Source organism: Pyxicephalus adspersus, chromosome 7, assembly GCF_032062135.1.
Source record: "Pyxicephalus adspersus chromosome 7, UCB_Pads_2.0, whole genome shotgun sequence".
NCBI lineage: Eukaryota > Metazoa > Chordata > Amphibia > Anura > Pyxicephalidae > Pyxicephalus > Pyxicephalus adspersus.
The window spans coordinates 79,082,924-79,155,012 of record NC_092864.1 but is presented as its reverse complement, the minus strand read 5'-3'; the positions used below and the strand labels follow the sequence as shown (position 1 = coordinate 79,155,012).

General features: G+C 37.3%; 1 long non-coding RNA gene across 2 annotated transcripts; it reads right to left on the bottom strand.

Moving 5' to 3' along the window:
• Window positions 1–14,912: 14,912 nt before the first annotated feature.
• On the bottom strand, window positions 14,913–65,343 carry LOC140335991 (uncharacterized). Of its 2 annotated transcripts, none has more exons than XR_011921794.1 (5): window positions 65,055–65,343; window positions 28,251–28,321; window positions 22,099–22,188; window positions 17,932–18,126; window positions 14,913–15,950 (listed from the first exon to the last, which is right to left on the bottom strand). It is a non-coding gene; the product is annotated as an uncharacterized lncRNA (long non-coding RNA). The 2 variants fall into 2 exon arrangements; XR_011921793.1 differs by lacking the exon at window positions 14,913–15,950 and adding an exon at window positions 16,017–16,890.
• Window positions 65,344–72,089: the final 6,746 nt, after the last annotated feature.

Here is a 72,089-nt window from a genome sequence, read left to right as displayed (position 1 = left end):
GGAAAACTAGTGACGGCACTGTGAGATTTATGTTCTGGCAATGAAAGTCCAACTATTCCTGAAAATAGCTTCTTAAAAACCAGTGTTCCATAGGAGAGGGTAGGTAATAGCGAAGGAATCAAAGAAAATGTATATGTAGTAACAAGAGGTTTCTGGGTTTAGATTACATGACCAAACTCATTGTTAGGCAGTCAACGGGCACTAATGGCAGCAGATTCTCAAACTAAGTTTCATTGCTGTATGTATACTGAAGCTAAGGGCCAGGCCCAGGTCCTTGGACTCTACCTAGCCTAATTATGTAATAACAAATGTAAAGAATATCTAATTGTTAAATTATTGCAACTATAGTTCAATAATCAGTAAATTCCAACCAGTCCTTGCATAAAAACAGAATTGAACATAGTACTTCTGTTTTGCAAAAAAACTTTATGTAACTATGTAATTCAGCCTCCCACTCCACACTTTTTGAAATGTAGGTTATAAAGATATATATGTTGGCATTGTCTCTTTCGCATTTCTGGGTTTAGACTATAAAGACATGTCAAGCAGAAAAATCTGGCCCTTTACCCCTTACCCTTGCCCTGCCTATTCTGATCTGCAATTGGACAGCATTCTGGCACGCAGATCTGGAAAGGTTGCATTGTTGCTTTTGTAGAGTTGTCAAAACACTGGACCTTTAAGTAGTGACAACGAGTAGTAAAGTAACAGTACAGCCATGCAGCATGTTGGTAGTTAGTACCTCATTTTTTGTGGCGGTGGTGGGGCTTATTTTTTCTTTGAAGGTAAGTGTCCATTTTCTCATCGATCCCTCTAAAATCTAGGTATGTTCTTAGTAACTATACATTACTGCAAGGCTCAAATTGATGGACCTTTGCTCTAATGTACAGTTACCTGCACAAACCATACCTATTAACACTGAATTGTTTATTTATATTGTTCAAAAATCAATGCATGTCCACACTATTTAGGTAAAATCTTAACAACGTCTGAACAAATAGTAAAAGCCCCTTACATCAACAATTCATTCACCATTGTGGTTAAAGGGTAGACATTGACCAGTTCTTTGTTTAAAAAACGTTGAGGTTTCACAATTAATTCCTTTGAACCTTTGAAGAATGATAAAGTTTAAAAATGAAACCACTGCTTTGTATAAACAAATGAACTGGCATAGACCTATTTGTTTTAATGTACTATACTATATCCGACAAATTGCATTTCATTTCTTTTGTACATATCCTGATATCTTGCAATTATCATTGCTTGTACTATGATTTTGTGTTCTGGCCTAGACGTGGCATATTCATACATATATGTGTGTATACATATCCATATTAGAGCATAGTGCTGGAAATATTTTCTGTCACTTGCCCTTTGGAATGTGGCGAGGACATTTTTGTGGCAATACCCTTTATTTAGGTCCAAGGTTGTCAGATAATGGACTGTCCCTAGTCTGTCTATAAACATATCTACCTAGGGCATAGGTTGAGTGTCAAATTATGTCACTAGATTGAGCTTCCAAAAACTTTCAACTCCAGTCTATGTTTGAAACTAGAACATTGGGACTAGGGACTAGACCAATCATTAGAAAACGAACGACTAACGACAGATCAACGATTATGCACAATTATTTTGAACGATCGTATTGTGCACAATTCTGTACATGCTGTAATGATATGATCATTCAAATATAATCCACCAATAATGTGCACAGGCTAGATACGATCCTTTGAACGATGCAGGAAGTGACAAGGAAAGGAGAAAGTGTACTGCAGAACCATCCATGATTACTGAACGATGGTACACACAATAGATTGCGAAAAACCGTCGCCCAATCAGATCCGCCAGGATGCTCGTTCGTTTCTAGCGACAATCCTTATTCATTGGCGTTGTTGTGCACTTTTTTTGTTAACGATTATTGGACGAACGGTAGTTTGTTTCCAACGATAATTATTGCCCGTGTGTACCCAGCTTTACTCAGTTGATGAACATTGAATTTGACCTTCCTAACTCTCTCAATCACTTTAAAGAGGCCCTGACTATTTGAAAAGAACTTGTTCTCAATGGTGAGTACCAGCAGCCAGTCACTGGGTGGAAAATGTGGACGTGGGCACCCTGGTTGTATTATCTGCGTTGTGCAGCCTGGGCCCTGAGCTAGATATTTTTTTACTATTGGCATTACAACTACATTTCCATCCTGCATTTCTGAGATATGACTAATTGTGAGGTGTTCTTCACTTCCCGGGTTTCTTTGGCTTTGTCTAACAGACCCCTGGGGTATTCACCTTAGGGTAACTCATATAGGAATATTCTATAGGGGATTGAGAACTTCCTTAATGGCAAACACCAGTTAAGAAAGTAAAGAGCCCCAATGTTTTCATCCCTGTTAATGACCTTTTTCAACATACTATTTAATGTCTTATTAAACTTAGAACCATTGGCTTGGAACCTAAGGTAGTAATCTATAACTCTGGTTGCAGTTATATCTAGACTGGATGGATGAAGCCGAACCTCTGCATCTGTGGATGTTTTCCATCTCAGTAGGAACATCTGCTAAGACATTGAGCTCCACCTGCCACGTCAGTATTTCCTGCTTGAGCCTATTGAAATCCAACACATCCACAGACACCAGGTTGTGGTAAACTTTCTCTTAGCAAAGACATCACCAATCCAGTTTATTGTTCTTTGGGCCATCATTTACTCCTCCCAAAAGTTAAGAGAAAGCCTTTGAGTCTTGGACTGAAATCAACCAATGTATATGATCGAGATGTGGACAACAGCACCTGCAGATTAAATGGGGACCTCAAGGCAAGTTTTTGCACAATTCTGTCAACATTTTTGTGTCCTGTTTCAAAGCACCTGCAAACTCATACAATAGCACCAGCTTGACTCCCTAATGTCACTCATTTGCTGTAGAGTTCTATATGTGCTGCTGTGCAGGGATTTCTTGCAGCTGTATGACATGCATTGTGTGCCAATACTGGTTATGTGATTACTGCTGTTTTAGCATTTTGTCTACTTCACCTCCATACATCGGGGTAAATCTTTTCTATCTAGGTCACATTTAAATCTAATCTGCATTTGATGACAGGTCATGCAATATTCCTGATTGAGAGCTAAAAATATATATAGTCTCCCACAGGGCTGTGGAGTCGGAGTTAGAGTCGAGGAGTTGGAGACATTTTGGGTACCTGGAGTCTGAGCTGATAAAAATGTGCTGATTCTGACTCCTGATAAATTTAAATTATATTTAAATAAATACAGCACGGTCAAATGTCCTATTTCACAAACAATAGTCATCATTAAGTACTTCTCTGATGTAAGACTTCAGCCCGGTGCATAGTTGTAGTTCTACTAGTGTGATGTTCAGCTGAGCTATTATACAACCTGACATTCACATTATTGTAATCCATAATATATTTTTATTCCTTAATCTGGATTATGTACATTACAAAAAGTGTTTTCATTGTATTTCAGATATATGTGTTTAACAAGTTCATTTCAGTGTAAACAAGTGTAATGATATAGGTGTAGGTGAGTGCTATGGCCTGATGTGTGTTCAGGTGTCCTGTCTGCACTCTCCATATATGCTCCCATGCGGGGCTGAACTTTAACATCATTTTGTACACCACCTAATACTAGAAAGTTAGGTAAGTGGCCCCCCTGGCCCTAGAGTCTCCCACTATCCTGTCTTTGGCAGAACATCAGCAAACAAAGATAAAGGCAGCAGTGTCTGCTCAACTTCCTCTGTCTGCTAAAAGAGCTTAGAAGAACTTGGAGGAACAGCTATTTGGATTCAACTGTAAGCGTTTATATTTATTTTAAAACAGCATGGCTTGCTTGTGTGTACTATGATGGAAGGCTGTGAGCAGGTTTCTGGATAAAACTGCAGGGCTATGTGTATGTTTGTGTGTATGGTGCAGGAATGTATGAATGTTTGTGTGTATGGTGCAGGAATGTATGAATGTTTGTGTGTATGGTGCAGGAATGTATGAATGTTTGTGTATAGTGCATATTGTGTGCATGTTTTTCTGTATAGGACAAATTATGTCTATGTTTAGTGCAGGGTTTTAGCTTATTTGTGTGTATAGTACCATGTTGTGTGCGTGTATGTTTGCAATAGTGCAGGACTATGTGTATGCTTGTATTTAAATGCTAGTTAGTAAACAGATTTTATATTTATATTTTAGTGATGGGAAACATTACGTGTGCCAATTTATTCTTGAAGATGATGGTGAAAAACAATGCAAAAATTAGCAGTTTCAGTGGATCTAACAAAAATGCACCTACAAGAGCAACAAATTTGAAAAGACTCTTGCAGCATTTTCATCCTAAAGTGTTAGAAGTTGTGAATGAGAAAGATATCACCAAAAATATTCTATATTTACTGGCATGAAAAAAGTTCAGAAACCTACTGGAGAACAAACACAACTAAGAAGATTCTTTATATCTAACAAAGTTACCGTAACAATGGCACCAGAAAAATTAAAAAAAACGCATTACTGAAATGGTAGTAAAGAATAATGTACTGTAATATTAAATGTAATAATAAATATTGAAATAACATCTTTGAAAAGAAGATCCCCCCCCCCCACCACTTCCTGATGTGTTTTTAACATTGTGCATATGATATAATGTTATTTCTATGAAGTGGTGTAGCTTTAGTGTTTATAGCAAGAGGGAATAGTGGAGTTATGGTGTTTTCAAATAAAAGAATCCCTTGAACGATGTCCCATCTTGGATAACAATAGGATAATATAGTCATAGATACCTGAAACCAGCCTTGTAACATCCAAAATAATGACATAGGACATATGGGGTTACACATATTTATATGGAAATATATATGGGTGCGTATATATGTATATATATATATATATATATGCATGTATACAGAGAATTCTGGACATCTCACCTATATATTTGTTGGGTTTTTTCCATACAGTGATTGAATCTAGTTTTTGGAGATAACTAATTATTATCACTCCATAATGAAGTGAGCATTACCAATAATATCTGGAGAAGTACTGAATATCGTTGTGGAGAACATATATGGGACACCACCATCTCTGTGTGTTGTGATTTTATTTCTGCCTTTTGCCTACCTTCATACCAAGAGAGTAAGCATACCGGTTAATGCAACAACTTTTGGTATGTGCAGAATAATTTGGTTGTATTGAAGAATTGATGTATATGATAGAGTTGTACTTATTATATAATAGAGTTGTAGTTTTTGTGTTTTTGTGGTAGTGCTGATACACCTACTAGCTATACCAATGACATCCCTGAGGAAGCGGACACAGTCTGCAAAACGCGTCGATGATCTCCTCATATGTAATGTGTACAATGTATCTAGCCCATGTATGCTAACAATGTTGATTAACTCTTCCTGAAACTTGGTATAAGGGAAGAGGCATGTATATTTTAACTGTTGTTTCTTAATGAAGGAAATAAAAGGTATATGATAACTTTTTATAAATCCACTGCTGTTAAAGTCCCATATTTTTTTTTGTTTTTGTATTATTCAATGTATAATGGGGATGTTGGCAGGATTACAAATGTTAGAAGACCAGACAATATTAGTGTACGACTATCCTTCTTTTTACAGCCAGCCTTTTTAGGTCTAAATTGCTAAAAAACTTGTTGTTTCTCTAGAAAGAGAAAGTATAAGGAAACTTATAATTGAAGAGGCCAAATGTAAAAAGGAAGAACTACGAAAAAGTCTGAAGGGTCTTCATAAAAATGGATGCATGCACACATCACAGAGCCAGTTATTTTGCTATTAATGTTAGATTTGTTGATAAAAATATTAAAACAATAAGGTGAACCTTGGGAGTAAAGGACACCCAGGCACATCACACCAGTGACTATCTTCAGCAGTTAGTGGAGAATGTTCTAGAAAATTAAAAAGGAACAGATTCTATATATTGTGACAGATAATGCTTCTAAAATGTTGAGCACAATTGGGAAAATGAATAAAGTATATGAAGAAAGTGACAGACAGATATTGGAGGAAGACAGGGAAGCGAAGAGAATAGTGACATTTGGATAACATTGTTGAAGAAGAATCTAAGCGTACTAATATTCAATATATGTGTTGTGCTGTTCATACTCTGCAACTTGCAATAGGAGATAGATTGAGAGATCGTTATGCAGCTACTCTAATTGGCAAATTGAGGCAAGTAACTGTTGCAGCCAGGGCCCCTAAAACAGATGCCATTTTAAAAAGACATGCTGGAAAAGGAGCCATTTTGGATCAAACAACACATTGGGGAAGCACTTATTTGATGGTAAAGCGTTTGCTTGAACTAAAAGACTTTCTTGAAGAACTGGACAATGAAAATGTTTTATTAACTTAAAGCCAGTGGACACAAGTAAAAGCACTGCAAAATCTAATTTCTAACCCCTTTACTGTCACCAAGAGCTTGCAATCTGAAGATTTAACACCTAGTAAATTTTCTTGAAATGGAAGAGCTTGATATATTGCCTGAACAAAAGTGAAGGGTTAATAGCTGATGGCATTGTATCATCAATGAAGAAAAGAGAGAATCTCCTACTGGATAATCAAATCTTGTTAGCTGCTATTCATGTTGATCCAATGAGCTTAAAAGAAGTAGAAAAGTATGATCGCTCATGAAAACAAACTGTAGAAGAAGCCATCCTTGTTTATCCCGAGATTATAAGTGATGTGGCTACAACCGTAACAGCAATGCCACCTACCCAAGTCAGTGTTCAAAGACTATTTTCAGCTCTAAAAATAATCAGTTCAGAGCTTCTATGAAAAAGGATCTGACAGACGCAATTCTGTTTCTTAGAACAACATTACATTGAGTTAGTTTTGGATTGCATTTACCAGCTATTCTACTCTACAACTATATTCCAAGTTTATTATAGGATTGGTTTAGATTTTCTGGGTTTTGTTTTTGTTCATGTAGTTAAGCTTTGTTTTTGTTTTAAACTGGTAAAGTTCCTGTTCCTGATTTTTATGCATGCTTATTGTTTTCATTTTTTTGTCTTTTGTTTAAACTGGCCAATACATTAGAGCGTCAGCTTCCTAGCCAATAGTTCTGTGGTTAAATGTATGGTATGTTGCCTTCCTTCAATCAACGGGGAAAATACATTAGCAGGGTTTCTAATTTTTATCTTCACACTTTTGCAACCAAACTTCACAAAAAAATTTAGACCCCCTAATTATTCATAAATGAATATATTTATTATAAAATTAAATCTTACACAAATTTTTACCATAAAAGTTTTTTTCAAGAAACATTAAATAAAAATATGAAATAATAAATTAAATGATTTATTAATCATTAATGCTTTCTCCTTCTAGGTATTTAGGCAAAAAGCTAAATATTTTTGTATAATAATTTAAGCAATACTGCTCGCTTATTGTTAAAAATACACTATTGATGTTTTCTAATAAAGCACCCAAATTAATTAGTCTATTTCTTTTTACTACTTCTTTTCATTTAGAAAACATGTTCTCAACCGGCTTAAGAAATGGAGAGTATGGTGGTACAAAGAAGAGTCGGTGTCCCATATTTTCAACCAAGCTATTTACCTGGCTAGTTTTCTGAAAGGGGACATTATCCATTATTAAGATGGCATGCTGAACACTCTTTTCACTAAAAACATTTAAAACTAAGTTAACTTAATGCAGAAACTAAGTTCTGCGTTACTTAATTCTCTGGCCATAAGGGTAAGTGTAATATTAAAAATAAAGCTAATAACTTTGAAGATACAAAGATGAATAATATTGTTATCTTAAAACTTAGTATAAATCCTAGAAATAAAGATATTTAATTGTAAAATTATATAAAGTTAAAAACATAATAATTGACAAATCATCAATTTATTTTCATAAATTTCTATTATTGTTTCTTGAGAAAAACTTTTATGGTAAAAATATTGTGTTATATTTTATAATAGATTTATTGATTTATGAATTAGGGGGTCTAAATGTTTTTGTGAAGTTTGAATGCAAAAGTATGAAGATAAAATGAGGAACCCTGTAAATACAGAGGAGTTGGAGTAGGGGGTACCAGAAACTGAGGAGTCAGAGAGTCGGAGTCGAAGGATTTATCTACCGAATCCACAGCCCTGCTCCCCCATGACAATGATTTTTTTTAAGGCAGGTTGTTACTATTCATTTCAGACTTTGCATTGATTGTCCATTAGATCTGTTTTAAAAGCACTCTGAAAATCAATTGTGAAGCATGCCCTTATAAAAAATTACATTTCTCCTAATTTCTTTTATAAAAATATAAATTTACTAAAATGGCAATAACCAATATGCTCTGTATTACAAATGACATACTGTCAGTTTGATGAATGGATATTCTGTAGTTTGCAGTATTTGAGGGAATACTGCTTGTTAAAAGACTATTGCAAGCAAGCTTCATGCACACAGACAACTCAGTAATATAGTGGATTACTGATACATCCCCATGCTGACAATTCTTGGTAGGCTTGTATTTCCCATTCAGACAGTAGTGTTGGCTGTAGGTCAGTACTTCAACTTGGAAACCATAGTAAGCTCTGACAACCTGAACAAAAAGCAAAATGATCCATTACATTAATACATTGGTTTTCCTGATTGGCAAGCAAAATGATTTGTGAATTTATTAATGTTAAAGTGGAAATAAATTGGGATCAGGCATCTCTTCAAGGGATTTGCTACGTCCCTTCCCCAATAGAACAAACCTGCCTGTTCGCATTGTACAGTTTAATGTACACTGCATATGCAGCTCAGTGTACAATTATGTGCCAGTAATATATGAAACCTCACACAAATACAGGAGAGGTGAGTTTAACTTCAATGCCAAAGTTCACCAAAACTGATTATGGGAAAATGACTTTTTATGACCGATTATGGGAACTTTTTGAGTTAATGGAAAAACACTTGCATATAGTATTATCACCTCTTGCTGGGCTGAATAGGATCAGATGGGCCCATGGGAATATATCTCAAGTTTGACAGAAAAGTGAAAAGCATCTCCTTTTTCTGAGGATAAAAATATAGTAAGGAAAATGCATTTCCAAAGCCACTAGGCAAGGAGTTACCCTAATTGCAAAGACCCTGAACATATTATTATCTCCAGTATTGCTGGGGTCAGAGACACTATTTTGTTAAATGCAAGATACTGGATCTGATCTATTAAAGCTCTTCAAAAGAGAAGTTTGAATATCATGGGAGAACCTGTGTGATCCATCAGTTCTTTTCTATTCTTTATATACTTTTACAATTCCCCAGGCCTAGTCACACCAAACCACCTTTGACTGTATTTAATGGAGCATACAGTTTGAGTGAGAAACTGGTAATGTTACATAGTTACATAGAAAGGTCAGGTTGAAAAAAGACATAAGTCCATCAAGTTCAAATACTAGGGAATTATAAAGATATCCCAGATATAAAACCCAAAAAGACATAGTTGGTCCAGAGGAAGGCAAAAAACCCCGGGTATAATTTGCTTCAACAGGGGAAAAAAAATCCTTCCTGATTCCATGAGGCAATCGGATGTTCCCTGGATCAGCAGTCTCTGTTATCTTTACTTTAAAGCCTTAATCCCCAGTTATATTCTGTGCTTCTAGAAAAACATCCAGCTTTTTCTTAAAGCAATCTATAGTAGTTGCTGAAACTACTTCCTGAGGGAGCCGATTCCACATTGTCACACACCTTACAGTGAAGAATGCCTTCCTTATCCGGAGCTTAAACTTCTTTTCCTCCAGACGCAGAATGCCCTCTTGTGCTATGTAAAGATCCCCAAGCAGAATGCCCTTTTATTCTTTGTATTTATCAGAAGGTAATGATCATAATGTGCAAAGTAACAGCTTTTAAAATGTTATTTGTGTTACCATTATGGATTATTAGAACATAGAACATTTATTATCAGCAGGAACCTTTGGTATTAGGGATCATGAAGAATAGAAGAAGTGAAAAAAGCTGCATATGACTTACTAAGTTTCAATGCACCTCATTAGGCATGCACCAAAAAAGTTCAACACACAGCAGGTCAAACTCTGAACTTCATGTGCACTGCTCAATAAAAGTCGATGGGATTTTGGTTACCTGCATTTGACATTTGTAACACACTTTGATTACCAAAGTGTGTTACAAATGTCAAATGCAGCAAAATCATGCTCTTGGGGACTTACCCTACAGGCATTCAGTAAAAACTGAATAATTAAATGCAATGAAAAGTTGTGTTTGATGAATCTGTCACAATGAGACTGAAAAGGTTTTCTCAGTATGTTAGGATTTTTGCATTGCTACATAGTACACTTACAAAGTTTACTTTTAGTTGATGATTTATGAAAAATTGATGTAACAAGATATAGCCTATGTCAGCTAAAAAAACAACAAATTTAGACCCATCAAAACAAATTATACCTAAAAAAAAAGTGTATATCTTATCTAAATGTCATATCATACATTACAAAAAAAATCACCACAATCTGCTCTAAAATTATAGCAATGCATCTGGCCGTTCAGCTGGGGTACTTTTTTCTTTTGTTTTTTCATAAGTAGTTTTAAATGCTCAGTTTGCACCATTCAGCTTGTATTTTTTTTTGTATCAGTGATTGAAGAGTAGTTGATACTAAGAGATTCAATGTTTTCCTCTTTGCTTTGCTAAGGTGCATTACCATGGTATCATAACATAATTCTCATCTCACAAGGAAATTGACCATAATCTTCACGTCTGGACAAATGACTACGTATACACACAATATCGTAAATGCCCATCTGGAACAATTATTAATGCTTTCAATTGGCAAGCTCCAGACTTTGTAAATGGTTGCTATAATATTATAGTAGTAGAAGATGTAATAACTTCACTATTGTTCCCACTTTCTACAAAATACCTTTACATTTGGCATAACCCAATATTATACAGATCATTGCCATGAGTACTAAATATCTCCACTTATGACAAGCAGAAAGTTACCTTTTTATATATCAATTCATACTGAAATAGTACACTAACTTACTGTATGAGATTTATAAATAACTAAATGATGTTCTCATACATGGCAAATGTTTTGTGCTAGCTATACTCATGAACAATATAACTTGTAAAAATAAAGATACATCAAGTACACTTATCATGCTAGACACCTACAGACAGTCTAATTTACCAATTATTTGTGATAGTTTTAGGTGAGATTGCAACACTTGCAATGGCAACTGCCAACTACAACAGTATTGTAGTTTGTCTTTATAGTAGACACAAAGAAGCTAGGTAAGACCTTTTTTACTGACACAGTGCTTTTCCTGCCAATCAGAAGGGCAAGCTGATGATTTAAAATAGGTTTCAGATCGGACTATACAGATCATTTTAATGTCTAATTGAGAATTAAAATGGACCCATACTATTTTACCTTTCTTTTGGTTTAGTAAATACAGAGCATAGGGTCCCTAACTCTGTAACATTTGAAGTAATTAGGTTGCCAAGCCTGGTATTTAACCATATGACTTGAGGGAAAGCAAAGAGGAAAGTCTCATTATGGCAACAAATGTGTTCAATAAAGTCAGTGTAATAAAGGTTTGTACACTACACAAAGTTCAACTATTCAAGTTAAGTTCACCATAGACATTGCAAGTAAACATATTTACAGTGGTCAATAATCGACAAATGCTCAAAGCCAGACGCGTTTCACCATTACGGCTTCTTCAAGGAATATCAAAAAGGCTTGTATTGAAAAGAATCATAGCAGTGGAATATGGTGACGTTAGACATTTAGCTTTAACCACCTGGGCGTTACACTGATGTCTAGATTTCTGTACCAAAAGCGGTACACTGTTTTTCATGAAATTTTTTTTTTTAATTGTAGACCTGTAACTTACAGAAATATGTCCGAACAAGGGTTCTAGTAGATATCATGAAAATAAAAAAAAGTACTTTTAATAAAATCCTATACTTTTTTTTTGCATAGAAATTTTTGTTTAGATTGTGGGCCTGTAATTCTTAGGATTAACTCCCGGATATGATAATTATATTTATTTGTTATATTATAATCATAAATTATAATATAATACATAATTATAAATAATATAAACAATAATGAAATAATAGACAACAATGTAATCTAAAAATAAAATTAAAAATGTACGGTACTTTTATTTTTATGTTGTGTGGTGTTTTTGTACTGTAAAAACCATTTAAAAGCAGATTACATTGTAATCTGCTTTTAAATTTCCCTCCCTGACACACCCCCATACATCACCAATCACATCACTGGAAGATGACTCATCCTCCAAGTGATGTGAGGGGGGGATTTCCCTGCCCTGCTTACAGAGACAGAGAGCTGCTGCTGCTGCTCACATCTCCAGAGAGATGCACAGCACAATGTAGGATTTCTGCATTGTGCTTCACATCCCACTGCAGATGCCAGCAGCAATAGCAAATTTTTTATTGCTGCTGGAGGAGCTGCGGGGACCGGGTAAGTATTTTCTTTCAGTTGTAATCGGATTGTCATACAATGTATGACAATCGGATTGCAATATAACGTTTGTTTATATTTTTAACTACCTGAGAAAAGTTCGGGTTCAACACTTTTTGCAAGTGTTTTTACCCCGAACTATGTCGGGTTTAACGGCCAGGTGGTTAAAGGTTGCAGTTGATAACTGCGTAGAAGTAGTAGCGAAAATTTGATGATAGTGTCCCAACGGGATGCTTAATATTCCTAGGCTAACAAAGGTAGTTATAATTAAAGTTGTTACCTTCCCAAAGGAGAAGAGATTTCTGGGTTATGTGTTGCAGAAAGGGTATGGATAATAGAGCTGATATTTCAAATTAAAGTATTGGTAACCAAAATGGCGAAATGGTATAGTGTACAAACCTTTAAAACACTGACGTAATTGAACACATTTGTTGCCATAAAGAGTCGGTCCTTTTGCTTTCTCTCTAAGCGTATATCTTCTGATTTAAGTAAATCATTAATAATTAAACAATTATGTAATTTCCAAGCTTTCAGGTAAATATTGGGTTCTTAATAAACAATTTTGGTCTTGGTCTTGTCCCCCCTTACCTTGTAGATTGGTGCCTCTGCAGTGGAAGTCCTTCTCAGTACATTACATGCTGAGGCTTCAAATCTGCTTGAGCCCTTCACTTTGACCTCTACTATTCATCGTTAGTAGTGTTGGTGTTCGAATTCGGGTTGTCCTTATATTCGAGCCAAATATGGGCTTTAATGGCTTTAATGTTAAAGTAATTTATTGAATGTGTGTGATTTGTATAACTAACGTTTATTAATTTTACAGGTTATCCCACAATGACAGGATGATTCTCACGGCTGCACAGCTGTGGGAATATTCCTGTCAATGTGGGATCCCCGGGCAATAGAGGTTTAATGAGGACAAGTCTCCCCATTCATTCACATCTAGTGCTCTGTGATTGGCTGAGGAAAGGAAAATCCTGATGACACATAAGCTGTCATCAGGGTTTACCTTTTCTCAGCCAATCACTCTCATCTGAGTTCAGTTCCCATATTCACCAGGCTATATAATCATTGATAAGTACAGCCCCGGGAGCTTGGGAACCTGCCTTCACAGCTGATACGCAAGTGCTTCCAGACAGCTGTGACTGCAGGCGATCTCTTAATAGAGTTTCTCCATTGAGAGTTCATCTGAGTTCAGTTCCCACGCTCCCTGGGTTGATAAGTACAGCCCAGGGAGTGTGGGAACCTGCAGTCACAGCTGATTGGAGGCACGCAAGTGCTTCCAGACAGCTGTGACTCCAGATGAACTCTCAATGGAGTTTCTCCATTGAGAGTTCATCTGAGTTTAGTTCCCATGGTCACCTGGCTGATAAGTACAGCTCAGGGAGAGTGGGAACTTGCGGTCATGTTACGCTGTTCCGTATGTGTTCATGGAAAGAGAATCTCTATCCAAGAACACATACTACAGTTATGCTAGGGCTGCAAGAGCAATCAGGGAGTGGGATTGCTCTTGCAGTTCTACACAGTCCCGAAGAATAGCCTGAATTCCCCCCCACCCATAGACTTTAATGGCGTTCAATCACCCGAAAAATATCAGGCTATTCAATTGAATAGCCGCTAAATCGAACACTGAGCTATTCAACCAACACTAACCGCTAGTATAATTATGCATGTGCACCATTGCAATCATGAGGGGGATGGACAGAATCAGGCGACATAAATGTGTGCAAGTAATAATGATTGGTGGCATGGTAGAGAAATGTAAAAGCACTTCATGATAATATTATTATATAATAATAATAATAATAATAAACTGTATTTTTATAGCACCAACATATTGTGCAGTGCTACATGATGTGTACATGGCTGCATGTTTGGAATAAAAGTGGTCGAGGCCTTTTGTACATAAGCTTTTATTTGTGTTTGAGTTTCTTTTTTAGTATACAAGTCAATGTGAAGGTTCATGCATCTGAGAGGAACATTGAAGGAACTCCATGAGCAATGAGTGTCTTAGAAAATAACTAAAAGTATACTGCACTTTACAGGTGTCTGGAGCCCAACTACACATGCCCTAAATCTTAAGAGACACACAATGTTGTTTGCTTTCTATCAGCTAGAGTTTAAAAAACAAAAAGTTGCCATTTTGTGTATTGTGTTAATGCAATGAAATCACAAATTACTGTCATGGGTTGCAGCAAACACAATGAGGTATTTTGAAAACACATTGCACTGCAGCACATGTGTTATAATGCACCACCAGGAAACATGGATGAACTATCTGCACGCTGGGGTAAGAACATTTTAACCTGTAGATATTTTTTTAGGTGCCTAGTGGCCCATTCAAAATATATGAGCTTTTTAATGAAATGCACAAAAATGCTTGGTAAATACATGTGTATAAAGGCTCTCATGGCCAGGAACTACAGTACTCTGCTGGGCTGTAAAGAAAATACATTTTTGTCCGAGGTGGGTTCACTCAGAAAGTATTAATATATGGGGCTAACTGGATCAGAAACAATTTGTAGTAAGAATAAAAATACACAATTACTTTGTGGCAATAACTAAAGGGCAACTCTTACTATTTAAGACACTGGGATCTGGGATCAATGTGGCCCAAGTCACTAATAAACACAACCCAAGTCTAATAATTGTATTTTAAGTGGACATGGATGAAGGCAATAGTACAACAGCATGAGCCCCCAAGGTAAACCATATAAAACCTCTAAAGCCAATGATTTTTCATAAAAAGGAAATATTTTATTCTTTAGACTAGGAATATTTAGTACCCCTTAGGGTTTATTTTTCTTGCTGTCCAAGAAGTATTCTTCTGAATTCCTATCCCAGAGACGTGAGAGAAAATCACCCCAAAGTGAGGAGATTCATCTCTAATCATTACAACATTTGTTCCCATTGGATGCTTTACCCTCATTTCTTGCTCAAGTAAGAATTCCTCAAATTTTTCATCTTAGAGGCAATGGTCACAGGACAAAAAAGAAATCTCTATAATGGAGACAGAGAGACCCATAAAAGCCTGAAAGAGGGTCTATCCTTCATCCAGTCTATGCTTTATTATTAATAAACTAGTGAATCATGGAATCCTTCAGTTTCAATTTAATATTTGCTAAGCCAGTATGTCTTCTCCATTACAAATGTGTTGGCTCTATTTAGGCATAAAGTTATAGCCTAGTACACCTTATATATAAGGGACGACATTCAAAAATCCGGCAACCCCTGGACCTAAGAAGTGTCGGATTTTTGAAAATTCCGGATTTTTTTTTTACTTACTTCCACACACAGACCAGTCTTCCTCCTGCAGCACCACGGACATCTGGCACAGTTCCAGGGAGCAGGGACGTCTCAATGTGTGTTTGAGAAAAAGCTGTTTCTGCAGAACATGACCATGAAAACATTAGTGGCCAAACAGTGTACTGCAGTCCCTGTATTGTAAATGCGATCCGAAATTCATGCAGGGAAACTGAAGGATCCCGATTATCGAATTTTCGATTGTCAACCTGTATAAATATATACATATATTATATATTTATTTTTTGCATATGCAAACAGATTTAAAGCACAGAAAAAAGAATGCAGAGGGCCAGCATGTATGTATTTGTTACATGTAGTAGCAAAACCCATTTTTTCCTATCTGATCTTTACATACAAAAAAAAACATAAAGGCACGCAGAGATAGTGTGACCTTCTAAAGAAAAAAACAGACTGAGGATAGACAAGGCATATTGGTAAACCTGCATACTTAGTTCCACTGATGCTAATGCTGCAAATTATTTGGTACAATATAACTTTTTATTCTTTAATTACACTCTGGAATGCATTTTTTGTTGAGTTAGATCTTACACTTGTTTTTTACTAATTTTTGGGTGGTGAATCCAGAAATGACCCCAGTTTTTTGCTATCAGTTTTTACGATACAGAGTACCTCCCATTTTTGTCAAAAACATACAAGTTTTACATACAATGAAAAAATAATGAAATAATAACTTGAATGTGCTGTTCATTTAAATTTCTTTTCTTATTCAGGTAAGCAGCTAAGGTAGACATTTATGCTTATAGCTTTTCCAGGAGTGTTCAGTGTTAGGACCATACCACCGGATGCTCCAACAATAGTCAGCCATCATATGTACATCCCCTCTACTCTGATACCGTCCTTCCATCACCTTCACATCTGGGGGAATCATTCACCTTGCGCATCACTGACTGCACCAAGGTTTTCCGGGAAGTTAGGAAGATGGCTATGCAGAAAATGCACCTTGATGCTCATATTGCAACCAAGCATTTTGTATCTCTCCAAGAGTTTCTGGACAATTTCTGTGTAATTATTTGCTTGTGTGTTTCCAAGAAAGTCCTTGACAATGGCTTTGAATGATAAGCAAGCATTCTTTTCCACTTCTGACATTGTCCTGATGAAATGTTCATCTTTGATGAGCTGCCGAATCTGTGGACCATCAAACACACCGGCCTTTTATTATTATTATTATTATTATTAAACAGGATTTATATAGCGCCAACATATTACGCAGCGCTGGCCTTTATTAGGAAATGCCAAAGTGAGGAACTTGGAACATTCTCCTTCAGTTGGCAAAGCTTTAACAAACTGCTTCCCCAGACCCAGTTTCATGTGCAGAGGCGGTAATATAATATTCTTTTTATCAACAAGTGGCTCATGTAGAATGTTTGGATCTCCTGGTTTTAGGGCAGATCTTGGAGGCCAATTCCTTTCCACCCAATGCCTCTCAAGAGCTCTGCTGTCCCACATGCACAGATAACAGGGATATTTGGTGTATCCGCATTGCTGACCAAGAAGGAAGCATAACATTTTCAGGTCCACACAGATGACCCAATGGTGTTGGTGATATTGCAACAACTCAATGACTCTCTTTATGTCTGCATATTCTTCACAAAGAGAAACTGAATGGCCAATTGGGACTGACCCAAATATATTGCCATTGTGAAGGAGGACACACTTTAAGCTCCGCTTTGAATTATCGATGAATGGTCGCCATTCAGTTGAGTTATAGGTTGGAATTCCCAATTACTCCATTAAACCAGGAATGTTATCATAATACACAAAACCACTGTCAGTTATAAAGTACTGCAAAAATGCAATTTCTCTGGCTCGAAAGTATGATACCTTTTACAAGTAAGTTTTTCTCACACAGTCTTGATGCTAGGAGTTCTGAAGCCTTCTTCGATAGTCCCAAATCACTCAACTCATGCTGATCAAATCCCTTACGAAGAGTGTCCTCTTCAATTTCAAACTAACTGCACTTTCACAATTTGCATACATATTTTAGTGTAAATAAGCTTAAAAATTGAAGTCAACAAAAAATGTGTTCAAAATTGTTCCCCAGTGTTATTCACACTGTTTAGATGAATAAGCCTAAGCATAAGAATAGAAAATAGAAAAGTCCATTTCCAGGCAAAATTAAAACTACATCTTACCTTCTTACTCATTGTGACTTTCATGTTTACCTACCTTCTGGAAAAGTGATAAATGTAATGATGTCTGCCGTATTTGTTCTTTATGGGTGCAATTTCATAATGCAATGGAGCTGTAATTGAGCACTGCAGATGTGCCCATGCCAGTCAGTACCTGGCCGTACCCTTTTACTGTCACCACCACTGAGGACTCATCACTGGACAGCAAATACGAAAAGAAGGAGTCCAAGTCCTGCACACAGAAGAAGAGTACAGACTTGGGACTGGAAAGTCATATGACTTGGGTTTACATGGGTAAAAAGTGATTTAAGTACTTGTCTTTATTAATGGCATCTATCTATCTAGTTATAGAAGGGTCTGGGGCACGTGTAAGTCTGAAAAACAGATTTCAAAAGCAGATATAGGGCATATTATTACCTAACATGGCATCAGGAAATATACTGGTATTCTCAGTATTAAAATAGTAAAAGAACATTGTTTTCATAAATGATTAATGCAGGGGTGAGACACGTGCACCTGGCTTGATGGATATTTGTCATGAAAGAAATATGTATGCAGCCATTTCTGCTAGCTTCTTGTCTGTCATGCTAATGCTTTGGCTAGAATATTTTATCTCTGGCATTTAACAAATATACAAATAAGGAATTTAATATTTTCCCTGCCTTTGCATGCTTCTACTGTGAATTACTGGCACGAGACACAACTAAAATTCCTTTTTTAGGAGCACATCAGTAAATGGCAGCTCTGCATACTACTCTCATAACAAGTGTACATCACACAATTTAGTCAAGTGATTTTAATAAATAGTTGATACATTTTGCCTGTTCTTTATTGGTTTACAAGTACAGCCACAGGATAACAAAGATGCAGGCAGTAAACACTTATATATAATTATTATATAATGTGTAACCTTACCTTAGACAACCACTGAATTAGATCTTTTTACATTACATTTACAATGACACACAACCCTACAGTGTACTCTATACTAATAAATAAAAGCAAAAGTTACCCTGTGAATATCCAGCCACTTTGTGACATTTAGCAATAAAAAAAAGAAGCTTGGTCACTAACAACATGCATGCTTCATACTGTCTAGGGGGAATACATTTGGGGGAGTCAGAAATGGAGATGGATCTGGGGGTTCTGGTAGATCATAGACTTAATAACAGCATGCAATGCCAAGCTGCAATATATAAAGCTAGTAAAGTACTTTCTTGTAATAAAAGAGAATAGACTGCAGAGATGGAGACATAATCCTGTACAAAGCATTGGTCACACCACATCTGGAATATGCAGTCCAGTTTTTGGCACCAGTTTACAAAAAGGACATTGTGGGATTGGAGAGAGTGCAGAGAAGGACAACTAAACTAATAAAAGGAATGGAGGAGCTCAGCTATGGAGAGGAGAGATTAGCTGAACTGAATCTATTCCCCCTTGAGAAGAGACGTATAAGGGTGGATATGATCACCTTGTATAAATATATAAATGGTCCATATAGAAAACTCTCTTCCCAAAAATTTACTTTGAGATCATTACAAAGCACAAGGGGGCGCTCTTTGCATCTGGAGGAAAAGAAGTTTAATCTCCGGATAAGGAAGGGATTCTTCACTGTAAGGGCTGTGAAAATGTGGAATCGGCTCCCTCAGGAATTAGTTTCAGAAATGCTTTTCTAGAAGCACAGAAAATAATTGGTTATTAAGACTTTAAAGTAAAGATTACAGAGACTGTTGATCCAGGGAACATCCTTATGCCTCATGGAATCAGGAAGAAGTTTTTCCTGTTGAAGAAAATTGTACCCAGGGTTTTTTTGCCTTCCTCTGGACCAACTATGTCTTAAAGGGTTTTTTATCTGGGATATGTTTATTTCCCAATGGTTGAACTTGATGGACTTACATCTTTTTTCAACCATGGTGCTTCCTCCACCATAGGAAAATACAGTGGTTGTTCACAAAACAGGCATTGTGACTATTCCAGAGAATAGATCTTGGAAATCTGCCACTGCTTCAAACTAAATGGACAGAATGAACTGCAACTTTTTAGGTCCTATATAGCAGAAAGAACAGGCGATGTCCTCTCTTCTTCTGCTCCTCTTCCAGAAGTTGGATTTTCGGCCATCTTAATTGGCCAAGCCGAGATGACGTAACTCCCACATGTGAGTGGCAGTTCATTTAAATCTGGCAGCCCCAGGGGATGCTGGGATACCTGGCATATCCTGGTATCCTGGACTGAGCTGTGCATACATTGCCTGTCCCTTCTAAAATATAAATCCTGCCTGCTCGCTATAAAAGAATGCAAAACATGGAGTTTGCAGGTTCTTCCCGTGTTTGTGTGTGTTTCCTCCGGGTACTACAGTTTCCTTCCACAATCCAAATATATAGAGGTAGGTTAATTGACTTCCCCAAAAATTGACCGTAGATTGTTATAAAAATATATGACTATGGTAGGGACATTAGCTTGTGAGCTCCTTTCAGGGGCAGCTAATGACATGACTATGGACTCAGTACAGCGCTGTGTAATATGTTGGTGCTATATAAATACTGTATATTAATAATAATGCAAACAATCAGCAGGTGTTTCTAAGCAATTAGAAATGTATTGAACCCAACTCTACAGGTCAGGGATGGTTTGTTTGCATATTTAGTGCACTTTATGGCAGCCACATTATAATTCAGTTTGGCAACTAGGTTATCTTGCTTTTTATATTAAGACACAAAAAAAAAGTTTCTATGCAAAGCATGGTGAAGCTACTATAGCAAATAAACCAAGAAAATAAAAAATATATTGCTGAAGACAGGAGGAGAGGAAGAAGAAAATGAATAATTCAGGGTTAGCTAATGGTTAATAGAGTTTGACTTTTATGCAGCCAGCAATGTATATCTTGCTGGTAGCACCTAGGGCATGGGCCCCCATAAATTGCTAAATAAAGCCCCTACCCGCACATCTACACATATGCAAGAATAGGTGCACCTACAACCCACGTAAATGCCAATGCATGATACAAGTTAGGTATTGCCAGGTATGCTAAAATCATTGGTAATTATTTTAAGGGCCATTATTTAAGGTTACCTCTATACCGATGATCTGCGACAAGTTTAATGTGCTGCCAATGGACAATATAAGATATCAGAGTCTGTTGCTATTTCTCACGACAATGCAATTTGAAGGCTTGACATTATATTATTTTTTGTTCTTAGTTGAGACAATATCATCTTTTATATTTTACCATAAATATTGCGTGACATAAAACATTGCAACTGCAGATGCTACTGACACTATTCATTTACAACAAACATCTTTGTTTTCAGAATGTTTTCATATGTAAATCCTCAGGCCCAAAAAATAGCATTTTAATATGTGTGTAAAATGCAAAAATAATTCTGACACTGAACAAAAAACAAAATTTTGTTACAATGGATTTATAAATGAACCTGGCAAACAATGCCACTGCTGCTTACAACCGATAGAAGTAACTTACTCTAGAAGAGTTTATGTTTCCATGTAGTTTGTGGCGATCTTCCATGGCTGCCGTGCTAGTAATGACTCCACTGATGTAAAACATTTATAGCCAGCATGTTTACCTAGCTTGGTAAGTGTTCCTAAATTTGGATACTAGCTGAAATTAAGGAACTCATCATATCTTTGCACTATTTTGCACTTATGTTCAAATGGATACATGGATATCTGAGAATCCCTGCTTCCCCTGTGAGAGCCACAACTGAATGAATTCCCGAACTCCTGCCAAACAAGAGGGCCAAAGATTTGGATGTGGAAGTAATACAAGGAGAAGATGGCAGTGCCCATAATAGATTGGTGAGTATACCCAGGGTTCGGGTCCGCTTTAATAATGAGTCCGCAGCTTTCCTTTCCTTGAGTGATCCAGCACACCTGGAATGGATTTCTTAAAAGTACTTTGCTACGGTTAGCAAATATTTTTAATCCTGAACCAGATAAATTCCAACTCTACCCTATATTAGCACTATGGGCCTGATTTATTACAGCTCTCAAAAAGGGTGTAGAGTAATGTGCAGAGGGTTGATTCAGAATTGTCAACATTTCATGAATAACCACATATTTATTAGGCTGCATGTGCACACAGCATTGTATTGTAGTGTTCTGTAGTGTGCTATATTAGTGCTTTTGATTGCAATTCAAGACAAGTGTATTATAGCATTTTGCTCCATATACACGTTATTTTGCTCACCTATATTTGTAAATGAGCCTTCCTCCCCAGTGCTCAAATACCAGGGCTTCTAGTAATCACGGAGATTGTGGCATTTCACAAATGTTGGTGCTAGAGAGAAAGTCAGAGAGAGATTGAGGATCAAATCTGAGAAAAACCTGAGCGTACCAGCACTATAATTATCCATAGCAAACAAGGAAATAGGTTTGGCAGTGTTAACATATATATTAGTTTGCTTGTCCATAAGTCAACCTAAGTCACTGTCTGGTGTTCCATGTCATTGACAATAGCTTATTAGCCATAAAAATTGCCAATGTTGAATAGCAAAATTTACCCCTACCCCCCTCCAGAATAGAATAATAAATAAATTGTTTTCATACTGAACCCAGGCAGATTTGTTCATCACTACGTTTAAATGGCCACCAAATTGAAGAGCTGAACTGAACCAAATGCTTTTACACAAGCTTTTTGTGTATACTTGGGTATGAGTTGGAGGAATGATGCCAAATAAATGCACCATGACCCCTATGCTGCAGCAGCTGATAAATTCTTCGGGGATTTCCCAACACAATGCAGTGATCACGGCTTGCCTGGCATGGATTTCTAAACAGCCAGTGTTAGGTGCACTTTGCATCTTGAAATTATGAGATGTGTGTTGTTTTGTACATATTATACTAATATTCACTCATTTGCTTATCAAGGTACAACATAACGCCTCTAAGCTGTAATAATAGGAAGTGGTACAGCAACACCCTGGCTAAAGATCTTCATAACCCAATATATCGTTTCTTTCACAAGCAGCAGTGTTAGAGTTGTGATGTGAGATCATAAAGAAACATTATATAAACAGAAAGAAATGTACATTTATTGCTAATGAGATTTTTTCTATCTTTTTTTGTATTTCCATCTTTTTTATATTTTTTCACATAATAAAGTGACATGACCAAACAGACGTTGCCCTCTTTTGGGCTTGCAACTTTTTAACATCAGGTACGGAAAGACATTTTGACAGGACGTACACAACAGTACAAAATGTCTGAGACATCAATTCAGATTCTATTAACAGTATAAAAGTAAACAACCACCTGCTATGCACATAACCGTATCTCGGTATATTACCTATCTTTCTATCAAGTAATTATTTCCCCAATCTCTCAGAACTGGGGGGCGGTGGACAGGGGTGTGGGGCAGACTTTTACAATCATGTTTCTCTAGTTGGTAACTTGGCTATGATAGGCATTTGTAAGGTGTTTCTATTCTTTGTTTTAAATATATGAGAATTAAATCATAGGTAATCTAGATGGCCAGAACACCTGTTTCAGGTGACCCAAAATGCGTTAACATGCCCCACGCCAAAAAAAAAAAAATATATATATATATAATTATTATTATTAATATTAAACAGGATTTATATAGCGCCAACATATTACGCAACGCTATATATATATATATATATATATATATATATATATATATATATACACACATAAAGACAGGTATATATTATATAAACACGTATTTATTTACATAATATATGTGATATGTAATATATAAATTTTACACCAAATCCAAGCACAATGTATCTCTTAGTGGACTGACAATTCTGTTTAGGCCACTCGAAGCTCTTTCACGCCTGTAGCCTAGCACACAAGTGGTGTGCTTCAGTGTGTCCGTATTTCTCATGACGCATCGCATGCATCTCATTTATTCAATAAAAGCATCTTAGAATCCACTGTCCATGGAGTACAATAGACTCATCAAAGCTCTCCAGGCCCAGAGAGGATAAACTTTCATCAGTGAAGCTGGGTGATCCACAGTAATTGGCTATATGCTAGCAAATGTTTTTCAATCCCGAACCAGATCCATTCTAGTTTTACTGGATCACCCGGCTTCACTGATGAAAGTGTATCCTCTCCAGTCTTGGAGAGCTTTGACAAATCAGTCCCACTCTATAACTTTTGTCTAATGCAGTGTCCTAGAAGGAACCAGGGGAATCTAGCTAAGCTAATCTGTGCTAATTTCTGACCTGCAGTTGACCTGCAGACTATACTGCTCCCCCACTTTGTGCACGTAGTTGCCGTGGACTGGAGCCACAGTTGCCCAATGCAACATGTTTGACATTTGAGTGACCAGCAGCTTCTATTGACCTAAATACAGCCTCACTCAATCGCAGCTCACATCAGTTAGAAGTAGTTGCAGCTGCTCCCGAAGAACTGAAATGACTCAGAATTCATATTTATTAACTTCCTGGAAACATTGAACTACAGCAAATAACAACCTCAACTGCATGACAAAGACTTTAAATGCAGTTGTGGTTGAACTGAAGTTAAAACAACAATCACACTGGCCCTGATTTATTAAAGCTCTCCAAGGCTGGAGAGAATACACTTTCATCAGTGAAGCTGGGTGATCCAGCAAACCTGGAATAGATATGGCCTAGGATTGAAAACAAATAGCTAACAAATAGCTTGATTTTAGGAAATCCATTCCAGGTTTGCTGGATCACCCAGCTTCACTGTTGGAATTGTATTCTCTCCAGCCTTGGAGAACTTTAATAAATTGGGGCCACAGTGTTAAGGATGGGCAGCTGGGAGCAGCCAACATACAGTAGTATTTTGGAAACCCCGATTTTGGAAAGGCCCTATTTCCCTGCTGCTGCTGTGTGTTCCCCCAACACAGGTTTGGAGGCACAAAAGGTGGGCCGTATAGTGGGCAGAGAGCACCCCTATGTTTAGACTGTGTAACTCAGCTAGGTGAGAGGATCATGGATAGATCAGGGTCCAGGCTACTTGAATTGTTTGTATAGACATAACATCAATTTTAGGGATGACCAGTAGTTCAGAATGCATGCGGAGTAAGAACAATTCCATCCTTGTGACAATCATAGGCACAGTGCTTGTTGTTCAGGTATTCCCAATGCCTGCCAGACAAGACTTTATTACTGTTTCAGTTATGTATTGCTGTAAGCCCTTCTTGCTGCCTGACATTGATCACAGTAATGTCTAGCTGACCCGCCAATGTTTTCATTAGGATATGATTAATTATACGCACACAGCAGGCTCAGAAAATCTACCTATGGCAGCCTCATATGGTTGACAGCTTCATTGAGGATTTTATAGATTCAATATTATTCAGCATTCAGGAAGCAACTAGATTACAAATTAGCCTGAAAACTGATTACATAAGCAAGAAAGCTGAATAATAAAATGCCGAGCTCCTGCATGGAAGTGCTATGTGAAAGACTGAAATATTTAGAACAGAGATAATGTACCTATTAATGTACCTGGAGGTAAGAACATATGTCCACATTCATTGGATAACTTATTCATTCAAGGTCTTTTAAAAAACATTCCTATAAATATATGTCTGACAGTAAGACATTAATAACTTTGGAAAGTAATATATTTCTTTATGTAAAATTATACTTTAAATAGCTCTCCTGATATACGTTCAATACTTAGATCAATAAAGTGCATGTTACTATCTACAATACATGCCTTTATTCATTAAAAGAGCACAGATCACTTGCAATGACCTATAGCAACTAAATTCTAGTGTACCTTGGTCAAAAGTTAGTTTTTAAGCATTTTTTTGTGGGGTTCAATTGTTTCAAGTGCAGCTTTAAACTAAAAAGTCTTATTCAATATCCCAAAAAAATGCCTAATCAGTTATGTTGTTCATGCTAACTATTCTTATTATCATCTTTATTATAACAGTAATGTCAGACTTTTATTGAATAAGGAAAAGCATGCCACCCCCTCCTAAACACCCCACCTTGGGGCTTTACATCTGCATGTTTGAGGACATTGGAGGAGGAACTAAGTATTACCCTCTCTGACCCCCCAAAGAATCAAATTATTACCAAAACCCAGAAATCATCAATCTGTAGCTAATATCAGAAACTGGGCTGTACATTAATGACGTGCTGGTACAGGCCACCTCTTTGGCTTCATCAAATAATCTGGGGCAGCGGTCGCCAACCTTTTTGGTCCCGTGGATCATTAAATTACCGGCTCCTGACCACGCATGTAGGGGGAGCCGGTTGTCAATTAAAGGGGAGGAACCTCTCCATAGTGATGTCATAACACCATAACCCCGCCCACTCTGCCATAGCAGATCTGAGCCTGTGATAGGAGAGTTGGCGGGTTGTGTTGTGAAACACAGCCCGCCCACTTCCCTGAGTCAGGAATGTGCACGGGGGACGTGGTCTGTGGCTCTGGCCAGTGTGTCCCTCTGGCAGGGTTCTTCTCCTGACCCTGCTCGGGGGTGCACTAACCATTGCAGCGGACCCCCAAAATCTTCTCGCGGACAACCGGTTGGCGACCACTGATCTGGGGGATGTCGGAGAAATGCTGGAGATGTGACACTGATAGAAGTTTGCTGCTTCATTTTTCCTGGTCCTGCCCAAGACTGAGACCATTCTAGGATAAGGGTAAAGAGCTCATGCAGACCATTATTGATGTACCAGTTCCAGATGACCCAGTGTTCTTTCTTCTCCGTTACAGTGATAGACCCCTGAAAGTGTACCCCAAATCGGAGATTAGGCACATTGTTAATGCAGCCAGAGCCTGTGTACCTCTGTTATGTTGGTTCCTGCCTCCATGGGTCTCTTGCTTTGAAAAGGTTAATAAGATAATAATAATGGAGGATGTAGCTTTCATCACTGCATGGCAGCGGGGAGAGTTTCCACAAAACTTTTACTGTTTTACTGGAAGCAATTCCAGGAATCAGCAAAATACAGACGCCATCTAACCCCGAAAAATGTAAGCATCAGACCCTGTGAGTGGTCCTGACTGTAACTCTTTCATTTGTTGGGACAGTGTGGGTTGATATAGCATGACCCCTCCCCCCACACTCTGGCCTTCCTCTTTCATAACCCCCCGGCCCTCCCCGGTAGTACACTATTTATATACCCATAAGAAATATGCAATTACCACTTTCTGTTTTTGTATATTGTTTGTCTTATTTCCAAAAATTTAAACAAATAACAAAAAAAAACACAGTATTGCCATGTAAAACTATAAATTTATGTCTGTCTGAAATCTTGCTAGCATTCAGAATATACAACAAAACAATATAATGATATAAAGCTACAGGATGCTGGAATAATTTGCTTCTAAAATCAATGATTAAATCCTAACTATTTGATTGCAAAGAATGTTGAATCTGTGTACAGTAAAATAAATGTTATTAAATTGCATTTAGCAAAGTATTCATTAAAACATCATTTAGTCAAGAAATATCTTACTTGTATTGTGATACAGCTATTTCCCACAGGCCTGAAATGCACAATTGTCAGCTATCCAGCTTATGTTGTGAAATGACTTGCATATTCAAGTGTCTGTAATCTGCTAAATAGATTCTTCAACAAAACTGACCCATAAACGCCTGAACCAGTGCAAATGATTATATTGTGAATTCTGATGCTTAGCTGAAGTGCCAGAACAAAAGGTCATGTGGCGGTGCTGGAATTTGGCCGACTCATGGAAAAATGCTTTATTACTGGGTGGTGGGCTTGGGTGCGATTGCTAGAAACAGTGTCAAAAGGTTTAACAGAACACTGAATTGTATGCAGTGATTGGGGAAAGATCAGAATGCAAATACTATTGCAAAGAGTGCAAAAAAAAAAAACAAGGTAACACAATGAACATCTACAAAATTCTAAACAGATTTAAAGTATATTAGGAAATCAGGTGGTGTTATCTCTTTTAAAATGAATATTGAGGTTAAGACAGGGGAACCAAATGGAACCAAAAAACTGCTTTATAATAAACAAACCACCCAATAATAATACACAACACCCATTAAAGGAAACCCATAGGGGCCACTTTCTGGGAATGGTAAGAAATTGTCATATTTGTTCCTTGTTCAGGACAGTAAAACAAAGGTTTGCTTCGATACAACATTTATATAAAAGGCTATTTTTTAGGCAAAACTCCTAAATTTCTGAAGTTCCAAAGTTTTCCCTTCCTTAAGGATTCTAAACATCAACACAAGCTGGGAAAGTGATAATTACTCTACACAATTATCATCATAGAAAAATAGTATCAGAAAATGTTTTCTTGCACTTAATGGTCTATTTAGAGGTAGCACAGCTTTCTAACATAAACTTCGTGCGACTTGCCCACCGATCATTCTATGTTTTTACAGACACTTACACTGCAATTACTCACCAGAACTTTCTCTGCTACTAGCTAAAGGGGTGCAGGCTTCTCATGGATAGAAGAATACCTTCCTTCAGGAACTGTTAGAATATAATAGATTGTAATAATTAGAATAAAACACGTATTTACTTTTATCACACAGAATATAAACAGTGGAATAGAAACAAAAATAATTCAATTAAAATAAAGTTTCACAGGTGACACAATACCCTGTGGTCCACACAGCATGCTATTTAAATTATGACAAATGACCAAAGATTTATTTTTACAATCCATTGCATGTCTAAATGAGGCTTATTAAAATATGAGCTTATTTTAGGATAACTATGAACATGAACACAACAGCAGCAACAAAATGCTGACATTGATTAAGGTATTCATTCATAAATAAAAGTACACTAGATTTACTATCTGCTAATTATATCACCTTCCTCTCTGTTTTTGGGGATGAGGTAGCCCACTGTACGTTTTAAGTTACCACCTTGAATTTACACACAGCTGTGGACTCTCCCTACACCCTGAATTCAGATAGTCTGGTCTCAATGGAAACCTAAAGGAGTGCATTTCAGACATTTTACAAAATATGCATTTAAAGTTGGTGTTTAAACAGAACTACTTAAATCCCTCGTTGAATGAACCAATATAATAAATGCAACTCAAACCCTTATTTTAGTGGGGAAACTTCTTTTGTAATGTAAAGTAGTTAAACACCCATGGTGATATTCACAAAACACTTTTTTCAAAAACATAAATCAACAATATTTTTATTTAAAAAAACCTCTAAAATTAAACACAGAATATTCTGATGTACAGACATCTTATAAATGTACATCTCACACTGCATGTTATAACAAAACCAGAATAATCATCCACTTGGGGTATCTATTAGTGAGTCCCAGTGATACAAATATTGAGTCAACCATTAAGACCTTTTAGTTAAATGCATAATGCATTTTGTGGACCCTAGTCTGCTTCATTAGATGCATAAAAAACTTTTCAATCAAGAAGAAAGTTTTGGCCTAAACGAAAGGTTTTTTCTTACAATTTTAAATATTTTTCTTTCTACCTGTGCCTTTCTGTCCAAGTGAGACCACTTCAAGCATTTATTATAAGGGTTCAATGCCACAAGGACAGGAAAAGTTCCCTTATGTATCACAGACAGAAATTAACAACTGAAAGTAACTTTCTATACTCCTCAAAACTGGAGTTAGGTGGACTTTATATGAATGACAACATTTTATTTTAATTTTAATTGAATCAATCAAATAATACCATTCAACATTCCGGTATACAAGTCAAGTGTTCCCATCTTGTCCATTGCCATGATCAGGTCTTCCCCAAAAAGCGACAGGTGAGTGTGACACATACTGAGTGTGACACATAGTGAGTGTGAACCATAGTGAGTGTGAACCATAGTGAGTGTGACACATAGTGAGTGTGAACCATAGTGAGTGTGACACATAGTGAGAGTGAACCATAGTGAGTGTGACACATAGTGAGGTGAACCATAGTGAGTGTGACACATAGTGAGTGTGAACCATAGTGAGTGTGACACATAGTGAGAGTGAACCATAGTGAGTGTGACACATAGTGAGTGTGAACCATAGTGAGGGTGACACATAGTGAGTGTGAACCATAGTGAGTGTGAACCATAGTGAGTGTGACACATAGTGAGTGTGATCCATAGTGAGTGTGAACCATAGTGAGTGTGATCCATAGTGAGTGTGAACCATAGTGTTGTTCTGTTCTTTGAAGAGGAGAGGTGGGGGAACCAGTGGCAAGGTGCTCACTTGTATTTCAGTCCTTCAAACAAATAAAGATGTACAGGGGCCATGTTGACAATATTAGACTGCCAGGGTACATTTATAGACCTTTTAAGTCCTGATAGATGTTCAGGACTCAATCTGCCTCCCCCACTCCAAAGAAAAAAAAAACAGCATAGGCCTAGAAAGTAATTGCTATAGGAGGTACGCGTAACATTGGAAAATGGTAAACCCTACATGAGCCAAGTCCATATGGGCTTAGGAGATGAATACACCCATGGGAAGTTGCAGGAAGTAACCCTCTTAGAGAACAGCAAAGCCTGGAGCATTCTGATATGTGAATTTCTCATAAACACAGTACTTATACATAATTATTCACCCTGTAGATTTGGAGGAATCCCATCCACTGGGAAGGATAGGCCCAATTGGAGTGGAGGAGACTGCAGCTTGTGTCTGGAACAACATTCAAACCAAGAACAAAATGGAAAGACATAAAGACATCAAAAGTTTTAGCTAGTTTAGGCGGCTCATTTAGGGGGGTATTTTTAGTCCCATGTCAATTTGTCTGAAAGTTGGTTCAAATCCCTCTACACTTTTTGTTTCAGCGCCTACTAAAACAATGACTTGTTCTGCCACCTAGTCGCTAGCTGTCACAATAGGAAATGCTTTATCTTCTAATGAATTTAGGAACAAATCTAGGTACAATTGCCCTTTTTGCTACACTTTTTACGTTATTCTTCTTTACCAATGAAGCAATGAACTTGACATAAGTCATTTCATTAGGATAAAGCGCCTGAGCCCTGGGAGACCCTTAAATTCTGTGTATGCAGTCAATCTACATCTATGTAGTTTGTAATTTATCCAAAAGTACATGAAAAATAGGGGTAACCATAGATCTGAGCACTGCTCCTGCTGTGGCCCCTGGAATGCCATTCAAGCATACATTATTACAGACATTCTGGTTGTGCTGCTCATTGCTTCTCACATGCACTGCTGTATGTTTTTACTTTATGTTACTTTTATGTAATGTTTTAGTTCTGAAACCATAGGAACCAAGGTCATTTCCTAATCTTTGAGCTGGGTCTGTGTTGGGCAAAGCAGCCCAATGAACCAGGTGTGCCGGCGATATTCTTTATCAGTATGTCCATAGAGCTGGAAAAATGCGTAACATTTAATTGTAGCACGGGCACATAGAGGAAAATGTCAGCTCACATGATTTCTGGTAAAATCAAACAGATACGACAGGACACTATCAATGCTATATTTACCAGGGCCACCTGTTAGGTCTTTAGAATAGTGTCAAATGTAAAATGTATTAGCTGAAATGTAATGTAAATCAATGTAAATAAAAAATGTTGCTCAAAGGAAAAAATAATGAAAACATGTTTCAGAGACATGTTATACAACTTTTTTATGTAACACATAAATGCAAGTCACATACCAAGACAACTTCCCCAGGTCCTTTTTATCACCCCTTTATTTGTCTGTATTAACCCTTTTACTGTTATCATCCTATTACAGCAGTACACACAAAGTCTGAAAACAAATACAGGTAAAATAGGGGCCACAAGTTTGTGTACAGCTTTAGAAGGTCTTGATTTGGAGCTTCTGCCTTTAATTGATTCAAGGAGCTGGAAAGTCTATGGCCCCAATAAAAGAATACCAGTTATAATCTGACTTTATAGCTCAGATTCTGTCAGGTCCTTGGTTAAAGTAAAGTGCATTTTGTGACAACTTAAAATATTATAAAATATCCTAATTTAAAAATACATTTAAAATTAAATACAACATGTATGTACAGTCTTGCGATGAAGAAAGTACACCCTCCAAGTTTTTGTGTATGCGGACACTATATCAAATAATAAAATGAATAAAATTAGGTAAATACAACCTCAGAGGAACAACAAGTTCAGAGGAAGGCAAAGAAACCCCGGGTACAATTTGCTTCAACATGGGAAAAAATTGATTCCTTATTCCATGAGGCAATCGGATATTCCCTGGATCAGCAGTCTCTGTTATTTTTACTTTAAATCCTTAATCCCCAGTTATATTCTGTGCTTCTAGAAATCATCCAGCTTTATCTTAAAGCAATCTATATTAGTTGCTGAAACTACTTCCTGAGGGAGCCGATTCCAAATTTTCACAGACCTTACAGTGAAGAATCCCTTCCTTATCCGGAGCTTAAACTTCTTTTCCTCCAGATGCAAAGAGCGCCCCCTTGTGCTTTGTAATGATCTCAAAGTGAACAATGGGGAAGAGAGTTCTCTGTATGGAGCGTTTATATATTTATACACAGTGCTCATATCCCCTCTTATACATCTCTTCCCAAGGGAGAATAGATTCAGTTCAGCTAATCTCTCCTCATAGCGGAGCTCCTCCATTCCTTTTATTAGTTTAGTTGTCCTTCTCTGCACTCTCTCCAATCCCACAATGTCCTTTTTGTGAACTGGTGCCCAAAACTGGACTGCATATTCCAGATGTGGTGTGACCAATGCTTTGTACAGGATTATGTCTCCATCTCTGCAGTCTATTCCTCTTTTATTACAAGAAAGTACTTTACTAGCTTTATATATTGCAGCTTGGCATTGCATGCTGTTATTAAGTCTATGATCTACCAGAAGCCCCAGATCCGTCTCCATTTCTGACTCCCCCAAATGTATTCCCCTACACAGTATGAAGCATGCATGTTGTTACCCCCAAGTGCATAACTTTACATTTATCTATATTAAATGTCATTTGCCACTTGGCTGCCCAATCACACAGTACATCCAGGTCTGCTTGTAGATTATAGACATCCTGTAGCTATTTAACAAAAACACAATATTCGGTACACCTTTACTACTTCCATTGAAATTAGGAGGTTAGGCAGCAGCCAGGTGTTGCTAATCACATGCAGTAGATTATTGATCAGATGTTTTGACAGTTTGCTGGTCTTCAGCAATCAGATGTGTGCTAATATAATGCATGGAGAAATGAAATACTCATTGATTGTTTCTAGAGAAGCCATTGTTGCTGCCTATCGATCTGGGTTATAAGGCCATTTCCAAACAATCTACAATGAGAAAGATTATTCACAAGTGAAGAACATTCAAGCCGGCTGCCCATCTATCCAGGATAGAACTTCTCAGAAAAAAATACACCCTAAAGTCATAAAGTCATAACGTCAACAGTTACTCAGCCTCAGGTAACAGGTTAAATGTCATAGTTCATGACAGTACACATAGAAAAAGACAAATATGGGTTTTTTAAGTATGAATCTAAAAACAACATGGCAGTCTGGCTTAGGTTTACAATGCTGCATCTGAACAAGCTACAAAACTTCAGGAACAATGTGTTTTGGACAAATAAACTCAAAGTGGAGAAGTTTGGCCATAACACACAAGGCCACAATTCCACGCCAATGTGAAAACCAAACACAGCAAATCAGCACAAACTCCTCATGATGAAGGGCTGATGATTTGGGTTTGTTTCGCAATCACATGACCTGGGTACCTCCTGTCAACCGTAAACTCTTCTGTATAATAAAGTATTCTAGATTCAAATGTCAGGTCAAACCAGCAAATTTACAACATATTGGCTGAAAAGGAAAAGAATCGAAGTGTTGCTATGGCCCAGCCTAGACCTCAACCCGATGGAATTGCTGTGACGGAACCTTAAGATAGCTGAGCATAAAGAAATAACTGCAAACCTCAATGAACTGAGGCAATCCTGGGACATAATTCTACCACACTGATATGAGAGACTGATAAAGTCATACAGAAAACAAATACTTTAAGTTTTTGCTGCTAAGGGTATGTCACAGCTCCACAAGGCCAAGTGGTGGACCCACTCTGTCACCCGCCCTGTGGGGGGAGACCTTCATGGGGCCCAGGGTCTAAGTAGCTTGGTCTACTCCAGAGCCTCCAGAGGTGAGGATGTCATGCCGCAAGCTACTGCCAGGTGGTGGCCCCCGTGCCCGCCAAGGCTGGTGACTGCCAACAAGCAGGGACTGAAGCGTAGTACAAAAGGGAAATCCAGTAGGGTAGTCAGACAAGCCAAAAGATCAGGAGCAAGGATGGTCAGGAAATGGACAAGAGGTCAGGACGGGCAGCAAGCGGGAGTAGTCAGGATGAGCCGGGTCGGTACACAGAGAATCAGGAACAATAGTGATAAACAACAGTAACCTGGAAGCAGAGGCAAAGGAACTTCCTGTTGCCAGGTCACCTCCTTAAGAAGAGGAGATGGCCGTGGATCAAGTGAGCTGCAGACATCAATCCCACCAGTAGAGGGAGTGCTGTTGCTTGGATGGTCTCAGGTGGTATTTACATGTTGGCCAGCACAGGGAGCGCGTCTGCGGAATACTCTGGTTCTCTGAGGCAAGGGAGCAGCTGACAGAATCACCTGACTTGGAGCAGGAAGTAAACAGAGTGTTGGATCCAGAGGCAGAGATGGTGCTGGCAGCAGGGGGCTGCAAGGAAGGTAAGCAAGAAGGAGGCACAGGACTGCGGAAATCTGTGACAGGGTAGTTCTACAAGCTACTAAATCATGGGTTGTATTTTGTTTTTCACACATGGCTTTTCAAAATTTTTTAATGTTAAAATGTTTTAAATTTTTCTTAAATAAATAACGAAACTATGCAATTTGTTGTGTTGCTTTCCAACTGTGGTTAATTTAACTCATTTTAAAAGGACCGGATTATTTTTTTATTATGTCCTGATATGAAGAACCTTAAAATAGAAAGTGTGTGTACTTTCTCATGACTGTATGTATGTACACAACATTCACATACAGCACTTCTATATATCACATATATACAGTACATAGGAACACTTTACTTTTACTCTTCATGGATCTCTAGTGGGATACGTATGCATCCTCGTGACACTGCAAGGACACAGCTTGTTAGTAACAGGGAAAGAGTTGGAGCTCTTGATTTCTAAATGTTTTTCTACACTTATAATACAAACAACAATAACTGACAAATTCCATGGAACATCTAATGGGAAGTTAATACATTTGTCATATTGTTGACAATTGAACTAAGTGAAATGAACTATAGTAACCTTAAAAAGTTACAAAGAAGATCATGGGTCACTTGGCCTTCGCCTGTGATTGTTTACTACATACAAGCGAAATAGGGAATGTAATCGCTTAGCCTTGCAAGTTCTGCAGAAAAGTATGAGCAGAGTGGGCGGGGTATGGCGTTATGACGTCACTATGGGGTGACAACCAACTCCCCATGCATGCGCGGTTAGGAGCCGGTAATTTTAGTGGTCCGCGGGACCAAAAAGGTTGGCGACCGCTGCCTTAGATGACCTCACATTGTAGATATGCAATTTTGAAGCTACAGGAAGGAGCTGCAAGAAAAACTGTGCACTGAAAAAGGCTGGGTACTGCTTAACCATAATTACTACATATAATACCGTAATATATAAAATAATCTTGGTTTATATTCGGATCACATCAGTAGTTGGGGCTGAAACCTCATGTAAAGTATGTTACAAACTCTTGCCATTAGAGACATGCAGTCATAATTTAACACGAGGTCTCAGAGACATCTACTGGTCAACATACATGTACAAAAGATCATTTAAAGCTATTGACCCATCATTTCCAACTCCAAAGTACTAAAAATTTGTAAAAAAGGAAAAAAGACATACAGACTAAAATCATTTCAAATGTCCTTTTCAATAAATGTTTCAAATATAGCACACCATGGCTGTTATTAATAAACTGACTAAATGTTAATTTTTTTTGGCATTACTAATATTATTTGGACGTTTGCAGTGATGGCCACAATTTGTGCCCTAGGTTTATACTAAAGTCAAAGTATTTTATCTGTATTTTCAGATAAAAAGTATCTTGGTTTATATTCAGGCATAAATGGTAAATTACACGTCCTTGTTAGAGACTGCATAAGTCTAAATAGAGCATCGATTTCTCTTTTATTTGGGACATATCACTAACTGTCCCTCAAAGGGGCTCACAATCTAATGTTCCACCATAGTCATACGTCACAGTCTAACACAGCCCAAGGACGATTTTGAGGAAAAGCCAATTAACCTAACTGCATGTTTTAGGAGGAAACTGGAGTACCCAGAGAAAATCTATAAAAACATACAAACTCCCTGCAGATAGCGTCCTAGCCTAGATTCAAACCTGAGTGTTAGCCACTGAGCCATCCGGGCATTTAGGAAAAGACCTTCTCTTTTTTCCAGTTCTACCAATACATTATTTTTTACATTAGCAGAAACATCGGTTTTGGTTTGTCAGAATGGGAGCACAAATATTTTTCTTTCCATTAACACATTCCAGCTAGAAGTGTTGCTTTTTAAGGCAGACTACAATGTATTCTCAACAAGCACATATTTTTCATTAAGAGTATTCCAGCACTTTTGTCGTGTAATTAACCTACTTGCTTGACTCTTTACTTTGACTATTTTATTAAAAGCAAGGATTTGTGCATTTTTTTCTTAAAGTAGACCTATACTCAGAGATCATGTACACTGTCATTGTGAACCTAATTGTAATAAAAATACAACTTACCTGGTTTGTGTTCTAAACCTTTGTCTTTAACACCTTCTAAATTACCTTCTAGATCGGCTTTGCATTCTGGAAATTAACATTTTTTAGAATGAGTTCAGCTATATCAGTTAACATAACACTGCACAACAACGATTTTGCTACTGGGAATAACACGTGTGATTTACATGATATTGAGTGTGCTGAATCTGAACTCAGAATTTGCCTATCAGGTACAGATTTTAAGGTATAGGCGTGTTATAGGTGTAAAGGCGTTATAGGTGAGCTGTGTCGTCAGAAATAGATATATAAGGTGAGATGGACCGAGGGTTTGTCTCTAGTGTGAAGCCATCTTATTGTATAGGTTTTCAGTATCTGAAGGACAAGTTTGAAAAAGTTATAAAAGATGCTAAACTGAAAGCAGGCATTTTTGTTGGTCCCCAAATCCGCACTTTGATGCGTGATGCCACATTCAGAGACAAACTCAACTCACTGAACATGCTGCTTGCGATTCATTTGTGCTAGTTGCACAAAACTTTCTGGGCAACCAGCGAGCTGAAAACCATGCTGAACTCGTGAACAACATGCTAACAGCATACCATCAACTTGGCTGCCAAATGTCATTTAAAATTAATTTCTTACATTCCCATGTGGACTTCTTCCCACAAAATTTGGGTGACGTGAGTGATGAACAAGGGGAGAGGTTCCACCAGGACATTTCTGTTATGGAAACAAGATACCAAGGCCGGTGCAACCTCAACATGATGGGCGACTACTGCTGGTTTCTGCAACGGGAGATAGCAGAGAGCCACAAACACAAAAGCAAGTGCCTGAAACACTTCTGAAGTGTACATGTGTGTTGAACAAGGATTTAGGTGAATTATGTGTAACTGCATGTAAATTGTATGTAAATGTTGTTGCAACAAAAAACAACGTTTTTGTAATGTCATGGAACTATGAGATAAAACTTAGTTTTTTGGTATAGGGATTACATAGTAACTGCAATGTATCTAATCACATCTATACGCATAATTAACTTAAGATCCTGACTTCCTAGGCAGAATCAGACCTCAGATTTGGTTTCAGCGCACTTGATTTAGTATAGGACACGTGGATCAGAACAAGTAGCAGATAATATTTATTTTTTTGTGATGCAGTGAATCTAATAGTATAGGTCAACTTTAATAGCACTACCTGACTACAGAAAACAACAACCACCCAGGTTTCAACCATGACATTTGAACAACACTTTGTCCTGTGGTTGTGTTTGATTGTGTTCACTGCACCGCAAAAGATTATGGACCATCACCAGTTCTTTAGCAACAACTGCAACGCAAGATCAACCACAGCTCAGTATAGTCCCTATTTAAGTCAATAGAAAAGTCTGGTTTCAAAACGAAAGACAGATTGCAAAAGAAAAGTAAGGCATCCTCTCCATATAAAAAAAAGTTTAAATATTTTATAGCAAAAAGATCAGCTCTGAGCACGTAGGCCCTTTACAAGATAAGTTGGGCTTGGTGACTGGGGTAGCTCTGTTAATACAAAGGAAAATGATGGAGCTCAAATCCAAAATGTAAATAGCAATGTCACACAATGGGCTTGTCCATTAAAGCTCTCCAAAGCCTGATAGGATACACTCTCATCAGTAAGCTGGGAGACCCAGCAATCCTGGGAAAAATGTCTTTAAAGTAATTTCCTATTTGTTTTCAAACCTGGACCAGATCCATTCCAGGATTTCTGGATCACCCAGCTTCACTGATGAAAATGTATCCTCCACAGCCTTGGAGACCTGTAATAAGGCCCAATGAATCAAAATTGATATGATTAAGAAATTGTGGTAAAATTAGGGTTAAAAAATACCTGATGGATTACAACCAAGTGAGCTCTGGTATTTCAAAGCCATTGTTCCTAACTTTTATAGACTCAATGGTATGGTGTCAATGGATTGGCGTAAGGCCAATGTGGTTCCTATCTTCAAAAAGGGAGCAAAGTCATTACCAGGTAACTACAGACCGGTAAGCTAAATGTCCATAGTTGGAAAGGTCTTAGAGAGTTTGATAAACAAGAAGAGTTTCTGCTAGAAAATAATATTATAAGTGATAGTCAGCTTGGATTCAGGAAAGAAAGAAGTTGTCCAAAAAATGTACTCTCTTTTTATGAGGAAGTAAGTAAACAGGTAGACAGTGGAGTAGCAGTTGATATAGTGTACTTGGACTTTGCTAAAGCATTTGACACTGTACCCCACAGACGGTTAATATGCAAGTTAGGGTCAATAGGTTTAGAAAAGTCAATCTATAAATGGATAGAGAACTGGCTTAAAGATCGCATACAGAAAGTTGTAATTAATGATTCATACTCTGAATGGTGTAAGGGTATTAGTGGTGTACCCCAGGGTTCAGTGTTGAGACCTTTACTGTGTAACATCTTTATAAATGATATAGAGTTTGGGATTTCTGTGTTTGCAGATGACACCAAACTATGTCATGGAATTAAGTCCATACGGGATGTCTATAATCTACAAGCAGACCTGGATGTACTGTGTGATTGGGCAGCCAAGTGAGGAAAAAGGAAAAGAGATGCTTCTAAAAAGGCATCACAGGTTTACAATAATTACGTATAAAAACAGTATAATTTTAATATTCTTAGAACACAAAAAACTTTAAAACAATGATAAGCTTATGTTACAAATTTGCATGATATGGGATTCTATTCACACTATATTGGTGTAGGTTTTACAGACTTGCGTATTGATTGTGAGATAAAGAACGTGGTCTAATCTAGAAGCTTTTCGCGAAAATGCATCGGGATGAGACCCCCTTTTGTGCTTTTCTAGAAGCACAGAATATACCTGGGTATTAAAGTTTTCAAGTAAGGATATCATTGACTGTCTATCCAGGTAAAATTTGATTGCCTTACAGAAGAGGAGGGCATTTTTTTCCACTGTTGGAGTAAACTGAACCAGGGTTTAAAAGGGTTTTTTGCCTTCCTCTGGATCAGGGGTGTCAAACTCAAATAAACAGTGGGACAAATTAAAAATTTAGACAAAGTAGCACCTCTACTTTAATTCCCTGAGCCAAGAAAACAGTTCAATGCGGGGCTTCATTTTATGAGTGGCTGGAACTCCCTCCTCATTGAAATAGCACCGGTACTACAATTACCTGCGTCTATAAAACAGTCCGATGCGGGGCCACGCAGAGGCAGAGAGCCCGCTGATCCATAGACGCAAATGATGCTAGGAATTGTAGTAGCAGCACTATTTCAATGCAGCAGCTGGCCAGCTGCAATTTCAAATTTAAGATTCCAAAAAAAGGACATTGCGGGCCAGATTTTGACACCCCTGCTCTGGATCAATTATGTCTATATGGTTTTATTTGTGTGATGCTGGTTTCTAGTATGTTTATTTCTTTAGTGGTTCAACTTGATGGATTTATGTCTTTTTTCAACCTAACTATGTACCTATGTCTGAAAGTAGCCTGATAATGGCTATATAATAATTAATGTCAAAATAATAAAAGAGCAAATGATGTACTGCAAGATAACATCATATAAAAAAAAAATAATACATTAAACTTTTTTGCCTAAAGAAGAAGAATTGCCTAAATAAAAAAGACGTATCAATGATTACAATATCAATGTATTCTTTCTAAATACAATCTACAAAACAACACAAATTTTCAATTAAATACTTGTATTACCAGTAATAAAAGCTGGTGATTCATATAGTGTTGAGCACAAATTTACCAAATAAAGCTCATCAGATCAAAATATCACAGGGAATAAAGAATGAATCAATATATTATACAAAAAATGATGAAGTATATAGTAAAGATATATTAGTTAATAAGACTAAATAGCTTGTCCCTCTACATACATGTAGATTTTTGTAGTTTGAAAGATCTTTCACAATTAAATCAGAATTGCATTAAAGAGTTCTGTACGCTTTGTTCTATGGAGAGGGGGAGAACGCTGCCCGCTCTCCCCTTCACTTGCATTACGGCCCTTCGTGGATCGGCCATAACATATCCATGAACGATGTCGGATGGCAGCTGTACAAAGTCAGATTCTTGTCTGATACTAGCTCTGAAACGATAATCAGACGAAAATCATCTGATTTGTGACTAGCCTTTGTCAGTTGCATATTTTTACAATGAAAGATGAAATATAAACAATAATTTTATTTAAAATTCAAAGTTTTTTTTTCAAAAGCATATTTACAAATAAGCATACCACAAACTCTTTGGCATGTTATTAACCATTTATGCATGACGTAGTAGGGATGCAGTTTTTTTTTAATCATATTTAGCTTCAGAATTTTTAGCAGGTATGCGGTAGTGCAGAAAACCTAAAAAAATATATAATGTCCAAACTTTCCTTTAGTGCTGGACAAAAAATAATGGGGTTAAAATCCCTATTTTATTTTATATAGCCATTTGTGTTCCACTGAAAATATTTCACTTCACTTCATCTCTTGTAGACTAAACAAATAAGAGGAAATCCCTCCAAGTGGCTGCCTCTCCTGGACAGCTGCCAACAAGTGTCCCTATTGGAAGGCGTCCACTAGATTCCTGTTCCAGTTGCAACTTCCAATTTCCAGTTGTCCTCACTTTCAGGAAGGCAATTGTTGGAAGTGACCAAAACTGATATGAATATGACTTGTATGTAAAGATAATTCTGCCTTCTGGAAAACAAGCTATAAACCTCATTATCTGTGGGGACAGACGCAGTCCCTCAAACATCAAAGGATTGCCTAACAGAGACAATGATTGATCTTCCACGAGTGGATGCCTGAGGATCATTAACACCTTGGCCAGTTTGCCCACCTGGTGGTAATTCCTGCCCAAGTCAGTTTACTATAGCTTCAGTCTTCCTGGAGGGGGCAGGGGTCTGTGGTAACAATCCCATGCCTGGGACAAGGACAATCTGTGTGACCTCTTCATCAAGACTTTACCAAGGATGAATCAACAATGTGATGTATATAATATCCTAAGCTGTTAATAAACCTTACCCCTTTATAGGATATATTGGTCCATCTTTGAAAATAAGGCACCACAAACAGAGCACATTCTACAACAATGTACATAACTTTTCATTTTGCTCTGTATTTTTATGGGCTTAAAAGTGTAATTACTTAAAAAGGAAGGAAACTTTAAAAAAACAAGTTGCAAGCTGTGCATACTTCCTGATTATGGCAAAAGCTCAATTACACCAATGAGAATTTAGTTTTGTTTTAGGCCAGTAGATACTTTATGAGGTCCTATAACTAATCAATATACAACTGCGCTCCTATATTAGATTTGGAATAAATAACAAATGTTTTGGTAATATTCCAGAAAGCAATGCTTTGTACTAATATTTTAGGAACTAGGGCTGCTCTAGTCATATTGACAACACAACCACGTATTGTTCTTGACACTGAAGATAATCAGCTGACGTGCTGGGCTGTTTACCATGCAATGCTTCTAGTCTTGTAATTACATCAGCATGGTACACTTTGCTTTTCCTGTTTTCTTTATTCTGTTATTAGACCACCAGTTATTATGTGTGCGTAAATCCACAGCAGGACTGTCTATTTGGTAAATGTAGGATTATATATTTGTGTAGAGACTGGAGACCATCACAAATGGCCCAATGCCAACCATCATATTTAAATATATATTTAAACCTAATTCCAGCTAAATTAGAAAACTATCTCTCAACTGGGTCTCCCACTAGTTTTTCTCGTTATCCCGTGCTTCTGTGACTTTGTTTCTTGTGACACCAGCCCCCAAAGAGCTAAGTCTAAATTCTGAAGCATTTTGTCCTGCAGTCCCAGGCAGGAAATCATAATTACAATGTAGGGCCAGTGATATTGCATGAAACTTAATAATTAAAGGGGTTGACCAAGGGCTGTTAATTTGGGATGGAAAGGGTTAGACAATGCTGGACGTCCTCCGGGCAGGAGATGATGGGAGGTCTATCTGACTTTCCCAAACTTCCCTAAACATGGTGAGAAACTGCACAACACAAGCCTGAATACTGCAGAAAATTGTGTTATTTGTGTAGATCTAACAAAAAGAATAATATTCTTGTTCAATGATCCTTAATAAATAATATTAAAGGAAATAATACTCAGTACATACTTGTGATATTTGTGCTCAATATACCACTTTAGTTTGGAGCTACTCTAAACACTCCATGTATGCCGAAATGACAAGGTTGGAAAACTTTTAAGGCTATCAGTTACCACTTTTGGTTATTTCTCTTCTAAGGATTTGGTTTTCTCCTTTTAAAAATTGATTTTTCAAATGCCTCTTTAGTATATTATTTTAAAGGTTATTATTAAGGTTTTATCACTCCTCTTTTGTTGAGGTCTCATCCATAGGTTAGAACACTTTTATGTTGCTAGCAGAAGATGACAAGCATATAATACAGTGAAAGTGATCAGTAAGATTGCACCAGTTAGTAGGTAATAGATTTCTACAGCTGCAAACAACGTAAATCAAAGAATGGCCCAATGGAGGAGGCAAAGAATCGCCTGATAGAGAAGGCAATGTGGGCCAAAAGCTGACCAAGCTTCGACACTAGGCTGCAGAAAACAATATAAAAAATATCTACAAATATAATCTTTTATATCATAACTTAAAGAGAACCTATCAATACATTTTCAACAATATTTTACATAGTTACAAAAAAGGTGATTTTTATTTTATTTTTTGGGGTTTGGTCCGTACCACAGCAGTAAAGACTGAAGGGGTAAGCCAGCAGCCTCCTAGTATAGTATCTCATATCCCAGGTGACTGCAGGCTGCTATTTCTTTGCATGCTTAAAATTGGGCATGCACATCAAGGGGTTTTCCTCTAATGTAAAACAAAGTGCTCAAGCTCACACATTGGGATTGGCATTTTTTCTTATCTTGTACAGCACAAGAGTAACTGCAGGAGTAAAATGAAATCCTAAAGACTCTCTTTATTAGAAGGTGTTTGCTTCACTAAACGTAGCCATGTTTTTCAGAATTTTTCATTTATTTATGTACAATATTCTCACAATGCACGTTATGTGTTTGGACTCCTCAAAAGAGTGTTTTTGTTCAATATACATTTACAAATTGACAGTGATAAACAGTATATGCTATGTGTATAAGTGGTGGTGGTCAACTTTCTTGATTTAGGGGTTATCCAGTATGGTCCCTTACACGTAAAGGCTGCACATTTTCAGTGAATGTAAAAAATATTCTGCAGAAGATGGTCAAAGACTGTATATTCATTATAGGAATAAAGCCACATACACACTTCCAATTATTGTCATTGGAAAGGATCTTTCATTATCCTTTCCAACGACTAAGGACTGCACCATGCATGAACGAGTGCTGTACATATTGCACCATTTCGCTGTATGCAAAGGGGAGGGGGAGAACAATGGAGCGGCACCCCGCTGTGCACTCTCCTCCTTCCTTTGCATTACGATCAGTCGTCGCTCATCATCCGTGGATCCGCCAGAATGTTTGTTTGGACGATGAACGATGCGCGTTGTACACACTTCAGATTCTCATCCGATATCAGCCCTGAGCCGATTATCGGGCGGGAACCATTGGAAGTGTGTACGCAGGTTAAGATTGTTGACATGAAAGATGAGAGGGAAAAAATGAAAAAGTGAATGGAGAGTTCAGAAATCCATCACTAAAATCACTAAAAGTTAGCCCAACACTCAGGAAAGGGAAAGTGAGACCACCATATGCAGGGGCTCCAGGGCCGCCCGATAAGTGCCAAGGAACTGCATATATCACAATATATCACTTATCACAAGTCTAGACCATATCATTTAACTCTACAAATGTCTACAATATTAGTTTAATAGGTTTCCCACACACATTGCTAAACTCTTTGGAATCATGTCTTAACCTAACTTAACCTAAAAAACACAAAAACATACAAACAACTAATACATCAAATGTAACTGTCAATGTATTCAAACGAAAAAGTCCAGTCTGTGAATAGTAGTCTGTGTAAGAGAACTGAAAAACATGTGAATTGCTGACAATATCTTTTCTAAAGGAGTCCCATATATCACCGCCAAGAACATGTGCGTGACACTGTCAGGAAATCTCTCATAAATAGCTGAACGTTTTCAGTGTAAATATGTCTTGGTTCATATATTGTAGACATATTAACCCTTTTCATTTCTAATCTCAATTATACTTTATAGACAATATTTAATTTTTGGCTTTTCAAGTTAAGTGCCATCTGATGACTTTTAGAAGCAATGCTTGATTATAAAATCTAAACTCCCAAAAGGAATAAAATATATAATAAAAAAGTCAAATGTTATCTTTGAACGTATCAATGATTTCTAAATGACAAATATAAGCAATGATAGGATTCTGCTCTTTAAAACACAGGACACAAATCTGCTTTGTTAGAAATTTGTATTTTGTAAGCGTCTGTCCCAAAGACCTTCTTTAGTGGGTCCAGGAACGCTTACCTGATTTCAGGTAACAGCAAACACACTAAAGATTTTTTTTAACACTATGATAATTAAAATGTCAGGGGCAGCAACAGTAGGAGAGTGGCCCCATTGTCACCCCTGTCACCCTTCTTTCCTATTATACAGAGTGTCAATGTAATGGTATATTAGGCTCTTCTTTGGCCGGTTTTCTGCTTCTTTGTTATTTCTTACAGGTAATTGGCTGGCAGTATCGCCGGGCAGTAGAGCTATAAAAAGCAGCTGTTGCTATGCAGTTTAAGCTTCATTGATTGGCAGTAAACTTTTGGAGGGAAAGCAGCTGTCCAGTAAGAAGTCACAGCAACCTATATATTGGTGTGACATTGGCTATTTGTCACATTCCCCTCAGAATATCACCAATCACATATCTGCTATAGGTCCCCCCTCCCCCCCATGGGGAGTAATGTCACACACTTGTGGGTGGGCCGCATTTGGGTATATTTGGTTATGTTTGAATGATACGTGACTAAGTGATGATGACTAAGTGAATGATATGACTAAGTGATATGGTTGTTAAAGGGTTAACAATAAATTGGTGTATGCTTACAGGATCTGTTGCAATAAATACAAAGATTAAATTTGATTTGAACCCAATAAAGGGTTTTATGAAAGCGGAACTAAACTAAAAACAAAAAAATGACTAAATTAGAAATTAGATTCTGTAACATCATCACTGCATTTGCGCATGTATTCTTGGAGGGGGAGAAGACCAGGGTGCTGTACATGGTTTCCTGAAAACATAACAATACAGGGTACTCGGTACTCCTCCATATAATTCTAAGCCTTGCTTATGTAAGTTGTAGGTTGTATCAGTCTGGGAGGTAGGTATTCCTATGAAGACTGTATGCAGACTGCCTAGGTAGCAACCATAGCTAACGCTGAATCTTTAATATTTATTTTAGTCAAAGGACTAAAATCTGACAATTAGAAGGACAGGGGACGGGCAAAATGAGAAGGAAAGGGCTGGATGAAGCTGAATGGTCATCAGCCAGAAGGTAAACTGTAATATTTACCCACAAAAGAGTGAGCCATTCATGAAAAAGCTGCCATTTGCACCCATGGTTCCCTCAAAGATTGCTAGGATCTCCTCGAACTGTGGCTGATGGACCTCCTATTTCATGACGCCTACATAGTTCTGGGGCCACCACCACTTAGTAGAGGCAGCTGTAAGATTGTAAAGATGTTTTTGTCTTTTAGCATGTTCTTCTAGCCCAGGGGTGGGCATACTTTTTCAGTCAGGGGCCACAATATAAAATTTGAAAGAGGGGTCGGGCCGATGGGAGAGTGAGTAGGGTTATGCCATCATGACGCCACTGAAGGTGACGCCATGATAGCATAACCGCGCCCACTCTCCCATCGCAGATCTGAGCCTGTGATTAGAGAGTAGGCGGGTTGTGTTTAGGGACACAGCCTGCCCACCTCCACGAGCCGGGATACCAACGTGGGACATGTTCGGCGGCTCTGGACAGTGCACCCCCCCCCCCCAGTAGGGTCCTTCTCCTGACCCTGCTCGGGGTGGCACCGGCCAGAGTCGCGGAACACCCAAAGGGCCAAAGAAACAACCTTATTGGGTCGTAGTTTGCCCTTGCCTGTTCTAGCCACTAATATAGGGGGTAAATTCTTTCCACTGTCTACCAATTTTTGAGGCTTTTTTACCACTGAACCCCACAAAACGTATTTAAGTATGGGTTTTTGTAGACCTGAAAATTATTTTAAGGGCTTCTCAGGGGTAAAAAGGTTAAGAAAGACTGATCTGAATAGTGAAAGTATATCAAATCTGAGTTTAAAAGAGAGCAAACCCGAATTGGGGCAATGAACAAAACCATTATTTAATAACCAGATAAAAGTATCCTTATTCACAGAAAATCTGTTTTCATTTAGGGCCAATAAAAATTCAGCCCCATTACACTAAATGGAGCAGCACACAAAAACAGACAGAAATGTGTGCAGCAGTGCACTGACAAAACATAATGTAGCTCAACGCATTGGGCATTTCGCTCCATGCATTGTCTGATGTCCTTAAAAATTGAACACAATGCAAAGTGCAATAAACTAAGTGCAATGCACTAGTGGAAATAAGGCCTTACAATACACACAAAGTCACAAATCCACATTCAAACACATAATGTCCTTCAATGCATACAGTGCAGTCCTAGTTTTGCACCACAAAATTTTCATGCTTTACTCTTCAACTAATGAGACCAGCACATTTATATAAAAAAAAACTCTTTTTATCTAAATGTTGATAAATGCATACACTTGCCATTTTAGGTATAAAGTGAATAGTGCCATTTATCAGAGCAACCTCTCTTCCATATACTACTGCAAGCAATGCTAGTGTTTCCTTGCATGGCATGGCACAATTTACAAAAACAGGGGGAGAAAATAGTGGCTCCTTATGGCAAGATTATATATTTAAAACGTTTTAAAATCCTTTATTCTAATCAATAAAATACAAAAAAAGTTTATGCACTAAACATATTCCATATTCCATTTTCCAAGAAACTAGTCAGTTTTATACAGACAATAACTGTTTAAAATGTGTCACAAACTTGGAACTTAGTGTGCTGGGTCAATTTATAAGGATGTAGCTACCGCCTCTCCCCCGACGCGTTTCGCCCTCATTGGCTTCCTCAGGGGAGATTGAGACCCTAGAGATTACAGTGGTAAATGCATAAAGATATAAGTAATAACTCCAATATGTGAACTTGGTCACAATAAAGACTTAGTAATTTGCGAGTTGACCTAATTGGAATATTGATCTTGGGTAAGCAATACAAGGTATGTTCTCTATGTGTTCCAAATGAGAGATAACAAAAAGTGGCTAATTTGGAGGCTCTGTTTGTAACAAAGGTGGTAAGTACATATTATCAATTAGATGGGAACATTTCGAAACATAGTATTAAAAAGTTGTAATAATCTGTTCTTACTTGAGTAGTGTCTAAATTGAAGGTATATTACTTTCATTCAATTGCTTGAAGAATTTGGGGTTCTTCCATAGTAGGAGTATTCTAAGAATAATATCCAAGGATAATATAGATATCCAAAAGATTAGGAATGGACCTTAAAACATTTTAAATATGTAATTTTGCCATAAAGAGACACTTTTTTCTCCCTTTCTTATTGTTAATAATAACTCTAAATGGTAATTGTACACAGTCACTGTGGGATCAATCCTTTACAATTTACAGTTCATTTCCCATAGTCACCATCATATGACAGGCAACTGTATTTGATGCCTTGATGTGAATATATCCTCATATAGTATATATATATAAAAATGCTAAAAGTAGATACATGTAGTACAGAAAAAACACATATTAGGTATTTCTTGTCTGGTATATGTTTCTACATTGCATGGCAAATCACCCATTATGGTAAATAGGGTTCACGTGCATTAGCAATTCTTGAGCATACGATCTGCTTGTTTGTGTATGCTCAAAGCACAATTGTGTAAGTATATGCTTTACATACATTAAATAATTTGGATGCTTTCATTATTTGATACTAAATACGGTAAATATTTGTAGTAAAGAAAAAGCTGTTTTTGAAAAAAAAAGTATTTCCCATGCAAACCTTTCCTAATACCTTTTAGTCTATTTTTCTTTTCAAAGAAAGAACAGAAAGAAAGCTGGGGTTTTGTAGGGAATCTATCCATTATTAGTGTTTAAAAAGGTTCATGCAAATATAATTTTAAAATAGTGGTCACATGATACAGGAGCAAAATGTCATCCCTATTAAATTTTCTCCATGGGGAAAAAATGACCAATAAACTATACATAACAGATCCCCAAACTTTTATAGACAGGGTTTAGTCAACCAAATGTTGGTGAATCCCGACACATTTCACCTTTCAGCTTTCTCAGGGGATTGTCAAGAAGGTTATTAGTCTATAAAGTGAGGCAATGTAAGGTACAAGCCTGAATCAAAGCTTCAAGTATATATACAATAATAGTTTAACATATTGATAACAGTGGAATCATGATAACTACAGACAATAATAGTGATAATCAAACCATAGGTGGTAATAATCAAAAGGTTATTGCAATATATACAAGATTCCAACTAAGAAATGTGATGGCATACATTGTGTTTCTAATGGTAATAATGGTAAATAAGGTCTTAGTTTTGGATGTAGTAATGAGGTAGTAATAATTAGTACAGGTAGTCCCCGGTTAAGGACATCGGACATACAGACGACTCCTAGATACAGATGGGGCTTCCCTGCTGCTGGTGTGCAGGACGGAGGCTTGGAGGGGGGAGGGGGCAGTTTGCATGACTTGCAGAAGAAATCTTTTGCTAAACACAGCTGAGGTTGTAAGTGATCCTAAGGACTGAGCTTTCTGCAATCTCTTGTAACTTTTTAATGACCAAGACAAACTCTGCAGTTGTTTCTTTTTGCATATCAAAGCACAGCTTGCTCCAGAAGTTATTGAATGTCTAGGCTCCATAAAGTTTTGTTTTTTTTGCTTTGTTTGTGATTAGGTTACAGTGAGGTTATCATACTGTAACTGACACCACGCTGCTTAATAATATGCTGAGACAAACGTCTGTCCTAATTGCATTTATTAAAATAATGTGGTAATAATTTGGTAAAGAGTGGGACTTATTGATGGCCAACCGGATCATGAAGAGAGATCCAAGGTGCTAAAAAAGTGTGATAAGGTTCTATTAGGAATGAGTGTCCAAGGGATGAGAATAATAAAGGTAATAATGATAATGAGGATTTCTTTCTGTTCTTTCTTTGGAATAACTGTATGCATTATTAGTCAATTGAGGTGGCAATATTAAAGATTATGGAGGAAGCTTGTTTACTCTTACCCTTTCAATATATTATATTTTTTTTCATATTTGCACTGTTTGTGGGATAATATTTTGTACTGTAAATATAATTTAAAAAATTGATGCCAGAATAAAATTAATACTAATATCCATAGTACAACTTATTCAATACTATATCTATAATAAAATGTAGTAAACTTCAGAAAAAATATATTTTATTATAAGGATAGTTCCCTTTATTATATACTGTATGTACAAAATACATATATTTATGAAGGCAACACCACTCACTTTGTTCATTGCATAAAACAATATATACCTCTCTATTATAAGTAATATTGGAGTTATTGGTGAATAAAAAAACAAATGAAAGATGGAACCAAAAGTTAAACTCATTATTATATTTTATTATAGTTGTGCTTTATATCATATGATATAAATTTATATATATAATATATAAATATATATATTAATATCATTATTATAGTTGTGCTGAGTCAGCTTCTGGCTTTTTCTATGTTTTGGATGATCTCTGTCGCCATAATTTCTAATTTTGTTCCAATACACCAAGTAGATTTGGCCATCCCCACCCAGCTGTTTCTCCAACTTTTGTTGCAATTTCCATAATAAAATATATATATGATGAGTCCAAAAAGGTGTGGCACTCCCAAAATGGCCATTGCAGGAAAGAAGTGCCAGTAATTTACCAACATCAGGAGAAATATAAAACATCAGCTAGCAAAACTCTCCAACATCTACAAAAAAATGAAATATCGTTCGAGTGTTCCTTTAATTATCCCTCCATAACCTACGTACAAGAACTCAGCCACAAAGCAAGGCTGTATTTACCACGTATAGGCATGTGTTGAAGGGAGCATGAGTCAGCTCCGCTCACATTGACTTCATCCAGCCCTGTATTTAGCTGTATTCACTTTGTAATATACATATAACTATATCAACAATGATTTTGCCAAAAGAGCAGTTTGCAGCTGGTACAGGAACTTCATGCTGTTTGCAAAATGTAAAAGTCTTGCTAATGCAAGTGCAATGAACAAATGATCTTAGCCTAATATAGAATAGCTGCAAGACATATTTCTCAATGTGCAGCTGACTTTCCAGGAAAATCTTGTAGGAGGGGGCAGACAACCCTGTCAGTGTTTCTGCACGGAGGCCCCCTTTTCCTTCCTACACACACTAATGTCTTAGTAGGCCATAATCCAGAAAACAAAATAGATTTTACATTTAACTCTTAATAATTCACACAACCTGTCAAGATTGTGAACATACAAACAACTTGTCTGTAGATTTAGGTAACAAGTACATGGTGACAGTAAAAGGTAACATTTTAGCAAAGACTTCATTAATGGTCAGATAAACATTTATCCTGATTTATTACAGCACAGAGGCAATTTTAATTTGTCTTCTATTTGCTTATTTATTTCTTACTTTTTCCTACACTGGTTTCATAAACTATAGTAAACATATTTATTATTTTGAGAAAAAAAAAACTTTATTATATATATAAAGAACATTGCATTAAAAAATATGCATTGAAAATTGAAAATGCATTTTATGATTCTAGAAGTTATAAAAAGATTTCTTTAATGAATGTTGCCACAAGATTCACTTATTACAAAGTTCCATGTACTCATGGTAAGACCGATATTTTGTGCACACAAATTGAAATACACACACACGCCTTAAAAACGTCCTAAGCCAAATGAAAAAATTATACTTTGATCAATTATAAAATACAAAAACCGTCACCGCATATTCAGCTATCACAACATTGCTAACAGATTTTTATATGAAGATGTATTTTTAAGCTGTTCACAGCAGGGACACATTGGGTGGTATCGTAATTTACTAATTTCATTTATTTAATTAATGGAATCAGTATTTAATGTACCTAGCTAGTCCTGATAAAAGAAATTCATTGGTAATGCTCTGATATGAACTAGACTCATAAGAGAAGCCAAAAAACAAGATACCCCGCAGATAAAACATTTCCATCTAATCCAACTTTCCCTGGTAATGCCTTATAATAACTGAAAATGTTAGAATTAAATGGTTATTGGTTAAGCAAATGTATGTAATAGTATTTTATGTTACATAAACGTGAGCCACAATGACATTATAAAGACAATAAGTTATGCTGCCAAATGTTTCAATCAAAGGACTTTTTTTTCATCTTGCCATTTTCTGCCAGATTCATTTGCAATTTGTTGAAATTGAATTATTTCATGTGTGTTTTAGTATAGAAAAAAGAAATCTTGTAATCTGTTTTCAGGACTTGGAGTGGCTATGTGTTCCTATTACAAAATGCTAATTCCTAAAGTAGAACTTTAGGCTCTAATTAGAAAACAATAGTCTCACTAATACCCGTTGAGCCCGCAGAGTATAGACTGCACATTGCAGATCGCTGTGATTGGGTTGCAATGATACTGCACTGATAATAAATTCAAAGTAGAGTCGCCACTCTCATGTAGGCTATGCCAGCTCACAAAGCCATCCAAATGTTTTTAATTTGTAATACACCCATATTGAAAAGGGAATTTAAACATTATATATGCAATATATATGCAAATAGTTTAACATAATTCCCCACAAGCATGTGGACATCGTGCAAAATAGACAAAAATTGTGACAAATAGGTTTGGTTGCTGTACAAGACCTGACTTAAGTGTAGATCACAGAACATTTGTCATTGAGACAACCCACACTAGTCAAACAGTGCATTCCTATGTCTACTCTCAATATCTATTTGTATCTATATTTAATGCAATGTTTTATATATATATATATATATATATATATATATATATATATATATACACAAATATCTATTTGTATCCATATTTATTTGCATCAATATCTATTTGTATCTATATTTAATGCAATGTTATATATATATATATATATACAAATATCTATTTGTATCCATATTTATTTGCATCAATATCTATTTGTATCCATATTTATTTGCATCAATATCTATTTGTATCTATATTTAATGCAATGTTATATATATATATATATATACAAATATCTATTTGTATCCGTGACAATCATAATTCTGCATAAGTACAACAATGATGCTAAGTTGCTCTGCTGACTGGCTGCAATTCGTAGCGCACTCAGACGCTGCATGGACATGGCAATTATTCCACTTGTCAGTGTAAAACACGTCAGTAAATTCTTGGACATTGGTGCCACAACACAAGGAAAGAGCCCATAACATTGCTGATATGTTTTAAAGAGCTAATTCTTTGTTTCTCAATAATTGTTCTGTATAATGCTAAGATGTGCAAAGTCTCCATTTCTACTTTTCTGCCCCAACATGATAAATTGGTACATAGCACAAACACTGCTCTCAATAAAGCCCACAATAACATACACAAAAGCATTCATGTAAAAACTTCAAGGTATTACCATGCAGAAAAAAAATTATATTTAAAATATTTTTTTTTTTTTATATTTTGGTTTTTTTATAGCATATTTATATGTCTATCTAAATAAAAAGCTAAACGTGACATTTATTAGGAGTATAATATATTATATATATATTATATATTATAAGTTTTACATGCAAAATTGTTAATTGTAAAATACAGTAAAATGCACCGAAGAAGAGTTGATACTGTTAACAATTAAAAAATAAATGTCTTGTTTGCTGCCAAGTCACATATTTTTTATTATTAGGCCAAGCCTCCCCTTTTAACATAAGTTTAAAAAATGAATAAATGACAGTACCAAGAAGCTAAATGTACTCACACAGTCATTAAACACATCATTTAAACATTAAGAAAGAAAGTTTTTTCTACTGTGACCATTTCTAGATTAACTATGCAATTTACGCTCCATACCTACAATAATTTAACACAACGATTTAACACAACATACATTTTACTATGTAGACAGTTCAGAAGGAACTATATTTTAGACCTACACTACACTTTAGATGTCGTAGACTGTTCCAGAAAATAAAAATAGTGTGTTATAATTACCAAAATCGTTTAAATTTGGTCTAGCCTTTCAGTATTGCAGTATGGTGTGATCACTCTATTGTGTCCTGGATGCGTAATATGATGGCACTTTATAAATCCTGTTTATTGATAAAAATAATGATAAATAGAATGAGCTGTAATTCTTGCTGTAGATGCATCCTAATATCCACTGTCCATGGAGTACATTGCGCCTGACCTATTAAAGCTTTGCAAGGCTGGAGAGAATACACTTTCATCAGTGAAGCTGGGTGATCCAGCACACCTGGAATGGATCTGGTCCGGGAATTAAACATTTGCTAACAAATAAATTACTTTTAAGAAATCCATTTCAGGTTTTCTGGATCACTTAGCTTCACTGATGAAAGTGTATACAGGTAGTGCTGTAGTTAAGTAGTAATTAAGGACATCCAACATACAGACCACTCCTAGATACGAACAGACTTTCTTTGCTAGTTCCTGTGCAGGAGGCTTGGAGATGGGAGAAGGGGCGGTTTGCATGACTTGCAGAATAAATCTTTTGCTAAACACAGCTGTGACTGAGCTCATCTGCAAACTCCTGTAACTCTTTAATGACCAGCACAAACTCCGCAGTTATTTCTTTTTGCATATCATATCATATAATGAATGTCTAGGCTCCATAAAAATTTGTTTTTTTTTTTTGTCTTGTTTGTGATTAGCTCACAGTGGGGATATTATACAGTAACTTACTAATATTATGTTGAGACAAACATCTGTCCTTGTACACAGGTACAAATAAAGCAATTGCAAATCAATAAAACAATTTACATTACAACTACACAAACAGAATTAGGTTGGGTATTCTGTGAATTGAGCAGTCAGACAGACATCTTGGCCATTGCTTTACCCTCTCTAATGTTCTTAGCTTCTTCCATTCACTATAATGATTGCATTTCATTCATCTAAAATCACTATCTACATCAACAGTCAGACGAATCATTATCAATATATTATTATTGTTTTATTATTATTATAGTTTTTTGGGTTTTTTTTCCAGTCATTTTTTATTAAATTTCACAAATAAACTTTCACAATCAACATTACAACTTAGAAAACAAACATGTCACAAGATGAGACTTATGGGGTGTGCAAAAAATATATTTAGTCCAATCTCCAAACATGACTGGATTGATAACTGCTTAGGGCCACCCTCAAAGAGTGGTTGCGTTAAACATTCAAAAACCAAAGTTCAGGGATTCTTCTTTAATTATGGCTATAGTCATTGGAGAGTAAACAAAAGCAATGGGAGAAGTGGGGGACCCCCCATCTGAAGCTGCCCCCCTAACCGATGGGACAGCCACTCAAAGTCACCCTGAGATAACGTTGGAGTGCAACTAATTTCAACAAACAACTGTACCAAGAGGAAAAGGAAATAAAGTAAGAAAGAGAAGAAAGAGAGGACCCAAAAGGGTTGGGGGTTAGTAGAGAGTACAACAGGGGGGCTGGTCATTACATGACAAAAATCTAATATGCCGATTGAATCAGTGTAACAAAGACCACAAGGCCTTTGCTATTACCATCTTGGGCGCAGTAAAAAAGGTAATTCAACAGGCGAAATTATGTTCGCAAAATGGTTTCAAATTGAGTAGTGCCTCCGCTGGGTGTTTAGGAAAACATTTGCCCACCAAGATGTTTGCCATGTGGTATAGGTGAGTCCAGAATCTCCGCAGTTTAGGGCATTCCCACCATACAAGGTAAAGGGTGCCAGCCGCAAAAGCATGTAGACCATTGGTCAGGCTTAATTTTCTCTAAACGGACTGGCTCCATATACCAGCACAGCACCAGCTTGTAGTTTGCTTCAACCGCAGAGGCGTTAAAACTACAGTGCATGGAGTCCACAGTCACTGCCGTGCGGGACAAAGAGACATTCAAGTGATTAGCATAACAAAAGAACTGTCAACATATATTATTCATACAAAAAATTGGAAAAAAACACAGAAGTTCACTTATACACAATAGAACTTTCCACTGATAAAGTGGGAACTCACGCTTTCCAGGTGCTTAACTTAAGGCAAGAGAGAGGCCCAAAAGTACCAAAAGGATGGCGTCAAACTTGACTATACCTGAACTTGGAGACTTCGATCCCTCGGGTGCAGTTGCAATGGCCTGAATAGGTAGGCCTAGGGATTGGAAGCGGTCGTAGGCCTCAGAAACTGTGGTGATCACTTGACTTATCCCACTAAATGAGAAGAGTAATTTGAAGGGGTAACTCCATCCATACATTATTTTCTGGTCTTGGAGAATGCACAAATTAGGTTTAGGTTAAATAGTAGCAAGTGCCAGGTCAGTGAATAACTGGTATGCATGACCTTGAAATGACACGGCTTCCTTAGTGCAGTCCACTTGCAGGAGTTTATCCTTGGTACGATAGTGGTGGAATTTCACCACTATGTCTTTGGTGGGCCATCAGGCTTAGGCTTGGCATGAGTGCGATATATCCAGCACAATTCCTGGAACATGGCCGTGGCTATCGATGATAGATTCTGGGAGCCCTCTGATCCTTAGATTAGGATGGCGGGACCTATTCTCCATGTCCTCCAATTTATGGTGCAGTACCTGAATTTCTTGTTTCAAGAGGTCCAAGTACTCTTCATGGCCCTCAAGCACAGTGGTTACATCATCCTTGCAGTGCTCAAGTTACACTGTGCGATGGCCTAATTCCTTCGGCTCCTCTTAAGCGTGACATCGAGAGCTGAGGGCAGAATTGCCTGAAATCTTTCGGCATGCCCTACTGAGTTGGTAGAAGCTGCTGTGAGGATAAAGAGGGAGAACTGTCCAGGAACATAACAGACTCACTTACTGCATCCTGCCTGTAGCCCTGGCTAGAGCCACCTTAGAGGACAGCTTATATTGCTTGTGTTTGGTCCTGGAAGTCATCAGGTTGGGCACACGTGTAGCTCAGTGATCGAGGATGGAGAGCTGAGAAGATGCAATTTGCCGACAGGTAAGCTCCTGATAAGCCTCTTTGTCCCTGCACAGAACGGAGCCGACTCACAGAGCTACCATCAGCCAGTCCCATGCATGCACACGCTGTATAAGATAAGATGTAACATGAGCCAATACAAAAATGGTCAAATAGAGCAGCAAAATATGTTTTTCATTGAGTAAAAATAAAAATGATAATATAAGCAAAAACCTATTCTGCATGTTGCCCCAGAAATAAAAATAAGAAAGAACAGGCCATACTTGAGTTCCCATTTCCATTGAACAGCTGAAGTAATTACAAAGCCATATGATTATCACATGTTCCTGTTTGGTTATTCATAATATCACAAACATAACTGAAGAGTCTAGCAAATAGGGACTAACCAGCATCTGGGGGTGAACATCAGACTAAATAACCCTCAGGATTCCGGTACACATTTAATTCAAAAGTACCAAACTCTGATGAAGAAGGACTCTCTGTAACCCCTAAAAAATAGAAGTTTTTATGATGTAAGAAGTCTGAATATAACTGAATATGGGCTTTATTCTTTATGTATTTGCCTCATTCTGCACACCTAGTCCCTACTCAACCATCACTTCTGGGAAAGCTGCCTAAAGAGATTTATTTCCTCTACACTGCTTAGGACTGGACTGAGAACATTTGCTATTCTAGGAGGTCCAGTGCCCCAAACCATTGCTTTCTTCCTAGCCGAGAGAGATGGGCCATCTTATTACAGCCCTATTGGGGGAAAGGTGACTAAATGTCCTGCTGGGAAATCTCCCCACTGCAGTCTCCCAGAGATATCAAACAGTACTTGTTCAAAACAGAAATTTTGGTGAAACTGACCTCTTCTGCTAAACAGATGTGTAGACTGATTGTTAGGCAAAGTCCGGCAACACATACCAAGTTATATCAACAATTCTGACACGGGAACTCGAATGTGAACTCTAGTGTGGTTGGCAACCAGGATGGTTCTGTATTTCACACATCCCTATGCATTCTTACCAAATAATGAGAAAATGTTTTATATCAACCCTGCTCAGGAGCTGAAAGTCCAAGACAAGCTTCCAGTGAGTGCAGCGATATATATTGTTCCTAAAGGAAAAGTGACAAACAGCGCAGTCACACAAACTCCTATCTCTTGTTAAAACTGCAGTTCTTCATTTCTCATAATTTTAATACTCGCAGTGCGTTTATGGATTACAAATACAATATAATAGCTGAAACCCAAACAACTTTACCCACTTTAATAATGACACAATTGTCAATTTACTGCACCCGCAGTTAATAGTTTCTCATGCGCTAAATAGGAAAGTGATTGGTAAGCATGCCTCGTATAAGGAATTCTTTCCAAAGCATGACTAAAGTGCAAAAATAAAAAACTTGACCAGGCAAGTCCGTTATTGCAAGCAATTTCCTTTCTGCAATAAAATAAATTTTGTACCTGCCTGATCACAATTTTTTTCATTGCGTGTCCCTTCTACATCAAAAGTCCTGCTTGTTTGTTGTGTTTAATTTAAGAACTGCAGTTCTGCTTTTCATTTATTTAGTCAGCAGTCTGTGGTTCTTATTATTTCACACCTAGCGCACATCATTATGCATTAGGGTGCAGTTAGATCTTTGAGGTGTAATAAGGCATACATGTTAATGCTTTTTTTAGAATAGTCTTCTTTAATGCATCACAGGTTAACACAAGTGATAATAAAGCACTGCAACCCTACATGATAGCGCAACATAATGCACAGAAACATATCAACTCACATTAACAACACAACAATGCACCAAAAATTCTGGCGTCTTTAGAACAATGTATTGCCTTTCATTATGAATGTCACCCAAATGCAATTTGCTGGGAGCCATGCCATGCAACTTAGTGCACCATGCTGCAATTGCACCAGTCTGTGCTGCGCTGCTGTTAACAAGGTGCACTGGGGTGGTATTTGGAATAATGGCACATCAACACAACAAAATTATATATATATATATATATATATATATATATATATATATATAATATCATGTTATATGAAAGAACAAAGCCAGCTTGCATGTGAGTATTAGAATATTCATAAAGTCAAAATTCCACAAAACCACATAACAGAGTCATAAGTCTCAGATAAAAGATAGCATTTTGGACTGATTTATGGCATATAGTTCTGGGGCAGGGCTGCTTAATCAAATTATCTTCACTTTAATAGATGTTGCTGCCATTTTCTGAACCAGTATATAGCCCTAAAGGCAAAAAATTGGCAAATTTCATTAAAACTTCCCACACAGATATTTTGGTTTGTGACAGATATCCAGAACATAATTCCAACCTTTCTATTCATTTAACATTTTCCCCAGTGAAGTGTAAAATAGATCTGTAAATGTTTTAACTCATAAAGAGATAAAGGTGTATTACAGAGAAGTATGACACCTGAAAGCTCCTGGATTGGTGGCCAAACCTCTGTAAAATATTACCCAGCATGCTGAATACAGTACATTTCTTTACATTGTAAACAAAATTCTGCCCCAGCAACGAATATTTAGTTATTTACATTTCGCCATGTAAAATTGTAAGAAAGCAGCGACTGTCACGCACGGAGAGACAGGACCACTAGGGGGCGCTACGGCTTGCACGGAGGTGGTGTGAGCCCTGAGAAGGGCCAAGGCGCAGAGTCTAAGCAGTAACCAGGTTTTCTCCAGAGCCTCTGATGGTAAGGATGTTGTGCCGCTGGTTACTGCCAGGTTGTGGCCCTTGGCAACATCATAGTACCAAATCACAAAGCAGAAGGATAGTCAAGGAAGTTCGGGGTCAAGGCAGGCAGCAAGCAGGAGAGGTCAGGTCACATGCCAGGGATCTAGAACACAGACACCAGTGACATGGGGGCCACTGCAGGCACAGGGAACACAGGGGACACTGGAAGCAACAGGAGGCACAGGTGACTCATGGATATCCACATTCAGACAGGAACACTGGAACAGCACAGGGAAGATGGCTGGGAACCAACAGACTGGACAACGAGGGGTTAACACAGGAGCGGGACACAGGAAATAGAGAATTAGGAACCAGGTGAACCGGAACTAGATCACAGAACTAGGGGCTCGGCACAATGGAGACATGTCGCATGAACACTGAGTGCAGTGTGTGAGCTAGCTAAATATTCAGGGCTGGTCAAAAGGCTATTTTCTGATTGGCTAGCGGATTGGACGGAACTGATAAAGCTTGGAAACAGAGGCACGCCAAGCGCCAGAACTGTCCGCATGCCCAGGAGAGAGGAAAAGGTAAATGTGACATTGGTCATGTATGAAGACTCTTGCCAGTTCTAAGCTAATACAACACCTGCAGTGCAATGTATTGCCTGACGTAAGTAAAACACTGCATGCGGGGCAAGCAAAAAAAATGTATGCAGGAATTCCCCAAGCATATGCTTAGCAGTGAAATCACGATTAAGCCCTTATTTAATATTTAAACTCATATTACAGAAAACTTTAAAAAATTTAAATCAGAGCACAAGGGTAAAAGTTTATTTTTTCCAGACATTGAAGCATGTTATAGTCATTTCTAGGCCTCTGTCTTGCTTAAATTAATCTTCCTATAGTATTTCAGCAGACATATCCTTTCACAAAAAACACATTGGAACAAGCTGGCAAACTAGAGCAATGCCGAGAAGGTTTTACTCGCAGCCTCTAGATTCCGGCTGCGATATTTCATATAAAGGTTACAATATGAAAGCTTCTTTTTTGGCATTGCCATACCTTTAATATGGATCTAGAATTTACACAGCAGCTCTATTATGAATAAAAACTGTTTGAAGTATTTCAGTTCCCCAAATCTCTTAGTTCAGCAAACTTTTTCGGCCACTAGGCCATTTGTGGGGTGGGCAGTAGAACACTAGGCCGGATTCTCTGAGTCCACCCCCCACTAGGAATGCCCCCTGAAGGGAAATCCCTCTCCTTCGTATGCATTGCAGAGGCATTAGGCCGGATCGGGCAGGGGGCGTAAGGCTGGAACAAACCACCGGCTAGGCCATATCCGGCCCAAAGGCCAGAGTTTGCCGACCTCTGTATTAGTTGTTCCATTTCCCAAAACAGAATAGAAAATCAACAGTTTTACAAAATAACAAAGAGTTTTGTACCAGCTTAGATATTCTGTTTTGTTTCAAATACCTTTATATGCTAGGTGGAGATATTCTGAACGTAATTCTCTGTAATCCATTTGCAGTGTTTTACTGATGCAGCAAATGGGTCCCCAAACCCAACAAAACTGGGGTTCCCCACAAATCCTACAGACAATGAAGCTCTTATCTTCTTCTTATCTGTCCTTGTGGCATTTTCTAAACTCACTGAATCTCACAAGGGCCAAATAGTTTGAAATGTAAAGTTTAGTTCCTCTTTTACAAAGGTGGTGGGGTCCAATGAGTTTTATTTTGCCACGGGCAAATGGATACAGTTGGATTTAAAAGAATAATAAAATTGGATTAAAATAGCTTTATAAGCTTCACAAAGCTCTTTCCCTTTAATAATGTAGTGCATTTGGACATATAGTGTTATATTATAGTAACATATGAAGGATTTGTATGTATGTGTACGATCGTGTCACACAATATTTTAGTTTATTGACATCACATAAGTTTTACGCAATTAGAAACATTCCTCAACACACAGGGGTGACCAAAATACTACTGTAAAAAAAAAGTTACCTCTATCTTACTGGTCAGATTATCAAAACCAGTTGCATTAAAGTGACCACAACAGCCTATGGTTGTGACATTATGGAATGACAAGGTACATGATAAAACAGTTTTGAAATGCATTGCAATGCAAGACTTTAAAGTAGGCCACAGAATAAAACGCAGCCTGTAGTAAATATACGCATCAAAGGCCTGCCATTCATTATTTCCTAACTGCCATAAAGCAAACACCAGAAGCTGACGCAAATGGTAAGTTACTGCACAGAAGTGTTAAAGCCTCAGATCTGCCACATGCAAAGATGCAATATTAATTAGAGCTCTCACTTACAAACACAGAAGTGTTAAAAATGCCACAAGCTGTTCTCCTCCAGTAAATAACAGCTCAACGAAATCCGATCCTTTGCAAGATTTTCTTGTCTCCAAAAATGTACTTTAAAATTCTTTGCCTGAACAGTAAGTGACTTTTGATGTGCGTGTTAACCCCTAACACACCGCAACGACTTTAATTACACACACATAACCTATTGACAGCATATTTTAAAATTTGAAGACAGCTGCAAATGAAATGCATTAATATCTATATTTGCGCAGTTCCTCAGAACAGGCCATAAATCTTAACTGAGATAGACTAGAGCAAGTAAAAGAAAATAAATACAGCCATAGTGTCCAGAGAAAACACCTGACTAATTTATATAAATTCATTGATATATATATAATATTTTATTTATTTTGAGTTTACTTGACAGTAGATTGTTTCAGTTTACATTAGCAGTCTATTAATAATAAACTGAACTGATAAACTCATTAAAAAATTCAGAACTTTATATATTTGCTTATTTTTACTTCCCAGTAGGATAAAAACAATATTTTTGGAGTTCAGTAACTTAAGCTTCAGGCAGCCATATAATATATCCGATTATAAGGTTTGTATTGAGGAAAGAATGTAATATACCACTCAAATCACAATATCTGTTATGAAAAGTTAAACTTTCTTTTAAATTAATAATACTAGACAGAAAAAAATAAACACATTGCTGAAAGACTTACGTAGGCCAAATAGTATTATAAAGAAAAAAAAATAGTAAAAAAAAACATTTATATATATATATAAGACAGTAAAATAGAAAATAAATGTTACAGAAATTACTCCGAGTTTGCTACTGTTTTGGCATCACAGTCTAAAATACAATCAACATTTTAATTTAAAACCAAATAAAAAATAATTTTTAGCAACATTTATGCCTATATCTGGAAAAGACATGTATTTTTTTGGCTATATCTTACATTTTTTTAAAAAACATATTTGATAAAAAAAAAAAGCTCAACTGTGGAAAAAGCTGATTTTGTTATTTTTCATGCAACATTTTTTAGTACAAAAAAAGATTTTTTTTTTTTTTTTCAAAGAAATTGGTGACACCCAGAAGCGGGACTTTGTGGGCCAGTTGGATAAAAAATTAGCTCATCTCGCTCCCAAAATCCCGAATCTGAAGCCACATTGGTCTCAGCGATGGCGAATTTATTGGAGGACTTGACACATGACAAAGTTTCTCCAAGGTTCTTAATTTGGAAGGTAGAATAGAAACCAATATCATTCCTATACACCCAATTTCTAAAACAATATACAAAAATCTATATATATTATATGAATACTCACACACCGTAACTTTCTATATGCACATACACTCACAGAAAGAAATACGCCCATACTTTTTCCCAACTGAAAAAAATATGTATGATAGAAAGGAATGCATTTTCAAATGTAAAGCTGATATGTTAACTCTTTCTGAGCCTTGGGAGTTCAATAGTTCACCAAAGACCATCAGCCACTTATCACGTGCCTCAGCAACAAAAACGTATTAATAACATACACAGGGGTTTATGTCAGAAGAAGAGACAATTCAAGTTCTTTCCAAATGTAGCTGTCATCCTTTATTTTGTTAGCTTTGGCTTGGCTCATTGATTGCAGGCGCCTCGGCCCCAACCCAAAAAAAAAAGGACCAACTGGTAGAATAATTGCATGATTCGAAATGTATAGAAAATTGTTTTCATTACCATAAAACTTTACCATGTAAAATATCTACAATTTAGGAAGCGTTCACAAATGATTATTTAAACTTGATAACTTTATAAGGGATTGTAAAAGTATCGGTCACTATATGAGATATATGTACTTTTAATGACGTACAGCTGCCGATGAGCATTATTAAGGCATTATGCAGAATTTTCCTTCCTGGGAACTTAGCAATAAAGACCGATACACGTTAATGTATATATTTTTATCACTAAAAAGCTGCAGAAATATTGTGCTATATATTATAGTAGTTTGGTTTTATTCTAAATTTAACGGAGAATGCACGCTTTTAAGGCAGCGGTAAAAACATAGTTATGGGGAATACAATTAGACAGATGGGTGTGTAAAAATCCAAATAGTCTCCAAGAAAGGGAGAATAAATACCAAAATAAAAACATGTGAAATACAGTTAATTCATATTATTTTATGCATAGATCTACAATTATATTCAGACCAACACACAAGTGGCGGGTACGGTCTAGTATAAAATCTGCAGGCCTTCAACCTGTATACTAATAGGTGTCACAGGAGGGACTATCACAAGTGAATTGTGCAGATCACAGTAATAATTGTGTTTTGCCACTTTCTTTAATCTAATGCTCAGATCTCAGCTGAATTCCTTTGCCTGCAAACATTGAATATGACATGATAATGATTGTTCTAGGTTATGTAATATTATGTACAGACATGAGTCCTGGTGGGTGTGTCAGACTATTTGAAATGTGCACAAACCCCCAACATTTTTTAAAAGTTAACTGTTAACCAGAAAAAGATTTATCGCTCTATTTGCACAGTTTTAGCAGATCTAGCTAGACAGAGAGACAGAAGAAATAGAAAGGAATAAATCCCATAGATAGGGCAATCAATGCATGGTGGAGCAGGACAAGGTACAGGAGGATCACAATGATCAGCTGAGATCTGTTGCTTTAACAGGCAGCTTGTACAACAAGAGACTGCAGCTGAATGTCAGACACTGTATATACTCTATATATCTTATGTATGTCTATATATCCTATCTATATACTCTATATATCTTATCTATATCTATATACTCTATATATCTTATCTATATTCTCTATACATCCTATGTATATCTCTATATATCCTTTGTATATCCATATACTCTCTATGTCCTATATATATTCTTCATACATCCTATGTATATCCATATACTCTATATATCCTATTTATATCTCTATATATCCTATGTATATACTCTATATATATCTTATCTATATACTCTCTATATCCTATATATATTCTCTATACATCCTATGTATACTCTCTATATCCTATACATATCTATATCCATCCTATGTATATCCATATACTCTATATATCCTATCTATATCTCCCTATATCCTAAATATATTCTCCATACATCCTATATATATACTCCCTATATCCTATATATATCTCTATCCATCCTATGTATATCCATATAGTGCTATCCAGATGGAGCACATGATTGACAAAGCTGACATTTGACATGTGGCTCACCTGCAGAAGTCCTGGTGCTCAGCAGCCCATGCATTGTGTGTCCAAGCTGTGGCTTATTAATAGAAATCAGGAGAAAAGGAGGGCAACTTACAGTGTGTGGAGGGCAGGATGTGCACATCTTGCTGCTTGCTGGGGCTCCTGGCATAGAGATCACATTGCCAGTAACATTTCTTCATCATGGTCACACCACAGAGGCCACATCAGGGGTGAAAATCCAGTAGTGGCTTGCACAGGCGATCCAAAAAGTCTTTTTTTTCCCCAGCTTTCCAAGTCACACGTTGCTTTGCCACAAGTGCCCTTTAAATGTATTCTGCTTTCTGCAACAATGTGCAAATCATGATGATGATCCAAAAGCAAGGCTCCAGACTTTGCTGCACACTACAAATCCTTAAAGCGGTTCTGAATATGGAGCTGTACTGAAGTCCAGATCCTCTGAAAATTATTTTCCTAGAAACTACCTCCAAATATAGTAACAGGGAAGGGGCATTCCTAGAAATTCGGGAGACGTCAGAGAAGCTTTTCCCTGAGCTTCCTGTAGGGGGCCCCAGCGCGCAGCCTGTACAGAGCTGCATACCTTTACCATCAGATAATAGTTACACACAGAAGAGGAGAGATAGAGAAAGCTGCAGTGTGCAGAGCTGTGAAAGTCATGTGAAAAGCCAAAAGCTGCACACCCTTCTCAGCTGCATTGACCATTCACACAAATGGAAGCTTAGCAGTGTCAGCAATACTAAATCTTTACTAATAAAGAGAGCTACTTGCACCTTGCACATGCACATTTACTTTTACTGAACATCTATCAGTGTGTTTATCACCTTATAACTAACAATTCAGCTGAAACTATCAGACTTTATTTGTCTTATTTGTTTAACGCTACGTACGCACTTCCAATGGCTCTCACCCGAATATCGTCTCAGGGCGAGAATTTGGCATGTGTGCAGCGAGCGTTCATCGTACGAACGACCATCCTGGCAGATCCACGGATGATGAACGGCGAACAATCGTAATCCAAGTGAAGTGGGAGAGAGCGCAGCGGGGTGCCCCTCCGTCGTTCTCCCCTTCCCCTCTCCATAGAGCAGAGCGGTTCATACAGCATCGTTCATGCATCGTGGAATGCTTAGTCATTGGAAAGGATAGTGAAAGATCCTTTCCAATAACTATAATTGCAAGTGTGAATGCGGCTTAAGACGAACTAAACCGAAAATTAAAAAAATCTGAGCAGGCAGGTTCTTCATTGCAGAATGGACAAACAATGTTTCTTTTGCAATAAAACTAACAATCCTCTTTGTAATGTATGTAATGTAAATGCACAGTGCATGATCCCTGCATACCTCCCGTGTGCGTGCATGGGAATGATATCATTCCAGCCTGACCAATAAAGATGGAAGCAGACCCTAAACCTGGAAAATGATTGGGTGAGGTTATCAGCTCCTGCGGGGGAGTGATGAGCGCTGAGTTTAAGTAAGTTATTGCGAAGTGGAAGGTATGGTTGTTTTATTGCAGAGGAGTCATAGCCTGTCGCTTCTGCAAAAAGAACCTCCCTTCCTTTTTTTTGGCACCGACCAGAGCTGCGGACCACGTCCCCCGTGCAATCCCTGGCTCAGGGGAGTGGGCAGGCTGTATTTCACGACACAACCCACCCACTCCCCCATTGCAGGCTCAGATCTGCGATGCCAGAGTGGGAGGGGTTATTGCATTATGATGTCACTATGGGGAAGTTCCTTCCCTTTGATTGGCAACCGCCTCCTCACACATGCGTGGTCAGGAGCCGGTAGTTTTAGTGGTCCGCGGGACCAAAAAGGTTGGCAACCACTGCGGCAGAGCATCATTTACATAACTTCATAAATATGATGAGAATCTACCTTGTAATAAATACCAGATCACATCCATGGAAAGAAACAATAATTTTGCATGCACAAGCTTGGATGACTTAATTTAACAGAACTTAATTTTATTTAACAAACTAATTAAATTATCCCTTGTAGTGTGAACAGAATAAACTCCTTTAGTAAATTTTCCTAAACTAGTAAACCAATTCTAATTTTACTTCCTACATGCTTGTTTTGCGTTGTTGATCCAGAAAACATTAGGTCTTGTTTGGACTTGGTGTCCCCCAGCACCTCTGAAGCAATGTGGTTACTGCACCACCCAGGAAAGCTGTGTCTGACCAAATCAGGAAATCACAGAGGTTGTTGGAGGGGTTTGAACAACACCTGCTTATTGCCCTCGGTGGGCAGTTGTGGCTGCAGGCTGTTAGCTACTCATAAACCACCATGGCCATAGTAACATAGTAGGTTAGGTTGAAAAAAGACCATCAAGTTCAACCACTAGGGAAATAAACATAATCCAGATATAAAACCCTATAAGACATTGCTGGTCCAGAGGAAGGCAAAAGAAAAACCCCGGTACAAGCCATGTCTGAGCAACCCCTTAGGCTAAGTCTACATGGACTGTTTCCCTATCATTTTAATTCAGCATTTAAACTCCCATGTTTGAATTTTTTACCATTTACAGCAATAGGCCAGTCTAGAACACTTTGTTGATGGGTTGTAAATGTAGAAAAAAGGATAGTCACAGGATAGGCTTATTTAAGGATAAGGTAAGGATAGGTTTGAGCCAAGCCTAATTAATGTATTAGTTACTTTCCCATAAATACAAGACCTTTAACTATTGACACAAGATGTACGAGCACCTTAAAACCCTTGAGTAACATCCTCAAGTAAGTAACTACACTGTTTGAATAAATCGAACAAACCACCTTATAACCTTATACTCACATTTTATTATTTATGATGTGAATGTGAAAGAAGAAATTGCGGATGGAACAAGTGATGAGGTTGAGGCATTATGGGTGGAGATGAATGTGGGGGTGAATAAAACACAATTAATTATTGGAGTCTGCCATAGGCCGCCCAGTGCTAAGGAAGAAATAGAAAATCAATTACTAGCACAGATAGAAGAATCAGCAAAAAGTGGAAGTGTTCTAATCAAGGGAAATTCCAACTACCCTGACATTGACTGGAGTAATGACACTACAGGAACAGCAAAAGGGAGGAAATTTGTGAATTTGATACAAGATAATTTTATGGTACAGTTTATAGAAGCCCCAACTAGAAATAATACTCTGCTGGACTTAATTCTTTCTAACAATGCACAGCTTATAACACACGTGCAAATAAAAGAGAATCTGGGTAGCAGTGACCAGAATATGATTAAATTTAACATAGGCTGTAAACAGGAAGCAAAAACAGGAAAGATCAAAACATTTCATTTTAAGAGAGCAAATTTTCCATTATTAAGGACGGCTCTCTGTGACTTGGACTGGAAGACAATATTGTCCTCAAAGAACACAGAACAGAAATGGGAATGTTTCAAGTCTGTCCTACAAAAGAAAACTGAAAAATATTTTCCAATGGGTAATAAGTTTAAGAGGCTAAGGGCACAGGGCAAAAGGCATTCCAAAAATATAAAAATGAAGGCTCACCTTCATTATTTGAAACCTATAAAGAATATACCAAAAGATGTAAAAAGGAGATAAAATGTGCAAAACTTCAAAATGAAAGACAGATTGCAAAGAAAAGTAAGGCAAACCCCCAAAATTTTCAAATATAATAATGGCAAAAAGATCAGATCTGAGCATGTAGGCCCCTTAAAGGATGTCGCTGGGTTGGTAACTGTGTATAAAGACATGGCAGATCTACTAAACACTTTATTTAGTTCTTTGTACACAAGGGAAAATGGCAAAGCTCATGTCCAAATTCATAATAGCAATAAATAGCAATAACCATTTGCCTTAAATGAGTCACAATGGCTCAGAATTGATATGATTGAGAAACAGCTGGGAAAAATTAAGGTTGACAAAGCACCAGGACCTGATGGATAACATCCACGTGTCCTCAAAGAGCTGAGCTCAGTTATTTCAAAGCCATTATTTTTTATTTTTAGAGACTCTTTAGTCACTGGCAAGGTACAGATGGATTGGCGTAAGGCCAATGTGGTTCCTAATTTCAAAAAGGGAGCAAAGTCATTACCAGGTAAGACCCATTAGTTTAACGCCCATAGTTGGAAAGGTCTTAGAGAGTTTGATAAAGAACCACAGAGGAGTTTCTGCTAGAAAATAATATTATAAGTGATAGTCAGCATGGCTTCAAGAAATACAGAAGTTGTCAAACAAATTTACTCTCTTTTTATAAAGAGGTAAAGAGGAAGTAAGTAAACAAGTAAACAGTGGAGTAGCAGTTGATATAGTGTACCTGGACTTTGCTAAAGCATTTGACAGTGTACCCCACAGACGGGTAATATGCAAGTTAGGGTTGATAGGTTTAGAAATGTCAATCTGTAAATGGATAGAGAACTGGCTTAAAGATCGCATCCAGAGAAGGGTAATTAATGCTCCATACTTTTAATGGTCAATGGTTATTAGTGGTGTACCCCAGGGTTCAGTGTTGGGACCTTTACTGTTTAACATCTTTATAAACGATATAGAGTTTGGGATTAAAAGTACCATTTCTGTGTTTGCAGATGACACCAAACTATGTAATAGAAATAAATCCATACAGGATGTCTATAATCTACAAACAGACCTGGATCTAATGTTTGATTGGGCAGCCAAGTGGCAAATGATATTTAATATAGATAAATGTAAAGTTATGCACTTGGGGGTAACAACATGCATGCTTCATACTGTCTAGGGGGAATACATTTGGGGGAGTCAGAAATGGAGACGGATCTGGGGGTTCTGGTAGATCATAGACTTAATAACAGCATGCAATGCCAAGCTGCAATATATAAAGCTAGTAAAGTAATTTCTTGTAATAAAAGAGGAATAGACTGCAGAGATGGAGACATAATCCTGTACAAAGCATTGGTCAGACCACATCTGGAATATGCAGTCCAGGTTTGGGCCCCAGTTCACAAAAAGGACATTGTGGGATTGGAGAGAGTGCAGAGAAGGGCAACTAAACTAATAAAAGGAATGGAGGAGCTCCGCTATGAGGAGAGAATAGCTGAACTGAATCTATTCTCCCTTGAGAGAACGTTTAAGGGGGGATTTGATCACCCTGAATGAATATTTAAATGGTCCATATAGAGAACTCTCTTCCCAAATATTCACTTTGAGATCATTACAAAGAACAAGAGCGCAGTCTTTGTGTCTTGAGGAAAAGAAGTTTAAGCTCCGGATAAGGAAAGGATTCTTCACTGAAAGGTCTGTGAAAATGTGGAATCGGCTCCCTCAGCAAGTAGTTACAGCAACTACTATAGATTGCTTTAAGAAAAGGCTGGATGCTTTTCTAGAAGCACAGAATATAACTGGGGATTAAGCCTTTAAAGTAAAATAAACAGTGACTGTTGATCCAGGGAACATCGGATTGCCTCATGGAATCAGAAAGGAATTTTTTCCCCTTGTTGAAGCAAATTGTACCCGGGGTTTTTTTTGCCTTCCTCTCGACCAACTATGTCTTATAGGGTTTTATATCTGGGATATGTTTATTTCCCTAGTGGTTGAACTTGATGGACTTATGTCTTTTTTCAACCTATCCTACTATGTAACTTTGTAACTATTTAACTATAAACCTATTACTTTACGCTTTCTATCCCCTAAAGGGAACTAGAGGTATCCCAATGTGGATAATCCCTGGGCATCCTCCACTTCTGTTCTTTACAGTATCCTAGTCTGATTATGTGAGTAGTTTTGGTTAATTACATTATACCGATGAAATCCTTATATATATACCATAATTTTTATATATTTTTATTTTTTGTCTTATACATTGTTTAGTGATTATTTTGTTATTTTGTTCGGGCTATGAGATAAGACTACTATTTTTAGATAGATATTGATACACTTTCATTTTACATTTAGGCTGGATACATGCCAAGCATTTTGTACTAAACCTAAATCAGGAGAGCTATGTTGGAAATAGGACTACCTAATTCTACTCAGAATAAATATAAGTTAATTATTTATACATGTAAAAGCCTGAAAAAAACATCTAAAAGCCTATCCTTTCTTTCTTGACCCCTTCTCTCCATGATAACTGTTGGGTTGAAACTCCTCCAAATACTCATAAATGGTGAGCAAATGGGCCCAAAACACTTCATAAATGCCCCAAAACACTTGAAATGCCTATACATCGCCTGAATTTTTCATTTTGTTATTTTAAAAAGTGAATAACATTTGTATGGTTTACACAATCAAGGTGGGTTGTGACATGGATGTGTCATTTGTATACATTCTTTGAGCCAAAAAGTACCCCTCGTTTATATCTCCAAAAGTCTGAAGGTATAAAGTGACCCCATCACTAGCACCGCAAACTGCAACCTCCCAATGGGTGGGGAGTCTCTTGATTGCAGTCTTGCTCTTACAGAAATAAGAGCAATGCTACAATCGGACACTTCCCTATGTCAGTCAGGTAGTGATCCCCCTTCGGGGATGTAGTTCCTCCTGCAATTTTTGAGGTCACAGCGGGACACACTTCAAAAAAATGCAAACCCCTTTGGGTGACAAACAATCCAACACATCTGGACAGGGGCAGTCGTCCTGTCTTTGCAAAATTGCAATAAATTCATTCACTGCCCACCCAACTAGTATTTAAATAATAATGGTTTGGGGGCTGCTGGTTGCATTTTGTAATCCTAACATTAGGTTTGTACTGTGTAAGATGCCAAGATTTAATATTTAGAAATATATTCTTAGACTAAGTTAGGCTAATTCTGACAAAGAAAACAATAGGACCAATGTCTTGTCAGTGCTTGGCAATCACGGCAGATCATAAAAGTGTAAAAATAGTTTTTAAAAACACTACATTTCATAAACCACAAACATTCATTTGGGAATATTTTTAACTACTAAGAAAGTCAGCAAAATTGGCAAAATAATAAACTTTTTTTTTAATCCTGCATTTTTCTTGTCGTTAGGGGCACTTTTTAAGTTTTTCTGTTACTAGAGTAAAATAAAATATTCACTTATCCATGCTTTATAGAGTGACATGAATGTGGTGTGGTCATGACCATAATTATCCTGAAGCTAATAAACGTGGTGTTATTCTAACGTTATACTTCAAACATGAGCAGAAACAATAACTCAGCCAGGGAAACATATACCTGCTTGATACATTATGCCAAG